The 72,089-nt window shown below is 38.0% G+C and overlaps 1 protein-coding gene across 1 annotated transcript; it reads left to right on the top strand.

Moving 5' to 3' along the window:
* Nucleotides 1-38,675: 38,675 nt before the first annotated feature.
* On the top strand, nucleotides 38,676-45,844 carry LOC148011028 (sucrose synthase 2-like). Its single transcript, XM_087672082.1, has 15 exons — nucleotides 38,676-39,175; nucleotides 39,472-39,619; nucleotides 40,004-40,155; nucleotides 40,372-40,564; nucleotides 40,660-40,778; nucleotides 40,857-41,073; nucleotides 41,155-41,250; nucleotides 41,353-41,526; nucleotides 41,721-41,837; nucleotides 41,974-42,140; nucleotides 42,282-42,506; nucleotides 42,733-43,054; nucleotides 43,134-43,378; nucleotides 43,475-43,613; nucleotides 45,582-45,844. Exons 1-15 carry the CDS (start codon nucleotides 39,042-39,044, stop codon nucleotides 45,639-45,641), a joined length of 2,508 nt encoding a protein of 835 aa, XP_087528208.1. The 5' UTR covers nucleotides 38,676-39,041; the 3' UTR covers nucleotides 45,642-45,844.
* The last annotated feature ends 26,245 nt before the right edge of the window (nucleotides 45,845-72,089 follow it).

Here is a 72,089-nt window from a genome sequence, read left to right as displayed (position 1 = left end):
GGAACAAGTGGTACCAATAAGGATAGCTCGAAGTAGGGGTCAACTGCTAGTAAGAAGAAAGAAGAAGATACAAAGAAAGAGGGTCAGAATAGTGATGATTCTATGGGTTCTGATAGCACTTCCACGGTAACGATAGGCCATAGAACAGACGGGTACCTTGCAAGGCGGGTTGGATGTGTAATTAGAAACCAGAAAAGTCATTGGAGAGACATCTTTTGTTGGAACTGAATCAGATTATAATTGGGAGAGGCAGATAGGAAGCTCCAAGGGAACAAGTGGTACCAATAAGGATAGCTCGAAGTAGGGGTCAACTGCTAGTAAGAAGAAAGAAGAAGATACAAAGAAAGAGGGTCAGAATAGTGATGATTCTGTGGGTTCTGATAGCACTTCCACGATAACGATAGGCCATAGAACAGACGACACTCTTGTTGAACATACAATAGAAAATAACAAAATAGATAGTTTTGCTGGATATTTGGGTCATAGTAGATTATTTGTTGACCCAAAAGAGTAGGTTCCAATCTTCGAAGATTTAGAGGAAATCTTAAGAATATTCTGTATGGTTGTGAGAGCACCTGTGCGACTTACAGATTTCACGCAATACTTTAGTCGTTGCGATGATGATCGTGGCATGCATATCCAATGGTTTGAGGTTACATGCGTAGCAAATGAGATCATAGATGATGACCAAAAACTTCATATATTTCCAGCAACTTTGAAGGATGAAGCAACCTTGTGGTATGGGAACCTTCCTGCTGCCACAAGGGCAACTTATATAGTTTTAAGAGAGGCATTTTAAACTAAATTTAGGCGGCAAGGGTTCCAGGATCGTTTAGGATTGGAATTTGACTATTTAGTGTAGAGCCCAAGAGAAACTATGGGACATTACATTGAGAAGATGGAGACATTAATTAGAAAGATGGGACAAAAGGCTCCCTCAGAGGATATGCAAAAAAAAAAATTATTGAAGGATTGCAGGAAATAGTGAGGGAACATGTGAGCCTAAGGCAACCAGCTAATTTAGCAAACGCAAAGACAAAAGCACGATGGTGGGAGGAAGTACAATCAGGACAATTGAGGAGAAAGGGGTTATACAATAACCCTAGATTAGTTCCCTCAAGTATGTCACCATCCATGACGGCTAGTACTCCATATGTAGGAGCCCCGATAGCTCCTCAGGCTTCTTACATGACAAATGTAGGCGTAGCACCATCATCAATGCCATATTCAGGATTAAATTTATATATGGTACTGCCTATATATCCGCCACCATCGACAGTAACTACATCTACAATACGGAGTTTAGATGAGTTTAAGGTAGCTAAGCTAATAGCCAAATCCTTGGCAGATATGAAGAAAGAGATTCTGGCTGAATTAAATCCCGGTGTTTATAATGTTAGCTAGCCTGCTAGTACAACAAGACCAACTCCAGTATCTAGTCAAAGGAATCCCACACCACCAAGGTCTAATACTTGGTGCAAAAAATGCCATGGTTTCGGTCATTTAGCAACAGAATGCCCCACACCAAGTAGGATAGTTCTTGATCAACTAAGAAATTTGTTTTGTGGGTATTGTCTAAGAAACAATCATGTGGAGAATCAATGTTGGGTTAAGCAAGCTCATCTATGACGGCAAGCAGCCCAAATGCAAACAAATTATACTTATATGAAAAGTCAAAATGTGACTTATCCAATAGGACCTCCTAACATGCCATTTATGCCAAGAGGCATGCCGACCCAAGGGACACCTCATGTTCCAAGGAATCAAGGATAGGGAGGATATATAGGGAATGAGAGGAGGCCCTCGCCGTATAGAAATCCTAATTTCAGAAGGAATAATAATGTAGGAACAAGTGTAGTTTGTTGGAGATGTGAGCAACCTGGACATGTGACTAGATTTTGCCCAAATGAGTAGAAGAGGAAGGATTATGTCCCTTTGTGTGCCAAGTGTGGTCGTGAGGGTCATTGTGAAAAGGATTGTCTAGGAGGAAGTACATCTTCACAAATCCAAGAAAAGGGTAAAGGCATTGGGGACTCACCAGCAAACTTAGTAGGAATCGTAGAGGATTTGGAGGTGAGACCAATTAAGAAAAAACATGTCACTTTTAACTCGAATGTAATGATTGGGGCAATCACACATTCACAATCAAATCTCGTGATTATTTTGGAGAATGAACAGGGTCTGGAGCATTGAATGAAACTATTACTGCCAAGGCTGAGACTTTAGAACAAGGAACATCTTTATTAAAACATTCAGAAGATCATGATGTAGAAAAAGATGCAACTGATTCACACCCAATTCGAAAGATCAACCTGTTTTTCCCATTCCTTAAAGTTCTCCAAAGATAAAGGAAGGAATGGCTCCATTTTCTCAAAGATTGAGAGGATTGAAAGTGACTAAAGAGAATGACAAGGATAGAGGAAAATCTTTTGATGTATGGGATGAACTGGAAAGTTTACACTTGTCTATTAATTTCAAACAATTACTTGAAATTGCTCCTACTTGTAGAAGAGAGATATGTCGTAGATTAGTACGACAAATGACTAAAAGGAGCGATCCCACGACTTTTTTGCTTAATGCAAGAAGTGATACTAAAAATACAAGTGCTCGATCTATAAGAATCATTGATTTATTCTTGGGTCCCAGAGCTCCAATGGTAGACATGGTCCACATCAACCCTTCTCCTCCAGTGGGTGATGAGATCTTGCAACTATTTGCTCCATTTCACTCTAGACCACACGCAATTTGATGAAGGGAATGAAAAGCTTAGATTTTAGTATTTGTCACTCCTCTTTCTCTCTCACCATAAATGTGGTTTATATGGGCCGAGAGAGAATGAGGGGGAGTGGATACCGGTTCATGACAAAATGCAAGGGATGTGGATCAAGAACATGCAAAGGAGGCATCAACGATTGTAAACAAGCATCACTGGTTTCCTGTTTTTGAAATACGATGCATGCATATGCAGGATTATAGCATAAATATCTTTTATTTTATTTTATTTATGAATATTTCATTCTTGTGAGCACATGATATTTGGGGCTTAGTTGGATGGCAGAGCAACAGTGAATTTAATGAGAGAAGAGACAATGCTTAAATTGGGGTTGCATGATAAGAAGGAGAATACAAGTATTGTTCGACGATTATCTGATCAATGAAAAGTGACTCCCTTAGATCTCTTACGTCAAATTCCAACTGTGATTGCAAGATTGGACTTTAACATTAATTTTTTGGTAGTGTGACCTATCAAAGGAGCTACTTCATATCCACTTCTTTTGGGTAGACCTTGGTTGTTGCAATCACAGTGTAACCAAAGCTAGCACAAAAGCATTATAACGATAGGACCCAAGCATGATAGGGTACAGTTGAGAGTTGTGGCTAGGGAGTTTTTGCATGAACCTATGGAGGAAATCATGGATACGAATTGGATTGAAGGCCTTGGAACAAAGGATGAATTTAATGAGAGCTCAGAGACTGAGCAAAACTATGCTTGGTTATATAGAGATTTACATCATCCTGCCTTATTAGACGGGGATAAGACAGTAGTCAATATGGTGCATCAAAAGAATATGGCAAAACCCTTGGGTATGGGGGAATATTTTGTGCATTATTCTTCAGAAGATGATAGTGATAATGATATAGCTAATTGGTTGACCACCTCTGATAGTAGTTTATCTAGTCTATTGGGGATCTATTACCCCTTGTTGAGTTTGCATATAATAATTCCTCCCATACCTCCACGCAATTCACACCATTATTTACTAATAATGGTCAGTACCCAAGGATAGACAATCATGTAAGATTGCAACAGAAGAATCTAGTTGCTATAGACTTAGCTCAACACCTCTTCGATATTCATAAAGCATTGCAAGCACAAATTTAAAAAAGCTCAATAGAAATATATGAGAAATTCAAATAAGCTTTGTATACAACATCCATCATAGTCATGTATCATTTTCAGCTTCCCTAATCCATGAAAATCCATCATGTATTCCATGTTTGAGTCTTAGAGGCATATTATACATTTATATCCCTAGAAGAATACCAAAGCCATCACTTCTAATCATAATCGAAGTTCGCCAAGAATATGAAGTAGAAAAAATCCTAGATTTGAGAATTTCAATAGGCAGATTTACAGTATCTTGTCCATTGGAAGAGCTATGATGCAAGTGAACAAATATGGGAATGAGCTTCACATCTTCAAAAAGCTCATATTAAGGTTCAAAAATTTCATCTTCAACACCCAACCAAATTAAGACCTATTCAAAAGCACTCCACCCCTCATGGATCTCAAGGCTAGATGGGAGGATAATGTAATAAATGCTCAAACAAGGAAAGCCCTTGATTTGTATGTAAGCGGGTACAATCCCTAACTCCATGAACCTTTTAGAAGATTCTGAAAGATTCTAGAACATTTTAAAAGATTTTTGCATTATCTCTTATGTTATTGCTAATGTTAGTGTGTCATTTGTCACAATGCATGTCAATCGACATGCTTGTCATGTCATGTGGCATCCTCTTCTAATGACATGTGTTCCCCTTAACCTCCCTAGGCTATAGTACAAATAGAGGTCATGAGCTATATGCCCTTCAGTCTTGCCAATAATAAAGAATTCCCCTACATTCTTCCCAGTCCTTTGAGTGGATATACTCAAGAAGAGACATAATCTCTCCCCTCAATAGGGCATTTTGGGGGCAAAAAGACAATCAAGTTGGTTTCAATGCATTTTTGGTAGTCGCAAATGTGGAAACTAGTCAGTGACTTTGTGCATTTTTGTGACACTTGCAATTGAGCAAAAGTCCTTCATCTTCAACCTCATGGCCTTTTTCAACCATTACCTATTCCAAGTAAGCACATGGTCATCCTTATCCATGGACTTCATTTTGAGATAACTTTTGGGTGGTGTAAGTAGGAGGTTCCATGTAAATGTCTTGAGCTGGATAACTGTTAGGAAGGTTGGGGAGTTCTTCAATCTTGTAATTATTTATGCAAGACTAATGAGTCAAAATGACATGGTTTGGTAGAAGACCATTGTAATACAATGATAAACCCACTGGTTTAGGGTTATCATTTCTCTATCGATGTGCACTAAAGGATTTTAACTACTTCTATGAAACATGTAAAGTCTACTAAACATAGCCTAACTACCCAACCCAGTCTCAACAAGTTATATTCTAGGCCGCTTGTTTGATGGGCACAGATGGAGAAGAAGTTGGTAACCATCCCTAGTCTTAGTATAAGGTCCAATGTTCAAGGTTGAATAGATAAGCTCAAGGGAAAAGAATATTTTCCATAGTGCAAAAAATTTCTCTCCTCAAGAAGATATTACATTGGTTTCTTGCTTGGTAGACTGCAAGAAATAGCTCTCAAAATTGCTACACTTCCACCTTTACACACTTCATGCAATAAGCAATATAATCATTTTGAGATCCCTAATATAGGGCTAATAATTAATCAATGATTGTTTAACCTTGAGTTATTACTACCTCAATCCTCCCCTTGATCCTATCCATGCATAAAGAATTGCTATTGCAATAGTGCATATTTTGGATTCTTTCCAAGTTCAATTCTAGGGATACAAATCTATTGGCAATCAAGTTTGTATTGGTCATAGACTTTTATCAATACTAGAATTTCTCAATGAAATGGCTTGATTTTGTAACTTGTATCTTTTGTTAAATTCCTTTTCTTTGATTTTTTCAATGCTTTATCGTATGAGCAATAGATCGTACTTTGATACCATGTGTAACATACCTATTGCTTGATATGGAAGGTAATGCATAGTCATCTAGGGTCTATCCTAGCTACCCCCGACCACACTCCACACAAGAATAATTAGACATTGGTTTGAGTGGGCAGCCTTGGGTCTACCTCGTAGAGTAAAGCCTTGGCCTCAACTCATGAGGATGGACCTAAGGGTTCTTAGGTCTTAATAGCCTCTAAGAGCATTCTAGTGCTTAGTCAAGGACCATCACTTTGTAATCAACTATTGTAATCAACTGTTGTAATCAACTAAGACTGAGAGCGGATCAATCACCACACTTGGTTCATAGATAGTGAGAGACGAGGGGGAGTTGAACTCCATCCCTCTACTCATAAGGCAAAATCTCATCTCCATTCCCCTAAAACAATTTGTGACTAGGTTCTAAGACCGAATCCCAGGAAAAGTCAATAACCAGCTCTTATTTTAAATCTTTCATATTAGGAAAGCACTATGTGTGTGTGTAATTTGAAGAATACACCTCCCTTCCTCTCTCTCTCAAATGTATTTTTATTTCCCCTCTTCCCTTGATTTTCCTTTTGGGAAAAATGGGAGTTTTAATGTGCCTTGTCTTCCCGTTCTTTGCAAACAAATATCTTGATTTTTTAAATATTCTCTCCCCCTCGACTGGCTTGTCAGCCCCTTTCTCATTTCTTTTGAATAAAACAATTGAAGACCTAAAAGACTCTCCCCCTCTCCCCATGGATTTAAAAAGGAGTAAACTTTACTTACTTGCCAATAGACCCCATCCAAACTTTACTTACTTGCAAATAGACCCCATCCCCATCCCCTAAAAATATCTAGATATATATCTATACTTAGAATTTCCTAAGCCACACAAAATTTAGATTTTTTCTTATAGATGACATATTAGTCCCCCCTAAAAAATATTATATCCCCCTTGCCACCATAGAACACCTCAAAATCCCATGACATAGGCAAGTGATACCCATCCCTTCCCCTTCAACTATAAATAGAGATAAAAACATGAAGTGGGACAAAAGAGGTAGGTGACAATAAGGTTATGCCAGTTGAAGAGGAGTGAAAAAATAATCAATAAGGCACAAGATTGAGAGTATGAGAGGAAGAATATGATAATTCTCTCGACTTAGTGCATCCAAAGGTGAATGACTATGGCTCATTTCTAAACCTTAATTCCTTCTCTTATCCAACCCCTTTCTTTTTCTCTACCTGTAATGCCCCCATGAAAGAAGATCCACATGGTGGCACCATCCAACAAAGCAGGACCTATGAATGTGTCTAGTCTATTGAATAACATAGGACCTTCCTGCATGGTAGGCTTGTCTTCAACAAATATTAACACAAGAATGAAAATGGCCAAGAACACTGATGCCTCAAACGCCTGTAACTAGGTATTTTTCTTTTACTATATACTTGATACATCTTGATTAAGGAAAAGAGAAATGATTATACTCAAGATTTCTTAAAATAATGCATGAAAGAATAGCTACATCACTATTAGCAAATTTGAAAATGTCTTTAAGAAATTGTTTTTTTTAATGAACTTTAGAATTAACAAAATCCATAGGACTCGCACATCTTAGGTTACTTAGTCAATTACTCTTAAAAATAGCATGCATTAAACATGAGAAATGGTGAATAAAATAAATATTGATTTTTGTTTTCATTGAATCATAACTTAATATAATAAACATGTTGAATCACATGTGGGCTAAAGAAGTTAACCCATAATAGGGATATTGTTCTAAAATTATTTTATAATCTGAATAGCTGCCATAGGTGGTCTTGATTGTGCTCTTATTTTAAGACTCGTACGTATGCAATACTATGCATTTCTATTTTCAATCCGATAATCTCTTGTTCTATAAATTATACCATGATGGCATGATTTCGCATTATACATGTCATTAGGAATGTCCATTTTAAATGGGACCATAGTGTGTAAATAAAAATCTCCAAACAAAATGAACGAATGGTTTTGTCCATCCATCGATTAAATATAATGAGGCCGAAATATGCTACAATTATTATCTAACCCTTACAATAGGCATAATCAACAAAAGGTCAAGATTATTTGCACATGACAAAGTACGTATAATGATAAAAGCATGTAATTATAGCCAATGGTACATCCTAGTTTTATCAGAGATTGAGGAGTGAAATTTTCACTTACTGCAGCGACTAAAATTGGAAAAGAGGAGTTGTATAAAAAGTATAAATCTCAATTGATCATTAACCCAATAAAATAATGTTTGAGAAGGACTAATTGGTTATTACCATGGGTTTGAAATTTGATAATGGAATATATCAAAAAATGTATAAATTTTTTTAATTATGCCCAAACAATGGGCATGATTAAGTAGTTTGCACTTCACTTGGAGCAATTGTTGGGGTTCATTATGAGCTAATTTTATTCTATGAGTGCGTGACTAGCATCTAGATAGGAAGGTCTTGTACGAAAGGTTTCCACCTATGCAACACAAAACTAGGGGAGCTCTAGTCGAAAACAGTAATTGCATAGTTGGTTCTACAATGAAGAAGAAATCCGTGCGAGTACAATGTAGCAAGCATCGAGAGCCTAGAAATTATTAGCTAGCTATCACTCAAAAGAAAAAAGTGAATAGTCCCCACCATTGGTGGTTGATGTAAATATTCACTGTAATATACTTCACATCATTAAAAAGAAAAGAAAAGAGTAAACTTTTGTACCTCACTCTACAAGAAGAAATCCAATGTAAGCTTTTTAAATATTAATACAAATGTTTTAAAGGGATTATCTTCACTATTTTTGTATTGTTATTTAAGAAGACTTGAAACAAACCTTGTGATAAGGATAATTAAGAAAGCTGCTTTTGAATATCAAATAGCATGTTAGTATGTTATGTTTAGAAAACTAAAGAAAACCATGTTCGAATAGGAAGCAGGCAGTTGTCTTTCCCCAATGAAAAACCATCGATAGTTGGGTAGACTTGATAAGTTGAGTGCTTTCCAAAAATGGAAAGTTTAGGAGGACAAGAGCTTGTTACTGACTTTTCCTAGGGTTTAGTCTTAGAATCCAATCACATACTATTTTAGGGGAATGGAGATGAGATTTTGCCTTATGAGCAAAGGGGTAGAGTTCAACTCCCCCTCATCTCTCACTCACTATAAATCAAGTGCAAGCAATGGTTAATAAGTGGCTAATAAGGCTTGCACTATAAATATATGATTGGTGATTAATAAATAAATTATTAGCCTCGTATAAGGGATCTCAAAAGGATTATATTACTTATTGCATAAAGTCTATAAATGTGAAAGTGCAATGATTCCGAGAGCTATTTCTTGCAGTCTACCAAGCAAGAAACCAATGTAATATCTTCTTGAGGGGATAAATTTTTTGCACTATGGAAAAGATTTTTATTCCTTGAGCTTATCAATTCAACCCTGAACATTGGACCTCATACCAAGGCTGGGGGATGGCCACCAACTCATTCTTCCATTTGTGTCATCAAATAAGTAGCCTAGAATATAACTTATTGAGGCCATGCTGGGCAAATAGGCTATGTTTAGTTAGACTTTACATGTTTCATAAAAGCAGTCAAAATCATTTAGTATACATCGAAGGAGAAACTGTGGCCCTAAACCAATGGGTTTATCATTGTATCACTAGGGTCTTCCAACCAAACTTGTCATTGTGACTTGTTGGTCTTGCATAAATAATTAAAATATTGAAGAACTCCCCAACATTCGTGATAGTTATCTAGCCCTAGACTTATGTTTGGAACCTCCTACTTATACCACCCAAACATGATCTCAAATCCACAACTTAGGATATATAGTTGTCTAAGAAAAATCCATTGTAGAAAAAGATAAAATTGTGTTCAATCTTGACATATGAGAAAGAGGGAAAGTTTGTGCTTAAATAGGTCAAGCCGCTTGAGTTTAATAGTGAAGAAACAAGGATAGAGATAAGTGCTAAAAGTTAGATTGATCAAATGGCAAATTACTTCACTACTTTTCTAAAACCCATTTAGCAAATCAAGCAATGATTGCATGTCTAAGGATTACAAGAGAAGCATGGTTTTGGTGGAAATAGTGGTGTTGAGAAAAGGTTGTATTTGAGTCTACTAGGATGTGGAGCCAAATTATGGCAACAATCTAAAGCCGATACTTGTCTCTTACCTATTAAACTTTGAAAATGAACGACTTTTTCAGTCTCAAGCAGTAAGGGGTAACTCTAGAAGGGTACTATTCCCGCTTTGTTACATTGCATAGGAATTTTCTCCACATGTCCATGAGTCAGCAAGTGGAACACTTATGTTTGGGCTTGAATCCATCACCTAATGGTTAGATAGAGGCAATGAGGCCCGTTGACTTAGAAGATGCCTTGATGATTGCACAACCGCTAGTGGTCACTCTTCCCAATCAATACAATAGTTTCCCTTATGACAAAAGAGCTCAAGTGAATTACAAGTAGGGAATCTATAATTAGGGCTATGCCAATCTTGTCAATACTCCCCAAAACCATGGTAACAATAATAATAACCATTGAATTTGGAATAATGAGCCATGTTTCTTCAAGTACAACTAACTAGGCCACTTTTATGCCCAATGTCCCAATAAGGGAATGAATGCCAATGCTCATGCTCCTCATAATCCTATAAGAGAATGAAATCTTAGTAATCAAGGATGCAAAGGTGGGGCAAGGTATGGAGTTGGGGCCATGGACAAGGAGTAGACACACAAGGAGCAAGAGGTAGAGCTAGAGCTCATATTTGTGCTCAGCTTGCAATTGATGATTTAGATCCATCTCTAGAAGAGAAAGTTAAAGGAGGGTCTATTCATGCATCACTCAATAACCAAGGTGTTGGCTGGTAGTTTTTTATCATCTAAATTCTTGCAGAACATCAAGGTATTTCTTTTCAAATTCTAAAATTTATGGAGCTAGTCACTCATTTGTTTCCCTAAGTGTGTAAAAAAGTTGAAGTTAAATCATGCACCCTTTACGAAACTCATTGTAGAACTAGCAAATGGGAAGAAAACAATGTCAACCCAATCTATTACTAATGTTTAGTTTCAATTAGGAGCAGAGATCACTATAGCAAATTTTTGAGTCATGCCTTTAGGAATCTATGACTACTTGTAGGAATGGATAGGTTAGCATCAAACCAAGCAAATATACACTATGGGGCAGGTATGGTTATATTCAAAAATCTATTTGAAAAGATGGTCCAATGACAAGGAAAAGTAGGCAAGCTTAGGATTCAATTAGCCAAAGCTAGTTGAATCCTGAAAGAATTAGGGAAATGACTTCCTATCTACCTACTCAAACTCAACAAGGTCAAGGATACTAAGGATGAGGATGAGGCTTCATGGTTCAGTGAGTTCACTGATGCCTTTCTTAAGGAATGAACATAGTTATCTTTTGAAAGGGATGTGGACAATGAGATCAACTTAGTCCCTAGAGCTAAACCAATCATAAGAAGACCCTACAAAATGTCTATCCCTAAAAGCAATCAAATTGAAGGAGTAGTTAAAGCAACTACTAGACAAAGTTTTTATTTGTCCAAGCAACTCTCCTTGGGGTGCTCTTGTTCTATTTCAGAAGAAGAAGGATGGGACCCTCAAACTGTGTATTGATTATAGGGGATTACATCAAGGCACCATCAAGAATAAGTATCCCATTCCTTGGATCAATGAGTTTCTAGATCGATTGCAAGGAGTTGTATCATTTAGATAAGGCTCAATACAAGACAAGAACTAGAAGAGGACTCACCTTGTAGGAGCCTCACAATTGGCATTGGCAATATTGACATGCTTGTAGCCCATGACCCCTATTTATACTATAGCTTATGACAAGAGGGTGCCACATGGCATGATATGCACATTGACACATGGCACTACATGCATAGTGACACATGCTATGTTGACATTAGAAATGATGCAATCTTTAGAATCTTCATGGAACTAGGGGCTATTCCACCTTGCATATGAAAAAAGGGTTATCCTTGCTTGAGAGTCCATTACATTACCCCCTCTTCTAGCATTGAGTTCCACAAGAGGTGGTGGTTTTCTTTTAAATAGGCCTTGGCTTGGTCGAGTGTCGAAGATAAAATTCGTGAACCTTAACAAGAGATCTTTTAATATGTAAAGCTAGTTCCCATATTTGTTCACTTGCATCATAGCCCTTCCAATGAACAATATATTATAATCTTCCTCTTGAAATTCTTGAATTTAGGGTTTTGTCTACCTCATATTCTTAGTGATCTTCAATTATGATTGGAGGCAATGGCTTTAGTATTCTTCTTAGGATATTGGATGTATGACATGGATCCAAGACTAAAACATGGAATACAAGATGGATGTTCATGGACTAGGAAAGATGAAGATGATACATGACTAGATTTACATGAAATACAAGATGGATGTTCATGGACTAGGAAAGCTGAAGATGATACATGACTAGATTTAGATTTACTTGGTTGAGAACCTTGAAGGACCCAAGTCATCGATAATCTAGTTTTTGAGAGGGGTGAGAAGAATGTAGATCATGTCAAAGAAGCCAAACTTGATCTCCAATTTTGTATGATGGATGTTGCATATACGAAGCTTATCTACATTTCTCTTATATTTCTCTAGAGCTTGTTTGATTTGTGCTTACAACTCTCTATTAATATGAAAGAGGTGTTGAGCTAAGTCTATAGCAGCTTGATTTTTTTCCTTTGATCTTACATGATCCATACATTCAATGAATGGATATTCATCCACTAATACAAATTTATAAGATGTTGAGCACTATCATGCTTCTATAACTAGTGTATGGACAAGCATTGGAGACGATGCAGTAACAAGCAAATTGTGCAAAATTGGGAATACCACACCATTGAACCCCTTGATAATGATGGATAGAAAGACAATAGCTTTGGTGATAAGGAGGATACTAGTCTTTCGATATATATCGAGCACCCAAATGCATTGAGTGATGCCTTTTCTATTAAAGATAACTTTGACATGAATGTCGAGGAAAACATAAATGGGGTGGGTTTTTTCATCAAATGTGTTTCTACTAAGGAGAAGCTAACTCACACACATTCGAATAACTAGGGCAATGTCTTGCAAGCATACTCATCGATGATCAGTTAGGCACTACTATGAATGAGTGAACAAATATGTTTGCTTGTGGACAAGTCCCCCTCCTCTCATGTGTTCACACTTGGTTTGGACCATCAAGTTCCACATGGAGCCATACTTGGTCAAGCAAACCTATATAGACTTGACAAAGAGATAGAATAAAATACTTATAATTACATGCATTGTAATATGTAAGTTGACTCAACATGTGAAAATGTTAAAACCTCCTTGTTCATAGTTTCATAATTGTATCAAGTTAATGCTCTAATTCTAAATAGTTGCAGTCATACTCATATGATTAGAATTTCATATGTATGAAAAATACCTAGAATAAAGACATTTCATACTTGCTCTTTTTTTGTGCAAGATAAATAACACTTTGCTTGTTGGATTTAGAGAAATCACTTGTAATTATTGATTTATATATCTAAGTGAAATATAATAAATTTTTGTACCTTTTAGCTTAGGAAAAATTAGCTTAATTGGGGTGAATATGAAATGTAAGAATGTGCCATTATAAGGATCTTATAGCATATTTGTAACTTCTTCATTTCTTGCAACTTGAGAGTTCTTGCCTTCCCCACCAACATTGAGGATGAATACTCAATGCCCACCATAGCAAGAGGTGGATTTCTTGCAACAGCATCTCATCCATGATTCTCATTATACTTTTGATTTCTTCTAGCTATGGCTTCATTATGTTGTAGATTTGATACATTTTCATCTATGGCATGGCTATGGCTAGTTGATTCAAATTTTTTTTTTTACTTTTCTTGATATTTCAGTTCAGTCTAGGCTAAGTTCATTTCAATGTTATTAGAGCTTTGACTTTGATTCTTGACAAGGTTGTTTTCAAGCCTAGATTTGGTTACCAACACCATCCAAGGTAACTTGGAGTTCAAGATTTGGTTATAGGACTTGGTATAGTTTAAACTGTGACTAGTCAGGACTTCTTACATAGCCTTCACTAATTTTAGAGCTCTTGAAGAATATTTGAAGAAGAAATGGAGGAATCTTGGATATTTTGGTAGCTTGTGGACAAGATGAGGCTCATTTTGAAGGTTTCAAGACTAAGGTTAATAGAATCTAGGAAAAGCTTAAACTAAATTGCTTTTTGCTAATCAAGGGTTCCCTTCTTCTCTCTTAGCATGTCCCAAGCTTCCATAGCTGAAATGGATAATGGGGTATTTTTTAATGATTTATATATCTTTTAGATTCTCTAATATTTTATATTTTGGATTATTTTGTGATTTTTTAACTTTTTAAAATTGTATTAATAGAATTTAATTGATTTTTAAAAACTAAAACTCTAGGTCTATTGCCTATAAAAACCTTTGCAATTAAGTAATAAAATGTAACACTAAGACTACCACTCTGCACGAGAATATGTATGTAAATATCATCTACTCCTTGTCGATATAGAATTTTTGCAATTACAATAAACTTCAAGGCTTGTTGTTTAATTTTTATTTTCTCAATCTTAGACAAAGAGGCTCCAGTCTCTCTTGTGGATAGATAATACCTTATTGTAGTATACGAGGATGGAATGGAGATTGAGTCTATTTTCAACAGATCCTCAAGATTGCTAACTTTAGCCAATACTATTTTGGCTCCCCAAAGTCTATAAGACACTCTAGGATGCCTTGCAATCTCGAGGGCTTACTTTTAATCTTGTAATAGAACTCTTGAAAAGTAATTAACCACTTTGCTAGGTGATCACGCAACTATAACTTGTTCAGTAATAAGCTAAGCCCTTGTATCCTTGTATAAAATACTACATTCTCATACATAATATAGTACTTGAATTTCTTCATGGTAAAGACCAACTTGAGGCACAATTTTTCTATATGCATATAATTAATTTCAAGCACACCCAATTTGCACAACAATTGGGTGGTATCATTTCTCATCCCATATCTAAGCTAAGCTCCTTTAGGTAAAAACTATGCACTTCCTTGGGGTTTCGCGGTGGACTCATAGCAAAACTATGGCTTTAATATTTGCAAGATCAATCACAATTCTAGTTGAATTAACTAAATGGCCCAACAACAATCCGTAGGGCAATCCAAGGGTACATTTTCTTGGATTTAGAGCAATACAAAATTCACGGCAATGCTCAAAATATTTTTTCAAAATCATTAACTATCTATCCCTATGGTAGCTACACCCAGATCATCAATGAAAACTTTTAGCTCTTCTAGGGGAATGTGACCAAAGATTTTATTGGCCATGCGTTGCTAAGAACCCAATGCGTTACATGATTTAAAACGGCATGATATGATACACAAAGGTTCCAAAAACAGTTGCAAATGTCGTCTTTAACTTGTCTTTCTCTAACGATAGGCATTTGATTATTATTCTTTCTTATAACCATTGGCAAACACCACTCCGTGTGTTGCACAAAAAATATCAAACCAGCCTTATGTAATTTTTGTAACTCTTCGAACACACGATCCCTTAACTCAAAAGGCACGCGTCTCACTTTTTGTCAAACAAGTCAACTTCCCTCTTTCAAGGGAATTACAACCTTCTTTGATTTAGGATCGCATAAGTGATAGCCCATTTCACCTAGCTCTCCCCTCCATAGCCAAGAAAGATATATTTCTTGGACTTAAGATCAAGCTTACTCCACTTGTCCATAGGTATATGCATAAATGCCTCATAGTCAAAGACACACAAATGTTCATAAATAGGTCTCTTGCCAAATCGTAACTCCTCTTGGAGCTTTCCATCCAATGGCTTACTAGGAGACATGTTGATCAAACATATTATTTTTTACAACCCAAACTCCATTAGTTAGACCAACATTTGGGAGCATACTACAAATCCTTTCTTGAATTGTCTCATTCATCTTCTCAACTAGACCAATTTGAGCAAGATTCTTAAGAGCTATCAACTCTCACTTGATACCATGCCTTCTTGCACAAAAGTCCATAAAGGCATGAGATGCGTACTCAGTACTATTATTGGTCCTTAAGCACTTAAGTTTTTTGCCTAACTGACTCTCTACAAATGCTAAGAACATTTGAAAATGCATCCAACACGTCACTCTTCTTTTATGAAGAGGGTAAGCCCAAACCTTCCTATCTCTTTCCAAATCAAGAATTCTAAACTTCTACTACCACTATCTCTTTTATGTGACATTTTAATCTTTCCAAAGAGTTAATGCTCACAAAAACCAAGATCAAAAAATTTAGACACAAAATATAATCAAAATGGACAAATCCTTTGTTTTAGTGAGATTGAAATGTGTCCCAAATGGTGCTGCATAAAGAAATGGATGGTTGTTTAATGATCATTACAACATGATCTTTAACTCTAGAAATATGCAAAGGATAAAAAGTGTCAATTTTAGGCCCTTTGGCTACAACAAGAGATCTTTTGCAAATCTTCCACACATGAGTGCCAAAGATCACCCCCTAGCGAGAATCATCAAACTATCCTATACTAATCAAACTTTTAGTCAAGTTTGGAACATGCCATACATTTTACAAGACAAATGAAGATTCATTTGGCAATGATGGCAAGTATATAGCCCCAATGTGCTAACAATGCTACATGCATAGTTATTTCCAAGACAGACACATCCTCTCTTCCTATCATCATAAGTAATGAACCACTCTCTATGTGGAGTACCATGAAATGATGCTCTAGAATTCAAAAGCATGTTCTTAAACATGCCATTATCCATGCTCTCTCTTTTTCTTTTCTCTTATTAAACTCCTCTTTTTTCTCCCCTCTCTCTACTTTCTTTTCCATCTCTCTCTACTCTCCACTCTCTTCTCTTCTCTTCTATCCTAATATAATTTAGTTCAACATATAAAATCAACTTCGTTAATTAGCCCATTAAACAATGTTTCCTTCATGTAAGTTGAGTGTCAACACAATACAATGAAAAATAATAATTTTGTAAAATAGAATATTTATTTAAATTTATTATATTTATTCCTATTATAATAATTATTATGATCTATATCAAGACTCTATCCAAAAGCCAAAATAAACCCACCAAGTCTGCTCCTCTCAACTAGCATCATGGCCTTCTAGGAGATCCACTTGGGCTCATAAGGGGTAAGCTAGTCCTAGCATACCCAAGAAATTACACCCAAACACCCCTTGGCTCCTTGGTGCCTCCTAGCATATGAGGTCCCTATAGAGAGACTCTCACGTTCGGTGCTAGTCCTAACATCTAGAGTGGTAATCCAGGTCCCTTGGTGAAGACCTGATGCAAATAACATTGGGCAAGGCCTAATGCACACATCTAAGAATTAACCTATTATGAATAAATTATTTCTTAGAATCCATAAGCAGTGCAATGAGACAAGCAGCATGATAAGCATACTTATGTATAAGTGTTCGTCTAAGCCCTAAGCTTATAAGCATAGGTTTCGCTTGATATATTGGATCTTAGGGTTTACCTATGAAGAGCATTTCATTAGGCTATCTTGTTCCAATCTAGATAACAAGACAATGTTTTTATTTCAAAACATCGAAAATTTTCGCTTTAGAAGGGTCAAAGATTTAAGTATAATTAATTTTTCTCTTTGTTTCAATTCCATTGAGGCACCTTGCTAGTCAATTATGTAGCAAAAAGGGTTTATGTTTTCCTAAACCTTACTAGTATAAGAGGGCTCAATCTCTCTTAACTATTTAGTTTTTTTTACAAGTTAACTAAGATAATGCTTAATCATCATCTCAAATTATCTTAATTTCCTTATGCTTTTCTCTTTATCACATAAGGGTCTCCTTTCAAAGGTAAAAGATTGTTTTTTTCAATTATTTATAATGAACTTTCTAATTCAATCATTTTATCATCAATATATAACACTCAGTTGATTAAGAAGTTCTAAGCATGGACTAGGTACTATCATAAGAGGGGCATTCCTATTAGAACTTTCTCTAAGCACCTATATTTCTCGTCCATCTACTTGACTCCTAGGTAAAATTGAAACATGTCTTTAAATAGTGTGGGCCAACACAACCAGACTTATAATACCTTTCAGGCTCTTACATACTCATTGAAGTGTCATCTAGCTATTCTTGAATTTGCTTCTTGGAGCACATCTATCATCTCGTATCCTAATCTACTTATTTGACTTGTAGTAATTTGGCAAGGTTGGATCTTGATGAGAAGGCAGTGATTCTAGCCTTTTCCATAAGTTGTTTAGGTAAATAATTTTTGACATTATACAATATCATCTACATGATATCAAGTTAGGTCTACCTTGAATAACTCTATCTCTTGTTGGATCTAAAATAAGTGCACATCAAGTAGATCATCCATTCTCTCATGTCCTTGTGGTTCTATTTTTAATTATTGACTTATAATTTGCCATATAATGCTGCTTTTCTTTGCACACAACCACTAAAGGAACAAATTCAAGCAAAAGAAGTAACCATCGTGTAATGCATCCAGTTGTACATGGTCACTTTTCAAGATAAAGCAAGGTTTGATTGTTTGCAAAGAAGGTGAATGGCATATCCAAAAGATGCAAAGAAGCTTCTAAGATTTCAAAGCTTACTTGGAGTTGCAAGTATGCAATTGAGCTTGAGGAGAAGTGTTGAGATGGCAAGCTCAACACATGTAGACATTGACGATGGATTGCTTGATTTGATGGCTCCACACATCTACACTTAGCGTGTATCTCTTCTCGTGTTCTTGAGTGAGCTTCTCCTTGCATGTGTTGTGTGTTTAGTGCAACAGTTCAAGCAACCCTCTGCCCTCCTCGAGTAACTTTATTCCTTCTCTATCTCTTTGGCTTCAATGTTGTAACTTTGGGGCCTAATGGCTTCCATGTCTTCCCTAAGTTCAACTTCAATCTTTTCAACCAAGTTTGTAGTAATAAACTCATCAAGGAGTTTGATGGAGGTCTTGGATCCCTTTAGAAGAATCTATTCCAAAAAGTCCTAATGGTTGAATATATGTCATGGTTTCCCATTTATTAAGGAAGATTTGTTTGATTTACAAGGTTTTCTTCAAATGAGAGGTTAAGGTAGTTTGGATTAGATGTTGGGCTAGGAGATCTAGATGGTTTGAGTGAATTAAACCTAGACCCACTAACTAGTCGCATGTAATAGTTTGAGTTAAGTTCAAATGATGATTCTTAAAACTCTTTCAGTTTGTTTTCATTTATCGTAAGTCTATTGTGGTAGGTTCTACGTGCTTACCTTTGACTATGTGAGGCTCACTATGCTCTTGTATACTATAAAAAGGTTCGAAATTACAATTTCTATGCCTTGGACATGTGATTATAGATAAAAAGTAACCTAGGGTATTTGGCACTATGCTTTGGATGAGTGCATTGGCCCCTTCTTAGGATAAAATTGCCCAAGGTTTTGAGTACCACTCAAGTAACAAAAGATACTCTTCAATGCCCTTCAGGGGCTTAATTCGAATTGAAAGTCAGAACAAGAATCCTCTACATAAGGAGCTTGGTTGTTTCCTCATAACTTTGCAAACTCTTAGACTACAGCCTTTGTAAAAATTGTTGTGAAACTAAATGCACCCAGGCCCCACGCAGACTAATCAAAAGATCCAACCAAGGACCATGAGTCATTGAGGACAACATGGATGCAAGAGTAATTGAAATACACGAGACTCTCAAGAGGCTAAAAAAACCCTAGGCTATTAGGTCTTCCAAGTGCTCAATAGGCATCACTTGAGGAATCCAAGACATCCTAACAAGCATACCATAATCAGCACGAGTACACATTAAAGGCACAAGGCTGAACGAGCTAGGGAGTGTGAACCATACTAGAAGCCAATGCAAGAACCAACAACATAATGCAAATAAATAGAGGAATTGTGCATGGTGAAAGATATTGTACCTAAGGCATGAAGAAGCATCTAGAATTGTGCATAGTAGAGACCTATCTACTGAATCCAATGATTTGAAGAGGATGGAACCCACGAAAAAAGGAGAAGTAGAAGTACTATAATCCAACTAAACCCTCAAGATACTTATGTGTATAGGGAGTTGTAGGAACCAAAGGACTATGAATTTAACAAGTCAGAAGAAAACTTTTTAAGCCATACATAAGCCCTAAAGACATGCCAGGATAACAATTGTCATGAGATTGAAACACAATGAAGAGATTATCATGAATCGCAAGACTATGGGACCCTGGCAATAACTTTAATAAGCGAAGAACTACCAATCATGCCTAGGAAAGTATTGTTGGTGCTCACATATACTCCACATGAAGGATTTGGAAATCTCGTTCTCACATACACTTAAGGCATTAGAGCTACAATCAAGACATCGAGGAAAAAAATTGTTGTGCAAACACTCATTCTAGGAGGGGATATAGGGAAATGAAATACTACAACCTTGTGAAAGAATCTATCTAAAAAGGGGGCATCTTGAATCTAGAAACCAAACTAGTAGAGAACTTAAGGGACCACACTCAAGTGAATAATAGTGTACTTAAAGGTGAGGATGATGACCACACTACATAGTATTGAAAATTTGTTTGTGCAAAACACAATATTGATTGAAAAAGTGGAAAGGATGTTTTAGCATGAATTGCACTTAGGCCACTTGAGCTATAACTAAACGTGTCAAAAAAAAAATTTAAATGCAAAAGCATGTTTGTGCATACTCTCATTGTTAGAAGACTTTGGCAAAGAACGACAAACTCCAATTAATCTTGCAAAAGCATTCAAATGCTCAAAAATGCAAAGAAATGAAACAAGAAAACAAATTGTGGCCACACCAAACAAAAATCTCAAAGCAAAAATAAGAATCATACTTACAAAATCGTAACAAGGAGGCTCTCATGGCCTTTAAGAGAAAGGTCTAGAAAGTTAGTAATGTCACACTATTGTGTCATTTTATGCAAGATACTACAATTTTGATACTTCTAGTTGTTTTTTACTTTATGGGAAGGGTATCCACAAATCATGAGTTTAACACACAGTTTCTTAGCATTCACCAAGCACAAAGTTCTATGCTTCACTTTGACTACAATTTTGATACTTCTAGTTTGTTTTTTACTTTATGGGAAGGGTATCCACAAATCATGAGTATAACACATGGTTTCTTAGCATTTACCAAGCACAAAGTTCTGTGCTTCAATTTAAATTTGTTAGTAAAAGTTTATATCAAGTTCTCTTGAGCACTCAAATGGAAAGAGACGATGATATCCTGCTCCATTAGATACAAGGACAATCTTGTGTACTACCTATAGATGATGAGTTTAACATATGGTTTCTTAGCACTTACAATGCACATTGTTCTCTACTTTATTTTGAGTTTGTTGGTAAAGTTTTCTATCATGTTCTCTTGGTACTTCAATAGTAGGAAAGAAATTGAATCTATACTACTCCATCAACTATAAGGACAATCTTGTGTACTACTTACCTTGATAAGTTTGGTTTGCCCCAAAGGATTTCCCACTTCCTGAATGTCTAGTTTGGGTCATATTTACAAAGCTGCACCTAGTGGAGAATAAGTCAATAACATTGCTCCAACCCTTGACAAATTATTGTGTGTATCCTCCTTAGCTCTAACCCTAGAGGTGGTATAAGCATGCTTTCATCTTGTGGGATAGGTGGGTGGAACCATTGTGTAGGTGTTGGAACTACTATATGAGGTCAAGTTCTCACCATTTTCAAATGCATGTTATTTGTGTCATGAGTCTAGGCATTTTGCAAAGTTGTGTCTAAGGAAGGCTCAAGGGAAGGAAGAAAACAAAGTAATGGTGGAAAAGAGATTGGGGATAAAGGGACAGTAGTGCAAACATTCCATCTACATAGCACTAGTACTTCCAATGCTGAGAAATTCACTCAAAAGGCAAAGATAGCTCCCAAAGGAACTACTATGAGAAGGGTGTCCAAATTTTTGAAATTACCACCCCTCTATCCATTTTGCAAAGGAGAAGAGAAGTCTATCAAACATCTATTCTAGGATTGCTATTAAGTGAGAGGCTATTAGATGAGCTTGACCATAGCCTTTGAAAAGGCAAGCCTCCACCACAATATCAACTAAAACCAAGCTTTGCTAAAAGATGTAGGCAACCTAAGTGAGAGTTCATGTGTTACCTGGGGCCATTATTAGAGCTTTGTTGTTCAAAGCAATATGAAGCTATAGGAATGAATTGATCTTTTGCAAGAGAGGTTTTGGCATGGTTATTATCAAAGGGATAATATTCCCTAAGCTTATTGCTTTTTTAGGTTTGGTAAATAAGAAATCCAATCTTTATAGGTTGGTTAAGAGATTGTCTTAAAGTTGACTCCTTCTTTGTAAAATTTTAACTGTACTTGCACATTCACTTGAAGCAAAAGAGTTCTACCACCATTACACCATCGAGGCTTTGGGAGTTTGGGGGCAAGTTAAAATAATAAGTGTTCCCTTGGCTCACTTTATTGGATATGATAAGACAACCCATAATTTTTTTATTTTAATGCATCAATTTTTGAAACAATTGGAATTTGTGATTGAGTTGCATCCTAATCTTTGTAAATAGAAGGGTAACTTGTTATAAGGCTCCTCTAAGATGCTCAATTGTGGGATTTGATCTTGTCACCATGCATTTTTTATGGAATCATCTTGTTTTTAAATCATGCAACTTCATTAATATTTGGTAAAGTATTTACATCACCATTTCGAAGTGAGTGAGGCAGCAGGCTAAGCCTTGAATTCACAACAAAAAGGGCTTACATAGCATCACGCTAAGGATCTTATCTTCCTCCAAAAGATCCTGAAGGTTTGAAATTTGGGAGCAAACACCTTAAGTATAGTTGAATACTCTTCTACTAGGGTGGGTAAGCAAAGGTCAAGGGGCTTTCTGCCACCCTTCCAAAGGCTATCTCGTTCCTCTTCTTCCAAATGAACTTGATTATGATTGCAAATACAATGTTGATAAGTTTCCATGTGGCCTCATCTAGAGAAGTTTGATCTTCGAGTAGCACAATATTCATGCCAAAATCAAATCTGAGATTGGCTCCCTTCAGCCAAGGTTTTGCTTTGTGCCCAGACCGAAGTCACAATAGGGCAGTCCTAGAATAAATGCTTCTAATCTTCTTTATGTTATTTGCAAAACATGCATAAGGAGCTAATCGAGAATTGCTTGGCTAGTGCCCCTCTCAATGATAGTTTCCTAGACACCAGCCTCTAGCTGAAAAAATTTAATGTGAAGGAGGTATAGCTTGCCACACTCTTTTTAGCGTGTGTTTCCATGTTAATAGCTTGGTCATAGGGTAGGACCTCTTCCATTTCTCTAGCAGATTGAGGGGGATAGTAGATGTTGGGTGCATAAAGTCCCTGCGCTTCTTGCACTTAGCCAATTGTTTACTAGTAGGGCTTTCCAAGGTTTGTAGTAGTGACAAAGGTTGCTGAACTACAGATGTTGGCATACCCTGCCTTTTGTATCTGAGGATATTTCCTATCCATAATTGCTCCTATGGGGATAGACTATATTGGATGCTCAAATCTTGTAAAGGCAACGAGAAGGATTGCTCTTTGTTCCACATGTGCTCCCATTTCCTAAGCCCTTTGGCATGCACTCTTTTAGCCATGGCATAATTGCCTGCTATGGGTGCTGCAAGCAAGTCAAATGCAAAAGGATTCATCCTGATGTTAGAACAGAGGGCCGGATCCCCTTTCCTATTAGGGGAGGAGGGCCACTTGGAATCTTCGTGTTGAATGCGCATTCGTGAATCGTTGGTACACAAAGACTTTTTTAAAAACTCAAAAACTTGGGTCGAAAAGAGTTCGTTGGTACCCAAATACTTTTTCAATTAAAGAATCAGCATTATTATTATTATTATTATTAATAGGAGATAATCGAGCCAGAGAGAGAGAGAGAGAGAGAGAGCATTCCCGCTCTTCGAGAGAGCCGTGCCAGGTCCTCCGGCTCTATCAACACACTGACACAGAACCGCTTGTGCGCTACTCCAGAAGAGGAATCGAATAGTGTGGATTGGGAATCTGGGACTTGGATCGATAGATTCGACCTAGGCTGTTAATTAGGTAAGCCAGCTACTGATCAGTGAATAATATATTCTATGGATGGATTTGATTATCTCCAAAAAATAAAATTCAAATTCTTCAGTTGGTAATTGATGGGCTATTTAAAGGTCACGCAGCCAGCTTCCTATCACCCCGCGTTCGCCAGTCTCTCTCTCTCTCTCTCTCTCTCTCTCGCTGAGTCGCTCACATCTTGCTTTGCTTCAAACTTCAACGTTCAACCAGAAAGCTTCAATCGATCAATCTTTCTTTACCGGAATCGAGATGGGATCCCGTTGGAGCTGCGCCGTAAATTCGTGTGATTCAATGGCCGACCTCCTCTCGTCCGCCCATGCACGTCATTATCAGCCCCTCGTTTCTAGTCTTCTTCTAAGGTGACCACTCACGCTGTCGAACGTACTCTGACCGTGCCACGTGGCCTTTTTTCCTTTTTAGCATTGAAAAAGGCTGGCCGATTTAGGTCTCTTCTTCTTTTTAGCAACCCTCCAAAATATATATATATATATATATAATAAAAGGTGCCGGCAGTCAAGGATCGCGCTGGCGTAAGATACTTGAATTTATTAAGACGATTGGATGGATGCATGACTTTAATATTTGCTTGTTAACAATTTATATGAAGTTGAAAATCACAAGTATTTACATTTCCCACTGGGAAACCCCAAAGGCAAATTAAGAGCCAATAAAGATTCTTAAAAACACTGTAAACATTAAAAATACTACGACACTGAACCAACTCCTCTTTAATAAATAAATTTCTTGTTTTCCGCGATTTTGGTTGCTCCTCACAACCGAAACTTCCTATATAGCTATTGCTCTAATTCTCGCCAAGAGTTTACAATAGCATGAATCATCCATTCTTGGTAAGTAAGTAGAGCTTGCTTCTAAGATGTATTGCCATGAAAGCCCACTTGAAACACAAGTTTTTAAGCATCGCCAAGAAAGATGAGATATATCCTCATCCTTCTTGCATAACACACAAAGTGGGACATGTCTTTAAATTTTTCTATTTTATCATTTGTGAGAAGTTTGTTCATTAAAACTCTTTTAGATTTTGGAGAAATGTTATTCACAAACATAAGGGACAATCCAAAACTATCCGTGATTTGCTATACTTGATAATAGTTGCTCTCTTGTCTAACTTGGGAATGACTTTAATTAAATCATTCATTTGCATGCTTATTTTGGCAACAGCTATTCCATCGTGCCTTATCGATTTTAATAAGATACTATTAGCAACAAAGTTCATTTGTCTATGCTATTCAAATCTTGTTTCTACACTTGATCATATCAAAATCAGGCTTTGTGAGTAGAAGACAGGGTATATCAAATAAGTTTGTGAACTTAATCATACAAAGGGACAAGGGAAGTAAAAATCTTACCTCAACATGCTATTGGCACTAATCACTTCACTTGTAAACAAATGAACATATGGTCACATGGGTGCCTTCTAATCATTATTTTACCTTTGTTTTGGTACACATCTCTTGGTTGTGTCTTCCTTACCTAAAACTTTTTGTCACCTTGCACTAACATGACAATTTGACCTTTCATCGTTGCCACCTTTGAACATCCATTACTTTTGTAATTGTTCAATATTCATTTATCTAATTCTTAACTTTCTACTAGCATGAGTTATTTTTCTTTCATCAAACACGTAAAACACCAACTTATCCAAATGTTCCATAGTAGTTATTGAGTAAACCAATGAACTAAAACAACTAATATTCCCTAACAATGGCTCACTGGTTGTGAAGTGGAGATATTGTAAAAGCATCAGTGTACAACATAGAATACATAAGGTTTAGACGCAAGTCATCATCTTGCCAAAAGGATAGCATGACTATGCTCTACATGCCCTTTATCTAGCCAAGGTAATAATGAGCTCTTGTTTCTACTCTTGATCATATGAAAATGGCATTTTGTAATTAAAAGATAGGGTATAAAATATCAAAGTGAAATCTGTAAAAGGACATGTGTTTCTACTTGATCATATCAAATTAGATTTTTTGAGTGGAAGGTAGGGTATAGTAGAAAAAATTACAAACTTACTCTTGTAAAGGGACATGTGCTTTCTACTCTTGATCATATCAAAATGAGACCTTGAGTGAAGATAGGGCATAATAAAATTACAAACTTAATCCTATAAAGGGGTCATGTGTGGAAGTAAAAATCTTCCCTCAACATGCTATCAATACTAGTCACTTCACTTGTAACGAGTGAACATACAGTCACATGGGTACCATCTAATTGCTATTTCACCTTTGTTTTGGTACGAATCTCTTAATCTTTACGATTATCATGTCTTCCTTATCTAAAGTTTTTTATAGGCTTCACTATCATGACAAGTTGATCTTTCTTAGTTATGTACACATCTCTTTATCTTTGTGATTATGATGTCTTCCTTATCTAAAGATTTTTTTATCATTTCACTATCATGACAACTTGACCTTGTTACAACCTTTGAATATCCATTATTTCCATGATAGTTAAGTGTTCATTTATCTAATTCTTGAATTTCTACTGTGATGATTTATTTCTCTTTCATCAACCACATAACACATCAACTTATATAAATGTTCCACAATAGTTATTTGAGTAAACGAGTGAATCTAAAAGAATTAGTGTCTACACCCTAATAATGGCTCTTTATTTGCAAATTGGAGATATTGCAAAAGCACTCATGTAAAACATAGAACACATAAGGTCTAGGGGCAACTCACAGTCTTGCCAAAATGGTAGCATGACAATGCAATGCATGCCCTATATTTAGCCAAGGTAATCAAACCTCATGTAAATCAGTAATGAGCTCATGAATTGTATGCCCTTTAATCTAAGAAAATTGTGATCATTAATCGAGACTCTTGTAGATTAGTTAATGAACTATTAAATGACAATAGTTGACTAGTTGAGAGAGAGAGAGAGAGAGAGAGAGAGAGAGACTATCACAAAGCTAACTAAGATTGCTTTAAAGACAAACACCTTTGATGTACTTTTTGACATTGAAAACACCAACTACTTTGAAGATCTCTCTTATGTTTTGCTAGAATTTTGTGTGTAGATAGCTTAATCTAGGCAATCAAAGAAAAGATATGTTAATCTATGTAATAATGGATGTGTAGATAATATAGTCAACTCTTTGTGTCATCATCATTGTCATTTGGTAGCCGATTTGACTTGTGCACCTTCTTGAATTAAGCTCACATGGATTAATGAGGCACCCAAAGGCATATAAGGGATTGGCTTGCATCCATATGTTAACCAAAAGGGTCAATAATAGACACTAATGTGCCGCTTCGAGGAAACTTCGGGCAGCGAAGTTGCCTCGAAGCGGCACTCAACAATCCATTTCTCATATTTCTCTCTCCTCTTTTCCCTCTCTATTTCTAATTTTTTTCTTTACCCTCTCTCTCTCTTTCTCTCTCTCCCGAATTCATTGTCTAAATTTCTCTCTCTCTCTCTCTCTCTCTCTCTATGCCTTCTATTTTAGTTTATTTTTTCTCCTCTCCTAGTTCTCTATTTTCTCTCTCTCTCTCTCTCCTCTTTTATTCTCCCCCCTCTCTCCTCTTTTCCTTCTCTCTCCCTCTCCTATTTTTTCCCTTTTTTCTTCTTTTCTCTCTCACTTTCTTTTAAATTTTAAATTTCCTCTCTCTATTTATATTCTCTCTTCTTCTTCTTCTCTCTCCCTTCTCTTTTCCTTCTCTCTCCTCTATTTTTTCTTCTCTCTTTTTAAATTTTATATTCTCTCTGTCTCTCTCTCTCTCTCTCTCTCTCCTTCTTTTTCTTTCACTTTCTTTCCCCCCTCAATCTCTCTTTAGGTATGTAAATTTTGTATTTTCTTTATATCTAATTCTCTCTCTTTATGTTCATATTCTCTCTCTTCTTCTCCTCTCTCCTTTTATTCTTTCTCTCTCTGCCCCTTTTCTTCTCCTCTTTCTCCTAATTTTCTTTTTTTCTTCTCTCTATGTAGATTTTATATTTTCGTTATATATAACCCTCTCTTTATGTCCATATTCTCTCTCTTCTTCCCCCCTCTCTCTCCTTTTATTCTCTCTCTCTCTCCCTACTTTTCTTCTCTCTCTCCCCCCTCTCTCCTCTCTTTTCCTTCTCTCTCCCTCTTTTTTCCTTTTTTTCTTATTCTCTCTTTAAAAATTTTTCTTTTCTCTTTCTTTTAATTTTTATCTTTTCTCTCTCTATAATTATCTCTCTTCTTTTTTGTCTCTCTCCTTTTCTTCTCTTTGTCTCTCTCCCCCTTTTCTTCTCCCTTCTCTTTTCTCCCTTTTTCTTTTTTCTTTCTCTCTCTCTCATCTTCTTTCTTTTTTGCTCTCTCTCTCTCTCTCTCTCTCTCTCTCTCTCTCCTTATTTTTCTTTCCCTCTCTCGTTTTCTTTCAAGTTTTTTTCTCTCGCTCTCTTTTCTCTCTTTCCCTTTCTCTCCCCCTACTTTCTCTCTCTTTCAAATTAAATATTTCCTCTCTCTCTCTCTCTCTGAGTTAAAAACTATATTAAAAAATGTTTAATTTAAAAAAGACTATTCAGTTTTTTCTTTCCCCCTCTCTCTGTCTCTTTCTCTTTCTTCTTCTTCTTCTATCTCCCTCTCAAAGTGTGTGAAAAAATATAGCTAAAAATTTTTAAATTTTAAAAACTCTTTTAAAAATATTTAATTAAAAGGAAAGCTTAAATTATAAAGTTTAATCTAAGAGAGAGAGTGTATGTGAGTGAGAGAAACTTTTGATTTAGAGAGAGAGAGAGAGAGAGAGAGAGAGAGAACCTAGGCCCTACACTTGAGAGAGAGGAGAGAGGGGGGAGGAATTTAATTAAAAAGGGGAGGGGGAAAAGAAAGAGAGAGATTATAAGTGAGAGAGAGGGGAGGTGGTTTTAATTTTAAAAAGAGAGAGAAAGAGAGAAGGAGACGAGAAAAGGGGCTTTTAATTAAAAAAGGAAGGAGGAAGAGAAAATGAGAGATTACACTTGAGAGAGAAGAGAGGGAAGGGTGTTTTAATTGAAAAAGGGAGGTTTGGAAAAGGGGTACGTTAGGGAAGCCCTCATGAGGTTTCGGGCTTTCCGAACCTACAACGAAAATAATGTAGTAGTAAGAAGTAAGACGTTGAGATTGTTCCTAATTTGGATAGCTTGTGCACCAAATGAAAATAGAGCTTGGTTGCTGAGGACCCTCTCCTCAATGGCCTCTAAGGAGCACTTGTCTTCTCTTCACCTTTGTTTGTCTTTTATTGCATTTTACTTGATGCATTTTATAATAACACTCAAGTGAAAAATGCATCATTGTGTAGTGTAAGCACATGTGATAATATGGAAGGAAAAAGAAAACCTTTACAATAAAGATTAAGCTTTGGGCATGGATCCCCTACTAGTTTATTTCCCTTAATTGTTAGCATATTATAATATCCAAGATTTGACTTTTTACCAATTTAATTTTGTAACTAATAATTTTAATACCTTTATAGTTTGAGTGTGTTTCAAAAAATTAGCCTATCTATTGAGATTATACATGGATAAATATCTAACACAATAAATTGTGTTGCAATAAATGTTCTATTGCATTTGTAAGGCAAAAAATCAATTGAAAAATAGATTCCTCACAATGAAATTTAAAGTCTTGGAATGTTCACAAATGATTTGCCATAAATGTACTTATTGTTAAATCTTATATTTCCTTCTATGCATTGGCAAGGGAGAAAGTTGGTCAAGAAAAGTTTGGTTACTTCTATTATCTATAAATACCAAATAGCGTTCTTCGCGCGCACAAAACGCTAGGCTGCTTTGTGCCAACTTCACTCAACAATCCATTTCTCATCTTTCTCTCTCCTCTTTTTCCTCTCTCTCTCCCCCCCAAATTTCCTATGTCTAAATCTCTCTCTCTCTCTCTCTCTCTTTCTTTGCCTTCTATTTTAGTTTATTTTTTATTTTCTCCTAGTTTTCTCTCTTTCTTTTTTTTCTCTCCTTGCTTTTCTTCTCTCTCTCTCTCTCCTCTCTTTTCCTTCTCTCTTTGTCCTCTATTTTTATTCTCTCTCTTTTTAAATTTTATCTTTTCTCTCTCTACATATTATCTCTCTCTCTCTTCTTCTTCTTCTTCTTTCACTTTCTTTCCCCTCTCTCCAGTCTCTCTTAAAGTATGTAAATTTTATCTTTTCCTATATATAATTCTCTCTTTATGTTTATATTCTCTCTCTTTTTCTCCTCTCTCTCTCTCTCTCTCTTCTTCTTCTTCTTCTTTCACTTTCTTTCCCCTCTTTCCAGTCTCTCTTAAAGTATGTAAATTTTATCATTTTCCTATATATAATTCTCTCTTTATGTTTATATTCTCTCTCTTTTTCTCCTCTCTCTCTCTCTCTCTCTCTCCGCCCCCTTTTCTTCTTTTCCCATTTCTCCTAATTTTCCTTTTTTTCTTCTCTCCCTCTCTCCCTTTTAAATTTTATCTCTTTCTTCTCTCATTCTCTCTCTTTTAAATTTGATTTTCTCTTTCTCTCTCTCTCAAAAAATATTTGAATTTTAAAAAGGATTTTCTATTTTCTCTTTTTTTCATCTCTTTTCCTCTTTCTTCTTCTTCTCTCTCTCTCCCCTCTCCTCTCCTTTTATTCTCTCTCCTCTTTTTTTCTTTTTTAATCTCTTTAAATTTTTTTAATCTCTTTCTTTTAAATTTTATCTTTACTCTCTCTATAATTCTCTCTATGTTCAAATTCTATCTCTTCTTCTTATTTTCTCTCTCTCATTTTCTTCTCTTTGTCTCTGTCCCCCGTCTCTCATCTCTTTTCCTTTTTTCTTTTCTCTCTCTCTCTCTCTCTTAAATTTTATATTTTCTCTCTCTATAATTCTCTTTCTCTCTATTCCCCCTCTCTCTCCTCTTTTTTTTGCTTTGTATATTTCTCTCTCTCTCTCTCTCTCTCTCTCTCTCTCCTTGTTTTAATTAAAAAGAAAGTTTCTCTTTTTTATTTTTATTTTCTCTTTCTTTTAAATTTTATCTTTCCTTTCTCTATAATTTTCTATCTATGCTTAAATTCTTTCTCTATAATTCTCTCTCTATAATTCTTCTTCTTCTTTTCTCTCTCTCTCATTTTCTTTTCTTTGTCTCTTTCCCCCTCTCTCCTCTCTTTTCCTTTTTTCTTTTCTTCACACACACACTCTCTCTCTTAAATTTTATATTTTCTCTCTCTATAATTCTCTCACTGTGTTTAAATTCTTTCTCTTCTTCTTCGTATTTTCTCTCTCTGTCTCTCTTCCCCTTTCTCTTCTCTTTTCCTTTTTTTCCTCTCTCTCTCTCTCTCTCACACACAAATTTTATATTTCATCTCTCTATAATTCTCTTTCTCTCTGTTCCCCATCTCTCTCCCTTCCTCCCTCCCTTTCCTCTTCTTTTTTTTGCTCTTTCCCTCTCTCTCTCTCTCTCTCTCTCTCTCTCTCTCCTTATTTTAATTAAACAAAACGTTTACATTAAAAAGTTTAATCTAACATAGAGAGAGAGAGAGAGAGAGAGAGAGAGAGAGAGAACCTAGTCCCTACGTATGAGAGAGAGGGGGGAGAGGCAGAAGAAAAATATTTAATTAAAAAAGAGTATTCTCTTTCCTCTTTGTACCCCTTCTTTTTCTTCTTCTCTCTCTCTCTCTCTTTCTTTTATTCTACCTCCTCAATGTTTGAAAGACTTTAAATTAAAAAAAACTTTTAAAATATTTAAGTAAAGAAAAGTTTAAATTAAAAAGTTTAATCTAATTGTGTGTGTGTGTGTGAGAGAGAGAGAGAGAGAGAGATATAAACTTTTGATTTGAAAAGAAGTTTGATTTAATTAGAGAGAGAGAGAGAGAGAGAGAGAACCTAGGCCCTACACATGAGAGAAAGAGGGGGAGAGGGGAAGAATTTAATAAAAAAGGGGATGGGGAAAAGAAAGAGAGAGATTATAAGTGAGAGAAAGGGGAAGGGGTTTTAATTTAAAAAAGGGAGGTGAAGGGAGAGAGAGAAGGCTTTAATGAAAAAAGGGAAGGGGAAGAGAAAATGAGATATTGCACGTGAGAAAGAGAGGAGAGGAAGGGGTTTTGATTAAAAAAGGGAGGTTTGGAAAAGGGGGTAGGTTCGGGAAGCCCTCTGGAGATTCGGGGTTTTTCGAACCTATAGTTAAAATAATATAGTAGTAAGATAGGTTAAGAAGTGTTTGGTTGTTGACTATCTATGATAAGTACATAAGATTATCTCCTTCTCTCATTGACAACTTTGTAAATTAATAGAGTTTATAATTTTGGTTAATGCCTTCCTTTGATCATTGGGCCTTGGTTAGAGAGTTTTTTGGGCGGTAGTGAATAAAAGTATAAGACAAATCATGCCTTCTTTTACTCATTCGCCTTAAGGGGAGGGAGCACACACACACACACGTGCGTGCGCACACATACATGCACATGCACATGCACATGTGCGTGTGTGTGTGCGTGCACGTGCACACACACACACACACACACATACACACACACACACACAAACAATGTGAAGATTTTGAGAACATGGAAAATCTTGGTACTTTGTTTCCCCATTCTCTAGATGAGCCATAATCAATTTCAACATCCATATATGCAATCACCCTCACTCCATCTCTGAGTTTGGTATACATATGTTAGACCACATCTTTCATTTACACTTTCGATAGTATAGTAGGCTTGAGGAAGGGTGACCCAAACAACAAAACCTCATAAAGAAATCCAAGTTCTCATCAATAGGAGTAGCATCGAGCCTTGGACATTGGGCAATGGAGGCCAAAGAAGAATGGGGAAACAAATCAAAGAAACTTGAAACCACTAAGTTGGTGGGAAAATATAGGGAAACACCAACAACAAACATATTAAGGATTCAAATAGGCAAATCATTTGCTTTGTTGTTGCCTTTGAGAGAGAGAGAGAGAGAGAGAGAGAGAGAGAGAGAGAGAGAGAGAGAGAGAGAGAGAGAGAGAGAGAGAGAGAGAGAGAGAGAGAGAGAGAGAGAATCTAATAACCAATTACTTCAACGCATAGCATGGCCCATGGTTAGAAGCAAAATTTGGTGGTCTATATATTCTCTCCTTAGATATCGAAGCACTAATAGAATTAAGGACATGGACACATTTTATGGCACCTATATTGTAGCCAAAAATTCTACTAACAACATACCAAACATGTGCCATTTAAGAAAGAGAAAAGCATAATAGTCCATGAAATGTATAGATGATCAATTTTTTTAATCTTATAGCTATCAAATTTTCCTTAACTCAAGATTTAGGAGACGTCTTTTAGTGTCACCTTTGTGCCTCTCTAAGGAACGTATGTGCCTCATCACTATACACACTAACAAAAGGCATGTATAAAGATGGCTACAGGAGTCTCTCAATAGGGGCTTTGATTGTCACTCAAAGGGAGGTGCCTTTTAATGACACCTTTACTTTTTTTTAAAAGGCAGAAGAGAGAGAGACTTATTAGTGAGTCTAAGAGAATATATTTGAGGTCTTCTTTGGTCTTGGAAGGGCTTAGCTTTGGGCCTTATTCCCTTATGTTCAATTATATTCTCTTACTATGGAAAAGGGAGTATATTTCTCAAAATCTTATGGGTTCAATGTAAAGCGTATGATGATCTTATGGGAGTATTAATTTTCTATCTTTTTGTATTATATTTCCTTCTCTCTCTTCTCAGTCTTAGTACTTTGCTTGCTCTCTCTCTCTCCCTCTCTCCCAAAGCCCTTATGACATTGATCTTTTGCATTCTTTGAGGTGTTTTATTTCATATCTCCTCCTTCCTTTTACAAAGTATTAATGTCTATTTACATTATTTAACATTCATTTAGGCACATTTTTCTATTCTTGTTTAAGATCTAATTGATTATATAGTAATGCATAACTTTATTGTATGCATGTGGAGCTTCATATCTATATTTCTAACTTTATAAACACATACAAATGTATACATGTAAATTTACATAACTTACATGCATGCACAAACACTTATGTTTTTAGAGCTACATCGACAAAAGTACATGTATGTGCACACATACACCAAAAGACCTATAATTATCTAGGATGCTTAAATGCAAATCATGCTCAATGAAAGCCTAATATTCATTTAAGACCATTGTTTTCCCACAACAATTCCTACATGTCACCTTATTTTGACATTCTCACTTGGTATTAGATTCCACACATCTTTTTTTCCTTTACATAGTGTATAAATTGCTTCTACCATGTCCATGTACTTTTTGTTACAAAATATTGTTCAACCTCTCCTAAATAGACCTTTAATATCTTTTTGTTCCAAAAGATTGTTCAAGCTCACCTAAATAGCCTTTATCAAACTTTTGCACCTCATTAAACCGTTTTGTGCGCACACACACACACACACACACACACACACACACACACACACACACACACACACACACACACACACACACACACACACACACACACACACACACACACACACACACACACACACACACACACACACACACACACACACACACACACACACACACACACACACACACTCACTCACATTTTTTAAAACATGTTAATGACTTGCATATGACTCTATTCATTAAGAACTACATTCATCAATCCATCCATCCTTCCATTTACAAGTTCCTATATATATATAAGAAATAGATGTGTGTATACATGCATACATATGATCATACATACATCCATTCATGTATGGTTACAACTTATTCTGCTTACGGGATTTGTGGGAGCCTTCACGAGAGCTGTCACTAATGCATTTGTAGGAAATACATGGTGTGGATATGTGTTCCCCCCCCCCCCCCCCCCCCCCCCCCCCCCCCCCAACACCCCTCGCTTCCCCTAACAAAAAAACATTTCATTAAAGATAATTGAAGGACTCTATTCATTAAGAAATACATTCATCCATCCCTCAATCCTTCCATTCACAAGTTTCTAAATACATCATAAATAGATGTGTGTATACATAAATACATATGATCATACATACATCCATGCATGCATGTATGGTTACACATAGCTACATGCATATATATATATATATATATATATATATATATATATATATATATATATATATATATATATATATATATATATATATATATATATATATATATATAGGTATATAAACACACATGCACACACATATGCATAACATTGCATGTGTGCATGACTATGTATATATTACATACAAAATATTCAGATATAGATATAGATATAGATATAGATGCTTTGTATAGAGATACATAGCCAACCATTCATAACTTTGTGCATAAACATTATCTAACCAATAAATCTCCCTTTGCATGGTCAAACTACTTACTAATCATGCATCTTAATGGGCCAAATTTGAAGAGCCTTAGTTAATATATTACCATTTAACATCTACAAGTGAAAATTAATATTGGCTAAGGGAAGCATATGCTTACTCTTATTCAAATATCATGTGTTCTCCTTGATGCTTAAAATGCCCAATATGTCTTCAACTTTAAAGTTTAGGATTCATGTCACCCCATCCAAATTACCATGCCTACCACTTCATGTAAGGACCCTTGTGATTACTTTATGTTTTACTAGTTAGTAATAATCTAGAGCACAACACAATACACATGTATCCATGTCTGTGTACATACATTTATACATAACTAACTTGCTTGCATGTTGTGTGTATGGTTATACATATTACACAAATACATATGTTCAAAACTATAGACATAACTTTTCTTATCAAGCTGCTAGGATCTGCCCATCTAGACTTAGTTCTTTTAATCTTTTTCATTACAATCCACCCTCAGCTCAATTACATTTGAGGAGTGAAAGCTTCATAGTCCTAACTTCATTTCGATTGGGTCTTATAGCATTGCATGCCAAGCTTCATAGGTGTGATCCCAAGTTGTCGCTCTATTGGGGTCAAGGCATGGTGGCTCGATTGTTGGCATGTTGTGCCACTCCTTAAGGGAGGTTGTCCATTGGATTTCTCCTTACACAATTCCTCCCTTTCTTCTTGCCTTTGCCTTGGGCCTTGGGTCTCTTGGGTTGTTTTCCTTGGCCTCTTTGCCGAATCTTTCTTTCTTGCCTTCAACTTAGACAAATTGCTTGGTTTAGCTTAGCTTTTTGCATAGAAGGTTGTGGTCTTGATGTATGGCATCTCTTTGGCTCTTCTTAGCTTCGTTTGGTCTTGAAGCACTTTGGGGGGTATGGACTAAGCCCTCACACTTATACCTGATTTGGGGTTGCGAAACTAGAGGTATCATTGAAGTACTTAGGGTGACATAAATGTTTAAAGCGCTTGGTATGTCATGGATCCATAGGATCGGGGTAACAACTCCTTGCATTGCTTACGGCCCAAATGTTGAGATCTTAATCTTTACCAACATCGAGTATAGTCCCAACTAGTTCCATAGTCCAAATATGTTTTCCTTAAGAGTGAGTTGAATAGTTCTCCAAGGCTCAACTAGCAAGGTTCCCTTCCATAGCACTAATTACCTTGGTCAAACCATATTGTGAACATTCCCTCATACCCTCCCTTCTTTGAGGCTTCATCCTTTGACTCATTCTGTCTAAGCTTATAAGGGCTTACCTTCTCGGGTTCAAAGGCATGGCCAATGACTCCATTGCTAAAGCGCACTTGGTTCCTACTTTGATCATTTGGCTAGGATGGGATGTGGCCTTGGATCAAATGCAAGTTTTGTTTTATCCTTAGCTAGAAGTTTAGCTTGGGGGATTTCGGAGGTATCATCATTCTCATCTCTTATCTTGACTCTAATAATATGCCTTTGTTTCTTGGCATTTGGTTTTGCCTTCATTTCTTCTCCTCATTCTCATTCTCTTCTTTCTCTATCTTCTCTTCGTCTTTTTGACCTTCTTCACCTAGGTTTATCTTTCGCTCATCTTCTTCATTTTCTTTCTTACCTAATTCTAACTCATCTTCTATCTTTTCTCCTTTGGCTTTGATGTCTAGATCGAACTTTTCTTGCTCTTCTTGTTCTAACCTATCTTCTTCCATTGGCTTTCTAGCTCTCCACAATTTCTCACCTAAGTTGGCTCCTCTACCTCTTTCTACTTGCTCATTCTTTTCCTAACTTTCTTCTTCCAGTTTGCTTCTATTCATCTTGTTCTATCTTTTCTTTCTCTTCCAGCTTCTTCCTAGCTAACTCTACTTGCTCTTCTATCTCTTTTCTTCTTTACCATTGTCTCATCTTTTCTTCTATCTTTTTTATGACTCCATTTAACATGCCATTCTCTTCTTCTTTCCTATCATCTTCTTCTATGGGCATCTCCTTCACCTTCTCAAACTCCATCTCTTCTAAGGCTGGTTCACCCTTCATTTGGGGCTGCAACCTGTGGGTACAAGGGCTCATCCTTCTCACATATCTGCCCATCTTCATCTTTCTTCTTGTAGCCTAACTCTTGCATGATGCTTTCTATATTTGAACTCACATCCATTCTCTATCCTTCTCCTTTTACATAGTATTTTACTTATTTTTCTTCTTCTTGACCTCCTTTGAGTTGGTATTTTTCTAGGTAGGGATAGTACTCTTCTCCTTCTGGTGGATAGTCAGTTGTAGACGTAATCTCCTTCCGGGTGGTAGTCGATGGGAATGTCTTTAGGATAATAGTATCCATCTCTTTTAGGGGGGGCATTCATTATAGAGGTATTGATCTTCGGGGTAGCCTTTGGGATAATAGTAGTCGGCTTTTGGTTGTTGATACTCTTCTTTTACTTTGCCATCTGACCAAAACTACTCTTCTAGGTTCTCATCTAGCTCTTTAGCCTTATCTTCCAAGTTGCACAACACATCTATTCCTTTGTGTGTCTACTCCAATGTTTTGATTGTTCTACTTATATTCTTGATAAGTTTGAGCTGCAACTTCTTCTTCTTCTCGTACATGATCTTGAGATAGTGGCATAGCTTCTCTTCCTCTTCAAAGAAAGTGTTATTCCATAGCTTCAACTCTCTCCATATTGTCATTTGAATGGTATGTTGTGCATCCCTATCACACCAGAGTTCCCTTTCAACTTTGTTGTGCATCCCTATTAGCAAGTATCACGCCTGAGGGGGAGTCACGCCATGGCATACCTACAAATCCCTTACCGCCCTCCCCCCCCAAAAAAGAAGAAGTTGAAAAACAAAAGAAAGAAAATAAAATTGGGTGGTTGCCTTACGTATGAGAGATCTAATTGTCTAGGGTAAAGGGGCCAATAGATTGTCATCTAACAATCTTCCAATATAATTTTTTTTTTCCAAGTGAGTTGCATAAATGTTTTTTAATAGTCAAACTATTTATATTATATAGAGCTCAAATAAAAAATATTAGAATATTTTGATATTTTTATCAAGTAACCTTAGTTACAAATGAAAGGTTCATAAAAGAGGGGTAGTGAGGGGCCAATAGAGTGACTTGCTTTAGGGTTTTACAAAATCTAAAACATAAAAATTTTTACATGGCTCAATTGTTTGATTTAAGTTAAGCTCATCTGTAATTTTAAAAAATTTATATTATATTGTTAAGTGACTAAAAAAGCCACATCTTTCTTGTAAAATTGTCACTCAATTAGGGGTATATTTTCCTTTTAGAGGGCACTACTTTATTGGCCCCTTTACGGTACCACCATGGTGTGCCATAGTGTTGCTTGTTACTAGCAATGGCTGTGGTTTCATGCGATGCCATTCTTGGCAGTTTATTACATACTTTGGTAGAGTTTCAAATCCATTAATTTGTCCCTGGAAATCGGTCCTTGCTTCACATGCAACCACAAATTAGCTCTAAATGCTGCCGCGGACTGTGCTGAGGTTGTTTTGGTGGCTGGCCATTGGTGGGCTCCAGCCTCCCACTGTCCGCAGCATCATGATTCGTAATCCTCTCTCGGATCACGGATGGGCAAGGAATGAGGGCGGAGCACGTGGCCGCGCAGTGCGAGCCACTTGTGAGCTTGCCAAGGGCTTGACGGCTGGAACCCAGCCCAGACAGCGCACACAGATATAGAGAGAGAGAAGGACAAAACCTTAGGCTAGGCCGCCTAATGGAAGTAGTAACGACTCAACGAGTAGAAGAAAGAAGAAGGCAGAAGAAGAGCAGCTTCGTCGAGAAAGTTATTTCCACATGATGATCTGAGCTTCAGTGGAGCTTGTAGTGGCGCCATCCTTCACACACACAAACACACACACACACACACACTCTCTCTCTCTCTCTGTGTCTCCCTCAAAACCCTCACGATCGTGAGGACGTGACAAATGCCTGCGATGGGGGTCGCCAAGACGACTAATGAGAATCCTGCGCGCCGCCTCACCCGAGCGCCTAGCATGCGCGATCGCGTGGAGGATTGTCTCTATGAGCAGCGAAATCAGCTGGTCTCCCTTTTCTCTGAGTAATCGACACATCATCATCATCATTTCATTCATTGCCATCAGTCTTGTTTGTTATATATATGAACCGCGCCGCCCCCAGGCGGGAACGAGAATCAATAATCGCAGTCTGCTAAACTGGAAAGACTGCTATAGCCATTGATACTATTTTGAATTAGCCATTGATACCATCTTGAATAAGCGTAGCCAGACGAAGAAGAAAGCTGCGCCAATTCGTTCTCCTAATCTGCATTTGAACTGGTTATTTTCTAAAGAAGATTGGATTGGTTTTGATTCTGGAGGCTCGTAAATTTGTCAGGTATGTCGGCCACGGCAAATCAATACTGCAACCCCACGAAATCATGGGAGGACTGGAAAGCCTCATGGAACAGCAGGAGGATGATCACATCAAGGACTGCTCGAAGCTCAAGGATGGACCTTTTGGACTTGTACTGCAGACCACACAGGTCCTATTTCTATTTGTCTGCGCTTCTGTTCTGAAATTAAGAAGTCTGAAACGCCAACACAGAGGATCACAATAAATGTCCCACGATAATTCTCACATTGTGAATTATGACAACATCATGAGCTTCTAATAGGGACGGACTGCACACCTAGCTAGGTCCAGTTAGGGGCAAATGGCCACTGGGCCCCACCACCCCATGCCCCCAACGACACCTAGCTAGGTATGCAATGCCTCCCAAGCATAAGCTCATGATGTTGAACACTACAGGGGAAAACAAGGGAAAAGAGTCCCTTTTGCTACATGGGAAAATGTCAACAACTTCCTGTGGATGACTAGATCTAGCTAGGTCATAAGGCGTGTCTAAAATGCATGTGTGATTCTGCAGGAAGCTATCATATATCCACCCTGGGTAGCCTTGGCAGTCCGGCCCAAGCCAGGCGTTTGGGAATATGTACGAGTCAATGTTGATGAACTGACTCTTGATCAGCTCACGGTTGCAGAGTATCTTGAGTTCAAGGAGTTGCTTGTCGGGAATGAGTAAGTAGCTGTCTTGTGTCACCATGCTTTGGTCCACATGTTCAAGCCTCTGTTCACTAATTGTTCTCTGCAAAAAATTTGAGAACAGAGCATGCTAGGAAACTTCTAGCAGTGTGCATTTTGTATCGAATGTTCAATCAGTTTGTCAAAAATGTTTTGAGTGGTTCAGATTCTGAAGCAATCAACATTACTTTTGGATGCTGAACCGTGCTACAGGGTCAAAGATCCTTATGTTTTGGAGCTGGATTTCGGACCATTTAATGCATCCTTTCCCCGACTCACTAGACCTTCCTCCATTGGAAATGGTGTGCAATTTCTCAATCGTCATCTGTGCTCACGGCTTTTTGCAGATGCAGATAGCATGCAGCCACTATTCGACTTTCTTCGCCTGCACAAATATCAAGGACAGGTTTACTTTAGAGTTTCCTTTCTGACTGACATAGTGAAATCCTTAGCTTACCTTGCTTGAGCTTTATGGGGTGCGATGTTCCCGGTTCTATGCAGACATTGATGTTGAACGAGAGAATTCCAACCTTACAGAAGCTTCGGGTTGCCCTGCTGAAAGCAGAAGAGTTGTTGCTCAAACTGCCAGGAGAGACGATGTATGAGGAGTTTGGCAACAGGTATCTAGCAGTACACTCATTTTTGTGATCTGATGCAATGCATTCTTTCCATCCATAAACTATAACACCATTTTGTAGGCTACAAGAATTGGGTCTTGAAAAGGGCTGGGGAGAAACTGCTAAGCATGTACTAGAAATGATTCATTTACTCCTTGAGATCCTGCAAGCACCTGATCCAGAAACTTTGGAGAAGTTTCTGGGCAAAATTCCTATGGTTTTCAATGTTGTAATTTTATCCCCACATGGCTACTTTGGACAAGCTAACGTACTTGGCTTACCGGACACTGGAGGACAGGTCAGGGAGTTGGCCTGGATTCACTTTGTCTTCACGGTTGTTCCAGTTTGACTGCTAACATATCAGTTTCTGCAACGACAGGTGGTCTATATTCTTGATCAAGTGCGTGCTTTAGAAAGCAAAATGTTAGAAGACATTAGGAGACAGGGACTTCGTATTGAACCCAAGATACTTGTGGTAAGTACTGTCAAAGAATCCAACTGCAACGAAGTCAATTACATTGTAGCTCTGCAAATGCAAGAATCTGGCTTATGCAGCGTGGCTTCTTACACATTTTAGGTGACTCGCCTTATACCAGAATCGCAAGGGACTTCATGCAACCAACGTGTTGAGAAAATAAGTGGTACACAGTTTTCTAAGATTTTGAGGGTGCCTTTTCGTACTGAAAAAGGCATACTGCGCTCCTGGCGATCTCGATTTGACATTTGGCCTTACCTAGAAAACTTTGCAGAGGTAGACAATTGAAGGATCACACTAATAGTTCATGTTTTGTATATTTTACACGAATTCACTGGTAAATAAGGCTTCAGATTGATCTTAGCTAATGGGAGGGTTTGTATTTTGCATAATTTAGCTAGTGACTGTTGAAATTGCTGTGCTTTGTATTTGAAATTGCTGCCACCTATAAAACCAGGGCTTATTTTCAGGATGCCACCGGGGAGATATTTGCAGAGCTGAATGGTCCACCTGAGCTGATAATTGGGAATTATAGTGATGGTAACCTAGTGGCATCTTTGATCTCTCACAAACTAGGCATAACACAGGTATGCATCGACATTTATTCCTTTTCTCAGTAAATTTATGCATAGAAGTGAGACCTTATAGCTTGTAGTTCCAAGGACTGTTGCCATGATTAACTTGAAGTACTCATCTTAATGCGTGCATGTCATGGTGACACAGTGCAATATAGCACATGCTTTGGAGAAAACAAAGTACCCAGACTCTGACATCTATTGGAAAAACTTTGAAGAGAAGTATCATTTTTCTTGTCAGTTCACTGCTGATCTTATTGCTATGAACCATGCTGACTTTATTATCACAAGTACCTATCAGGAGATAGCAGGAAGGTATGTAAGATGCATGAGACATTGCTTTTTGGTTGGTCTCTGAAATGCATAAGAAGATTCCCTACCGAATATCTGCTTTTAATTTGTTGTCTTCAAACAAGAGTAACTGAGCACATCTTGTTGAATCTCTTTGTTGGGCAGCGATGATACTGTTGGACAGTATGAGAGCCATTCAGCCTTCACTCTACCAGGTTGCTATCGTGTGGTCAATGGGATCGATGTGTTTGATCCAAAGTTCAATATTGTCTCTCCTGGTGCAGATATGAATATATATTTTCCTTATTCTGATGAAAAGAGAAGATTAAAAGCACTTCACCATGACATTGAGGAACTCCTTTTTAGTACCAAGCAGAATGATGAACACATGTGCTTCTCTCTCTCTCTCCCTCTCTCTCTCTCTTTCGGGTGATTGTTTTTGAGAGAGAGAGAGAGAGAGAGAGAGAGAGAGAGAGAGAGAGAGAGAGAGAGAGAGATCTTCAAATCAAGAATGTGTGTGAGAGTGACGTCTATTTGTCTTGTATGTTAAGGAGTTAATAAATAAGAGTTTCACAAAGAGAAAAGAGTGTTCTCACATGCTTGACTTCTATTGCAGTGGTTTGCTGACCGATAAGAAAAAACCAATCATTTTTTCAATGGCCCGTCTAGATCGTGTAAAGAATTTGACTGGCTTAGTGAGGTGGTTTGGTGAGAATCAGACCCTCCGTAACTTGGTCAATCTTGTGGTGGTGGGTGGGGATATCAATCCAAGAAAGTCGACCGACAGGGAGGAATTAAATGAAATTGAGATGATGCACAGTCTAATGGAAACATACAACCTGACTGGACAATTTCGGTGGATATGTGCACAGAAGAATCGCGTACGGAATGGGGAGCTATATAGATACATTGCAGACACCAGAGGAGCTTTTATTCAGGCAAGGAGAGAGAGAGAGAGAGAGAGAGAGAGAGAGAGAGAGAGAGAGAGAGAGAAACTTTTGAATTTGCGGCTTGCAGCCTGCTCTATATGAGGCGTTTGGACTTACTGTCATAGAGGCAATGACATGTGCGCTTCCAACTTTTGCCACTTGCAAAGGAGGACCGGCAGAAATAATTGTGAATGGAGTCTCCGGTTTTCATATTGATCCATATCACAGTGTTGAATCTAGTAATAAAATTGCAGATTTCTTTGTGACTTGCCAAAAAGATCCAAGTTATTGGAACAGAATTTCAGATGCCTCACTGCAGCGTATCTATGAGAGGTATATCTATGAAGTCAGCATGTCAACTTCAGGATGATTTCATATATCTTGCTGAGGTAGTTTGCAGCTCAGTCTACTCTTATTTGACTCCATTAGGTACACATGGACAATTTATGCTGAAAGATTGATGACCTTAACTCGAGTCTACAGTTTCTGGAAGTATGTCTCAAAGCTGGGAAGGCGTGAGACTCGTCGTTACCTCGAGATGTTTTACATTCTCAAATACAGAAATCTGGTTAGATTCCTTTCCTATCTTATCTAATTCCACCTTACTGAGTTTGAAAATAGGTCATCTTAGAACTTGTTTGAAGCTTTGGGAACAATTGAGTGATATAGGGGAAGGTGGCAGGGAGGGTGTTTGTTTTGGGGGGTTGGGGGCCCTAGGAGGAAGGGAAGGAGAAGGAAAGTGAAACCAGGCTTCTAAATTTTAAAGGCAGTAAAACACACTGTCACGCACAATAATTCAGCTCATCAGAAAGGCGAAAGAACATGGGAAGTTAGAATGCTCATGCCAAAATCCAAATGAACACCTGTGGGTGGTTGGGCAGGTGGTGGGGTTTAGCATGCTTGTGTTCTAGAGGCACCAAACACTAGCCCAAACCCAAGTGTCCCTTGCGATATGTTTCCAATTTATTATTGTAGTTTTGATACAAACATTGGCACACTACTTAGCACCTCAATTTGGCTTGAAGGCCAAATCTCTTGACCCTTGGATTAAGAGAGACTGCCTTGTGGGCCATATTGTTGAGCTTTCTCCGGAGAATCGGAAACTTGTGTATGACTCAACAGGTGCAAATCTTCCCATCAAATTTCTTTACAAGTTTTTATTGTCTTTGCCTTGTAGTGTGGATCCTTACACCAAGCGTTAGTGTAAGACACTAGTCTCCTAATCCAACTTAGAGGAAGATATGAGAACCCAAACATGGAAATGATCCTCCCATCACATATGCTATAGTAGTAATATGGATGCGTATGGCAAAGCATAGAATTGATAAAGGACACAATTAGGGTTAGGGTAACTCAGTGACAATGAACAGTGAAGATGAAGAATGAATGCTGAATACATACAATGCTCAATGCACCAAACACACAATGCAAAGTAAATTCTAACCTCCAAATTCTTATGCCTCTAAGGATTGGGTAAAGAGTGTGAGCTAGAAAGCGAGTTGTTCTTTGACAGATACCGAAATGTAGTTGATAGTCTCTAGAGGTGTTTGTAGCAAACATAGCTCTATGAGGATGGTTTAGTGTTTGATGGGGTAGACAACAGTGGAATCAACATTTAGTGTAAGACACTAGTCTCCTAATCCACAACTTAGAGGAAGATATGAGAACCCAAACATGGAAATGATCCTCCCATCACATATGCTATAGTAGTAATATGGATGCATATGGCAAAGCATAGAATTGATAAAGGACACAATTAAGGTTAGGGTAACTTAGTGACAATGAAGATTGAAGATGAAGAATGAATGCTGAATACATACGATGCTCAATGCATGAAACACACAATGCAAAGTGAATGCTAATCTCCAAATTCTCATGCCCTAAAAAAATATCACATGGATGTATAGAAATGCCATCTACTTTGTATATTCATTTTTTTTGTTCTCCATTTTATGAGACAAGGCACACAATACATGTCATTGAGATATCTCAAGTTTGATTTCCTTTAGCTCCAGTAGCCAACCTCGATGCTTTACCCAAGGAAAGACATCCTAAGATATATTCATGTCCATTCATATATGCTTATCATCATCAGTGACCATTGGTTAATTGGTTAACCCTCCTTGACAATTAAATAATGTGCGCTATCTATGTATGAATTCATGTGCATATGAACTTAAATGTGAGAATTTGCATGTGTATGTGTATTGTCATTTGCATCTTTGAGTTCCATCTTATCATTGATAAATCTAATATTGTATGATCAATGAACATTCAAAGCATGACCATATTGTGTGTTGGAGCTCTATTACTTTAGTGGAAAACTTCTAAGGAAATTGAAAATTGTCAAAAGTTCTAAAGTTTGATCCTTATGAAAAATAACACACTTGATTCCTTTGGATTATGAACTCACAATTGTTTAATGTATCTCCATATGGTATAATATCCCTAAAAAGTGAGAACAATGCTAATAAGAATGGTGGTGTGAATCCATGTGGGTTTCACAACATGACAAACTACTTTTTTTTGGACCTAGGTGAAAAGTGTTCCAATAGCAGTTGAGGAGATCGAAGCCACGACGAAACAATTGTTATAGTATAAAGCAAGTTGGAGTGGGGGCAAAATGGAACCTGAAAATAAATAATACCATTGTTAATGTTCCCCTCGAAAATTGACGGCAATAATAGTGAGCGTTATCCTCTTGGAAGAAAGATTCTAAAGAAATAAAAGGGTCTCACCTTGAGAACCAAGATATTTGTATGTTTATCCTCATAAGTAATGGATGGAAATCTCTCTCTCTCTCTCTCTCTCTCTCTCTACACACACACACACACACACACACACACACACACACACACACGTATATATGTGTATACAAGATAGAATTTTGCAAGGCCATGCATTAGAAATTTCATTTAGTTTTTTGGTGGGCATATAAAACTCATTGCAAGTTGTGATAAGTTGAGAAGTCAAGCTTGCATGTGACCTATTAGAACACTAATGCAAAAACTACCCAAGCCAATGAAAGAAGTAAGAAGATTTTTTGCCGAAGTCTCATTAAGTCACGAACTTAAATAACGAAGTATTGTGTTGATTGAATTTCTTTCAAAACTTAATGTTTTAAGATCTCGAACTGCCATATGTTTCTAGATTCCTCTTTCGTTGCATGTCCTTTATTCGTGACTACCCCTTTGTGGGCCTTGTTTTGCTCCCTCAAATTTTTAGTCTTAAAACTATTTGCTCTTGCATGTCTTTTTTTTTTTTCAATTGTCTATGAAAATCATATGTTAATTGAAATTTTATGACTTCAATACCTTTAGAAATGATTTCATTTTAGCCAAAAGGATGTTATCATAAAATGGTCATACATGCGATGTTGTAGTTCTCTAGGGTGGTTATGACAAACATGAGAGTGTATTGTTTTTAGGCTAGTGTACATGTTGCTAGTTGTGAAATTGGTTTTTGGAAAACTAGTTATGTGCCTTTTCCATGTTTTTGGTTTCTTGAAAACAAATGCAAAACTAGGGCTTAGCATGTTTAGATGCTATAATGTTGTGACTTGCAAGTCTCCATCTCTTTTGCAGACTTTTTGCAAATGTATATATGCTTGCATACATTGCATTTGTCTCTCCAGGTCTCTCTTACCCCAATATATTACATTAAATATTGATAGCTAAATTAGTACACATTATGTATGCACATAGAAAATATACATGCAAGATCAAATTTCCATTTCATTTTTAAGTAATCATGTTTTAAATGTCTATGATCACGATCATTATATAGCATTTTCTCACCATTATGCCAGTGTGTTAAGTACTCTTCAAATTGTAACCAGTTGAAAGCCTTCGTGGCCTATTAAGTTTATCACAAGCTAACCATTCCGAATCATCCTTTGTAAACACACATTTACTACACATAATATGTTGAAGTTGTAATCTAGGAATTTTGAGAAATCTAGCTTAATTATTTGGAAAATCACATTTACTATATGTAATATGTCGAACTTGTAATCTAAGAACTTTGAGAATTCAACACACACACACACACACACACACACACACACACATTGGGATGCATCTTTTCATAAACAATGTTGGTTTTGCAACTTTTGGTGATAACGTTCTATGCTACATTGATTTCTTGATTGGGATTCAAAAATTCTACCATGTAGTGTGATTCTTGGATTGCAAGATTGAGGTCATTGATTTTTCTTGTGTTTGGATGTATTGTTGTCTCTTCTCTTTGTTCTTTTGTCCAGACTATGTAGGCCTTGAATATGTTAAATAATCTTTATAGCTATCATTTAACTAAAATTTTTGGGGTTCGATTGGTGGGCAAGACCTAAGAAAATGAGCATTTGAACATAAAATGGGATATGCAATTGTGACTTTTACCATCCATCCCCCTTTCTTTTGATAATGAGACAAATATATTAGTGAGGTAAGTAAAAATGTACATAATCATTGGTGGATCCAACTTAAAGAACCAACCACTTTAAAAGGTGGCTCACAATCTTCAAGGTAATACGAGACTAACCCATCCTATTAAGAAAACCAGCTAACTCATTGCAAATAGCAAGAAACTCATCATCACAACCCTTGCTTCTAGCATATCTCCCAAAAGGATGGCATTTCTACGTAACTTTATTTTCCTAATACTAAGAGTCTAATAACATTTAATTCTCTTGCTTTAATTATCCAAAGTATTCATTTTCTCAAATAAAACTTGTTTCCATGTGAATTTTGTTGAGAGTATAGAGTATAGGCATATGAACTCTCCTTATGCAGGAGTGGATAAGGGCAAGCAGGTGTGAATGGTCCTGCGAGGAAGGGGAAACCCCAACCCTAGCTAGTTGGGGCTATATAAACAACCCATGGATCTACATCAACGTTTGAGTGAGTGATCCAAGTTGTACTTTCATGAGTAACTCAATAAGTAAGACTTGTTCTTGTACTTTTGAGCTCTTCTCTCCCTCTTGTGCACACTTCAGTGTTGGCTTGCACTTTGATTTCTCACATGTTATCAGAATCATCTTTGATCCTTAGCTTCCCTCAGCCTCATTACACCACTAAGTGTACATGAGCTTTCATCTTCATCTTACCTCTTGACCTCCATAGCCATAGCTTGACCCCTTGACCTTGGAGGAGCTAGTGCAGGTATAGGAGGCAATATTAGCTTCTGAATTCTTTTGGAAAATGACGCAGTTTGGGCAGTGTTGTCTTTGAGCCTAGTGCGATTAGTAGGCGGTGCAATCTCTTCGGCTAACATAGGGCTTTCATAGCCCCCTAGTGAGCCATCTCCCTCTAAGAGGGTTTGATCTCGTTTCCTCTCTATTGCCCATAATCAACAAAACCCTAATTGTGGGTTTCCTGGCAACCATAGCCAGGAGGCTTCAAGCATTTCTATTCTCATTTTTTTCAATTTGGGCATTATCAACAATGATTCTAATCACTGAAAAACCTTTGTTAGGATTTGTTACTACCCTATGGAGCTTAAATCCAGAGTCTCTTCTCATCTCATGGGTACTACTAAACTCGTGAAGATTGACCTTCATTATGAGTAGAAGAACGAAAGTTGGTACAAGTGCTTCCTAACACTACTAATGCATTTAGTTGATGTCTCTTATTGTTTGTTGGTGGTAAATAAGAGAAATGAGTATTATTGTACTCTCCTTTGGTTCATCCATAGCATAGAGTTGATTGACCAGCCTTGTTCCACCAAAAACTCCTCTAATAGGCCACATTATCAAGAGGAGCCAGAAGTGTAGTCTAAGTTCACTCCATTAAAGCCAAGGAAAACAATCAAACATAAAAAAAGGATTGGTCAAAGGCAAGGACTACTTAAGTCCTATTTCGAAATACTCCATATGTATGATTTTCAACCATTCTCAACCTTGAAGTTTTAATAATAAAATCTACATTGTAGTGGCCCTTCGTAAAGGATTAGACATTGCTGCTTGCATAAGCAAGTAGTAAGACCTTCCTATGGTCTCGGCCTATGTTGATATTCGTCCTCAAATTCGTAAATTTAATGGCAAAGACTTTCACCCTTGGCAAGTACTCATTAAGTACAAAATGATGGGGAGAGGTTATTGGCCTCTTATTCAAGGGACCTGAGTTGTTGATCCTACAAATCATTCTAATGTGGAGGATAATCAACGTGATTATTATCCTCAACGTGCTCAAGTAATAATCATGTTACACTTAGATGAATCCTTGACTCATCATGTTGATCAACTCTCCATTGCCAATGAGAAATGGGATGAGCTTGAAAAGCTCTATGGTGTTATAGGTAAAAACACTAAGATTTTCCTTAAGATTGAATTCTTCACCTTGGAATATAAAGAAGGAGAATATTTGGGAAATTTATTTCTCATAATGAGGCACAGCTTTCTTCAATGTAAGCACGAATCCATTATGAGGATGCTATAGCCATTCTTTTAAAAGCAGTCAAAAAGGTCATTCCCACACTTGTAACAACTCTTATTGATATTTCCAATCCTACCTTGGCAAGTAGCATCCAATCCTGTTTGGATGGAGAAAAAAGGAATCACAAAGAAGGAAGCACTAGTTTGACATCTACTTCAACATCCAGTGAGACCAAGTCTTGGTGCATACAGTTGTCAATAAGTGTACCTTTTGTAAGAAGAAAGGACATATTGTAAACAACTATTAGAAAAAATACCCAGAAAAGATGAAATGTAATAAATGTAAAAAGTCAGGAAGTGTCCTAACCATCCTGAAGTACCTTAGGAATTGGAGGCCAATTTTGCCTCCCAATCCATCGACGATCGACTCTTTTGAGTTTTGTATTCTTTGAGAGCCTATAACTATCCTTGTAGCCTGATCTATAAATGAATCCTAGTTTGGGTTAAGAGGGAGCATTCTCTTATGCTTTGTATTCCAATGCCACTTGGCATTGGGGGGGGGGGGTGTTGAGAGTATAGAGTATAGGCATATGAACTCTCCTAAGGCAGGAGTTGATAAGGCAAGTAGGTGTGAATCGTCCTGAGGGGAAGGGGAAACTCTAACCCTAGCCAGTTTGGGCTATATAAGCAGCCCATGGGTCTACATCAACCTTTGAGTGAGAGTGACCCAAGTTGTACTTTCATGAGCAACTCAATAAGCAAGAATTGTTCTTGTACTTTTGAGCTTTTCTCTCCCTCTTGCGCACCACTTCAATGTTGGCTTGCACTTTGATTTCTCACAAATTGTCATGGAGACTCATTCTATTTAGAAGGTCAAGGACTTTTCTCCACACCCTTGGACTCTTGTAGCCTTAGAGCACATATTTGACATATTCATTATTAGCCTTGCACAATGCAGAGCTAGGGGGCCATTTCTACATCTTGCCAATGTCATCCTTTGTACGTAGCTTGTAAGCCACTTTCTAAATAATGGTGTTGAATATAATTGACCAAATAACTTCCAAGAATTGACCAATATCCATATAACAAGTCTTGAAATTTTCCCATAGATCATAGTGTTTCCACCCACTTTGTCTTAAGAATCCACTTATAGTTTCTAGGCCTTGAGGATGAGTACTACAATGGGCCAATCCTCCCTAAAATTATTCATAGCTTTTGTCACCTAATGAATTTCTAACTCAATCAATTGAAACAAAGCCCGAATCTCCTCAAGGGTGAGCCACCTCAATTCCCTATTAAACCAAATATCCATCTAATGGTAGATCACTTCATCACATAAGCTCTTGTAAGTTTTGGGGTTTGTATAGATTAGGGAGAATTTATATGAAAAAGGTGACCTTGACATCCAAACGACTTGTTGTGGACTTAAATGGGACCACCTCAATTCCCTGTCAAACCAAATATCCACCCAATGACCTATCGTAGACTAGTATCTCCTCAAGGGTCAGACACCTCAAGCCTATATCAGACCATATATCCATCAATGGTAGATCTCTTCATTTTGCAAGCTCTTGTTTAGGATTTGTGTAAATTAGGGAGGATCTATATGAAAAAGACTCCTACATCCAAATGACCTATTGTAGACTTAAAAGGGAACCTCCCATCTTCATCACCACTCCAACATGCATCCTTTAGAATATCCCTATAAACAAAAAACCTATTTGCTATGCTTGATTTATTGATTTGGAACTTCAGAGAATTAGAGAGAAGGATGTATTTTGAATGAAGGTCATTCCATACTTCACATAGGAGTTCACTTGAAGCAATCTCAAAACCCATAATAATAGACCATTGATAATCTCATATCATATTTCTTTAGGAGAAGAATAATGTTTGGGACTTCTCCCTCAAAGGCTCCATACATGCATCACCTTCCTCTTTTATTAAGGTAGGATGATCACATTGAATGGCACGCCAAATTTGTTTTTCTTTGAAAGACCAAATAAAGTAATGGATGACTTGTCTTTAGACAAGATGGTATAATTTAAGGGAAAATTGAGCCAACAAATATGGTTAGGGGCCTTAAAACACACCCAACCATGACCAATTTACCACATAGCAAGCCCATAAAGATATACTCCATTTTAATATATTTGCATCCATATTCTCTTTTAGCTATTGAAATTGCTGTTTGAGGGGGATTCCCCACATAAAAGGGGAACTTAAAAACAAAAGACAAAGCCTTTGGCAATGTCATTAAATCAGCACTTAGAAGTATCATCATAGCTTGCTTAACATAAGGACCTTAAACTCATCATTATTGATCTCAGAGCCAAAAAGCACAGCCAAATCCTTATACACCCACATTAAGCTATCCATAAATCCTTCTCCACTTTCACCATATTTGAATTATTGTCTACAAACATCTGTGTAATAAAATGGCCTCCTCTTTGGGATAGTCCTTTAAGAAGTCCATTGTTAACTTGCCATCCAATATTAGCCAAGGCAAATAGAAGGGTTGCAAAGAGGCTCCTCTATATTTGATGTATCTCTTGAGGGCAAGGCATTTAGAATGGTCCACTTATAGAGACCATTGCAAAGGTTTTAAAAAACAATACCCATACCATTGACAAAAGACATGCCCAAATCCAAAGGCTTGTAAAACATGCATTTGTTGATGCCCGGTTGACCCGATCATATGCCTTTTCAAAGTCCATATTCAAGAGAACATAATGATCTCCTTGAGTAAGGGCATGATCAATTCCAAAACCAAGTTGGGAAAAACATCGTAGATCCTCTCCCAAAACAAAATCATGTTGTAGAGGATTCAACACAACAAAGAATGCATTACGATTCACCACAACAAGGAGAACATTTTTTATCTTGAGGTTCGTTGCCTTACCCAAAACTTTGTAGGAGGTATTGAGCACACTGATGGATATTGCTGATGATTATTAAGGCCAATATGTTGTACGAATTCAGAGATCCATCTTTATGATGCCTTCATTCACAAACACTAGCAATTCACTCTAAAGTTCTCCAATGGATAAGGAGCAACAAAATAACTCCTTTCTTGTGCTCCGGCCTCAAGGACCGAAACTAGAAATTTTTAGAGCATCCCCTTCATACATTTAGCTATTAATTGAATCAGAGTAGCTACAACTCGGGAGTCGGCTATCTCCCCTACCCTTAATATAAGCTTGAATGTCTTGCGTTGGGCGTAATAGAACACCGTTGCTAGATTTAAGAGCCAAGGCACAAGCAATGTAGCTTTGGTTTCTCAAAAACTATCTCCGGCGTATACTTATTTTACAAATTTCACGCCATTTATAGGCTCCGCAAGTACTTTGCTGCTAATGTAAGACGGGACTCATGCTAGCATCCAGGGGGCTAGCCCATCATTAATCATGTGATCCCTAACAATTCTAAGAAAGAAGACAACATGACGTTGGCCGGCCAAGGTAGAACATGCACGAGCTTTTCCTTGTAGCTAAAGAGTACAACCCAATATCCAGTCCCTTTCAAGCCCTAAACCAACAAAAGCATTAGCTTGCCAAGGACTCTTAGCACCTTCCTCTCAGTCTCTTGAATACAAGCCATTTGCCTCCTTGTGTAGAAGTTAGTCTACAGGGAATGCCTTCTCCACTTCTCCCAAATCTAGTGTGCAGGACCTTTAAGAGCAGAGACATTTTCCAAGTCCATACCATCACCGGCATACCGAGACACTTTCGACGGTTGCCCCGCGGGCATCAGAAGATCCTCCTCCGCAACGAGGCAGTGATTTCTTTCCCGCAGGCTGCATGCAGCTCATACAGGAACGCTGAGATGTCAGGCATGAAACAGATGCACTTACACGTCCGAGCACAACCCCTGAATCAGTCTTCCCCAAGCATTCGACTATCCATTCTTACAAAATCAACCATCGCCCCCGTCCCATTTTGCCCTTAGGGTCTTTCCACTTCCCGTCTTCCTTTTCTCTTCTCCATTTCTGGCTGCTTCTTGTGCCCTGCATTTCTGGGTTCTTCCCTGGCGATGAAAGCAACCGCGTCGTCGACTGCTTCTCTCCTCTCCTGGCTCAGTTCTTCCCTCTTCTGCTCATTGGCGACTCGAGCATGCAACGTGGTGATTTGAGGCTGAGGCCGCCTCGTCGGTGCCTCGCTCGGTTTGGTAGGACGGCTAATCGAGCATGCCGCGTGGTGTGCTGAGGATGGAGTAAATCCGTTGAACTGACCTTGCTATAGGTATATCCAAACTATTCTTAGGTTCGATTCACACTCGGGCACAGAAGAAATGGAGCCATCAGCCTGAAGGAAATTCTTAGGCCTTATCCACACTATGGCGGACAAGGAATGGAGCCACGGGGTGTTAAGCCCATGTGTCAAGTGGAGTATCCAAAAATAGTCACTTCGGAAAGGCAATTACCCAAGAGGAAGAGAATTACACATTCACAAGTAGCAAAATTTTACACTCCAACCACTTTCCAACACGCCAATGAGCTACAACTTTTTGTAAAGTAGCCTTGCAATCCTATGGCTTTTCTATTTTTCAAACTTGCTAAGTTTCAAGCTATGCACCCTTAGAGCACAAATGCGCCATGGAATGTGTTTCCAAACATGTCCACACAATGTTCTCATGGTAGTGAGTTCTTGCATTTCTCGAAACCTCTTAGCATCTCTTCTTCCTTTATGGAAATTTTTTCCAAATGGCAAAAGTTTCGATGATAGAGTGTCACATTTGGTCCAGTCATCATCGGCTATTCATCAAGGGGGAGCGGTGAAGGTCTTGATAACAGCTTCCACATGTAGTTTCAAAACCTCTCCATAGTCTATCGTATCTTGTGTTGCTGCAACGTTTGATGGTTGTTTGCATACCGCAACAAGTTGTCTGTCACATGCACTTCTAATCACACGCATTGAGTTGTTAGCCATGCATCATATATGTCAGCAAGTCGTCCAACAATCATTCGTGCAGCTTCAAGTCGTGTGTCAAGTGGCCTTACTACTTAGACCAAATTCCACTTCCCTAGTCTATTGTGAAGATACAACCTCCTTCCCATTAGCTAGTTCCAAGTATTAAATTTGATTGTAAAATCTATTGTGCAGGAGGATTGTAGTGGAACATTGAATAGAGGTACCATGTATTCGTGTCGAGTAGTAGCTTTATTGCAAATTGTATAATTCATGATGTTCTATTCAAACAATATTTTGCTTGCGTTTGTGTCATGCAGCTAATTGTCATTGTTGGGATATGTTGTAATTTGAGCTTTCGACAAATGTTGGTGCTGCATGAAGACGTTCGTCTCACATCAAGTGGCGTTTAGGTGAGCACACAATCCGTTGTTTTGTTAAATAGAGCATTGCATCGCTTTCAATAAAATAGACATTGTTCTATGCAAACTGTCTTCTATTCATGATGAGGGATTAACACTATGCTACATGTGTTTGGGTCTTGAAGTAGCTGACGAACATCATTCCGTCTTCTTGGATCAAGATGTCCACCTAGCATCATCTCTCCTCTAGGTGACTACATGTTTTGTTGTGCGAGAGGATTTACAACACATGCAATCAAATAAACACAACATGCATTTGTGCATAGCAATTTTTTTCAAATAAAATTGTCTTGTGCTATACAATTTGCATGTTAGATATTGGTGTCATTGGTCTTCTCTTTAGGAGGCTATGTTGACGATGCTTCTGCATTTCTGTCTTGTCTAGACACATCTACCATTAGTTTCCACTTGACGTCCTTCTACATCTTTGCATTCCTTGTTCATGATCAAGAATGTAAACTTTAATGTTTGACCAATTGCGAATAGGTCTTGCATTAAAAAACAATTTAATTTCATGAAGTTGGAACTGTATTTGCCATTCAAGCTACTATGTGGCTTGAAATATAGAATTTCAAGTAGTGCTAGTTGAGGCCATAATTGAAAAGGAATATGTCACAAGGCCTTCATGCAATAACATGATTAGGTTTTCAATTGAACATGTCTATGTTGAATGGCCATTTCTTATAAATGAAATTATGCTTACAAATATGTGTGATGTATTCGCCAAGCATGGAAGTTGTTGATATCAAAGAAGGGACTACTTTATAAATGTAGCTACTAAACGGAGAACTAAATGTATTGTAACATGAAATTTCTTAACATTGGTGAGTAATGGAGTTGTTTGTGATCAATTACTACTTATTTGGCATGTCGATAATGGCAATTGTGTGAAAGGGTCTTTTGGTGCATTGCATACATGAAAGAAAGTATGCACTCTTGGATTCGAGTCCGTGCCTTTCATTCATGCACGATGCAAACTTCAATAAGTAGCGGATGGTTTAATATTTTTTTGTGAATACATTCAAGCCATCCATGGGTGGAGATTTCTTTAAAGCATCTACTACACTGATTATTATTGGATTGGGGTTCATGCCTTTCATGCATGCATGATACAAACTATGAGAAATAGTGGAAGGCTCAATATGTTGTGTGATTGTTTTCAAATCATGCATGGTCATAGTTTTGGTTCATGCTTTCATGCCTTTGGTGTATTCTATACAAGTACATGCATGTGTTGCAATCTTGTTTTTGATATTATGTTTGGCATTTATGCTTTAAATTTGACATTGTTAACTTCACTATGTTGCAAAATGTCTTAAAATGTTATTATACAAAGGCTCAAAATGCCTTAGGATAGATCATTTGATTCATGTCATGAACTACATCATGCATTTCATTGTTGCATTGCAATAACATGTTGAATCCCATCATGTTATTTGTGCTATTAACTATAGTCAATGAAAATTCGTTTTCAATATCATCACCTTTTGCTAATTTTAGTGGTAACATTTTAAGAGGGTCTTAAGGTTTATGTCTATAATGGTTTAGGGTTCTCCCTTTCTCATTAAAAGGCATATTCTTTAGCTCCATGAATTGACATTATGTCACTGTTGCACAATCGGAAATTTTCATCCTTCAACTTGAGCAAGTCCACCCTACTTGATGAGGAGCAAATGGGCTGGTCCTAGTTGTCAAGTTCTATCCTCTCAACCACCGTTCTACACTACATCAATCCCTTTGCCTTCTTTCTTGCTCTTTACCACTAACATTCTCCAACTCCCACTACTACCCCATATACTTTGCCGTGCCCCTTGCATATGCCACTATTACTCATGATGCCTATACCTAGACCTTTTCCATTGCAATAACCTATTCTTTCTTTGGCTTGTAGCAACTTATCTCCCCATCACCATCTTTCTTCCACGCATCCCACCCCCCTGCGGCACCTTTGGTGCTCTCTCCATTGACCATGGTTAACTCAGTATCCGTCATTGTTCCGTCACCTCCCCCATTGTTAAATGCACCAAGCCCATTGGACCTTGACGACAAAGCTAGTGATTCCTCTTGTCCTACAAATGGGCATAAGGTCTCGGATACATCCGACTCCTTCCACACAACCTTAGAAAACCAACCCCTTACTTGAAGAAGGCAAAGGAATCAATTACAAATAACTCTGATTTTGCTCCAATGTCCAACAAGCAAAAAAGTGATCAAGCTCATAGAAAGAAGTTGGCTCAGGGTAGGAAAAAACATTTAGGATCCTTGGTCTATGGAGGATTTTTGCATCTTGGCAGATGCAAAACTATAGCTTGACAAGGAGATGATTGATACATGAAGGAAGAACCATTCCCTCTCCCTAGATGAGCAATGGTGAAGAATTTCTTCTTGGTGCAAAGAGGAAAATGTTAAGAAGTCACCTCGAGAATGTGGGGACAAGTGGGAGAACATCATCCCTAAGTACAAAAAGATACGTGACTAGGACAAGGCCATACCATCAGGGAAGAACTCTTATGCTCTCATGACAACTGATGAGAGGGTTGAGGGTGGCTTCCCAATGACATTTGATAGGACTTTGTATGATAGCCTTGATAGTTTCTCTAGCTTGGACATTTTAGTTAATCCAAGCCCTATCCTCATGGACGTGCCCATTGATGCGTTGGGTAACTTGTATTTATTTTCTTATTTGAATGCAAATCATGATTACTTTTGATTCTAAAAAGTGGTTGGTATAAAAAATATTTACTCATGTTGTAGTTGCTCGTGTTTCTTTTTTGTTTCTAGAGAACCTAAACTCTTCCACTAGGGGTACTACCCAAGCATCTACTTCAAATTCTATTGCTATCTATACAAGCAATGATGGTTTGATTGTGCTACAAGTGGCAATGGTGGTATAATTGCAATCGTTGGCCCGATTCCTATGCATCGAGCTTCGAGACATGAGCAAGAATCTCATAGACTGCTTGGAGAGGACATAGAAGGAAAGGGAAAAACAACAAACCAAGCAAGTGCAAGATTTATTAGACGTGCATGCCCGTCAAGTGGAGGTGTTGCAGGATTCGATGAATACTCTCACTAGCTTCTTCAGGGCTTACCTTGCATGAAAAACCCCTCTAGGGCCATAGGGTTGGTCCATAATCCTCATGTTTTATGCCATCTTCTATTAGAACTTTGTTTGTTATGGCATGTGGCTACTTCTTTATTTTGAAAAAAATATTTATGATTACTAATTTCCTTCAAGTACATTCTCTTATACATTGAAAACATTTATATCAAATTTGTGAATAATGGTACCTCTACAACACAATCATTTGTAGTAACAAGTTCAATATAGATTCCCATTATAAACTTTCTTCAGTTTCATTTGTGTATAGCAAGCGTGCCTTTATAATTTCAATGAACCAACATATCAAATGCATTAAGTGCACTAATATGTCAAGTGCATATACATATCAAGTGCAAATATGTCAAGTGCACAACAAGAGTAAATGAGCCCTATGAATATATGAAGTCCACAAACACATCAAGGCACATATATAATTTGCCATCATTATTAGAGAATAACAATAGCAGTGCCTATGCACTTAAGATAAATATAACCAATCACAAAGATAGTAAGTGCACATACTAAAAGCATATCACTTTGGTCAAAGATAGGTGAACTCTAATAGTCAAAGAGGGAAGTTTATTAGCAAAATGACATTTTTGAGACCATTACAACTTTTCCATCAATGATAAATTGGTTCCCAGAACTCGTATATGAGTATCATGAATTTCATCCAAGTACATAGTTAGAGTCTTAGAATTTATTGCATCGAATGCATTGGGAGGATTAGGATTGCCTCATGGTTATCCATAAGGGATGAATCAACCTCATTGGGAACTACCATCCCATGGTCATTTGCCATATTGTATATCATGCAACAAATAGCTATCATCTTAGGAACCTTTAAAATATCTAATTTTGAGCAATTGAAGGATCACTCAACAACCATGTGTGATGATTATAGGCTCTAGTGGGCATAAGTTGGCATCAATGGCTCCTGGAAGGGAATCAAAAACTAGGGGAGTTGAGAAACCCTCGTCTCATTGATATGTATTCATGGATATTGTATCCTCTTTACTAGAAGGTAGGACCATTAAGCCATCAATTTTCCTACACTAGTGTGAAGAAGGAGCTATTTTGGAGGACCATATGATCATTCATAAGCCTAGGAAAACTAGCATAATTGTCTACAAAGCACAAATTTGCATCAAAAGATACCATGTAGTGTCATGGAATAGTTTCCCTTGTGTTTATACTAGTTGGTAGCTAGCTAATGAGGCAAGTATTTCATTTTGATTTGTGTGTGGTCAATCACATGCATGAAAATAGAGAAAGCCTAGAATTTCTCCATTTTGGCCTTAGTGGCATGTATCTCCTAGGGGTGGATGGCCATTTGATTACTTGGTTGAGAAATGGAAGTACACCTTTGATGAAGTTGTCGACAAAATTGGAGACTATGGACAAGTTGCATCCAAGCTTCTCTAACACTATATGATACAAACATCCAATGGACAATTGCATGAGTGCAATTACAACATTTCACTTAACTATGAAGACATGACCGTTCACCATTAGCAATGACTCGAGAATCTTGCCTTGGTGAAGGGAAGATATTAACATCTACGCAAGTTGGCCAAACAAGCCAAAGGAATCTTGAAGAAAGATTGAAAATGAAAATCCTCATCCAGGCACCAAATGTCATATTTTGGCCACTAGTGTAGAGAGCAAGGTTCGATATACCAATTTTTAAATTGCATATCATTCCATGGAATATGAGGTGTATCACAAAATAGCTCATAGAATTAGATAGCTTGTAGAAAATAAGGAGACAAACCTTCATGAGGATTTTCAATAGCATAGCTCAAGTTTGGCCTTCTGATGGACACATAGATCAAATTCCCTACTATCTTGTTAAACATAGTGGGGTCTTTTATATCATCCCCAATATTAGGACTCAACTTTACATTTTACTCCAAATGGCACTGAAAGAGGCTTATGGACAGTCATACTATACTTGGATAATATATCCAAGCCATATTGCCTTTGGGATAGCAATATATCATCAACACATCTGATCACCTCAATACTAAGAACGTATCTCAGCTCACCAAAATCATTCATCTCAAACTTTTATTTCAAAAGGCCCTTAGCATTAACAATCCCATTGTCACTATCACTTGTAATAATCATGCCATCTAGATATATGACAATGATGAAAAAATTGCATCATCCTTTCTCACATAAAGTCAGTGATATCATAAATATAAAAGCCAATGTTGATGACAAGATACTTTTTGATCTTGGCAGACCATGCGTTAGGTACTTATTTTAGTCCATAGAGCACTTTCTTTAATTTACACACATATATAGGATGCTCTATATCCTCATAAGTATTGGTTACTCCCTATACACCTCTTTTTGCAAATCACCATGTAAGAAGGCATTTGTCACATCCATTTGCTATAAACTCCAATCTTTGGCTACTGCCAAAGCAATCACACATATGACATGAAAGGTGAGAAGGATCGAAGCTTGCATGCGAGAGCTATGGCGGGAGAGCAAGAGCAAGAAAGAGAGAGACAAGAAATGGGAACTCCAACAACCACAATGTGTGGATGGGCCTAACTGTCACTAAAAGAATAAAGAATAAGTGATTGTGACGGGCGCCTACCACCTGCAGTGTGCAGTGGCGGGTACTGTCAGTGTAGTAATACACGGGCAGCTAGGCAGAGGCGCCTTTACCCCCAACAACCTCCCACTTAAAGGTGAATTTGCCCCAGTGAGAGAGAAAAAAGAAAAAAGACAGTACAACATGTACACATGTACAACAGGATGAGGAAAAAGACGTCATCTCATCCAATGCCCATCAATCTCCTGAGGAAGGCAAAGGGCTCAGTAGTGACGCTTTTCGTGAGCAAGTCTACAGGATTCTGCTTAGTCGGAATCTTGAAAAGGTCAACAGACATGTCCTCAACGATCTCGCGAATGAAGTGATACCTCACCTCAATATGTTTCGTCTTTGCATGGAAGACCTGATTCTTGGCCAACTGAATGGCACTCATAGAATCTGAATGCAATGTAGGCATAGCATCTGTCATACCAAGGTCTATAATCAAACGGCCTAACCAGATAGCCTCCTTGCAAGCCTCTGTGGCTACAATATACTCAACCTCTATAGTAGAAAGGGCCATACACTTCTACGCCTTGGACATCCAAGAGATATCCCCTCCAGCATAAGTGAACACATAGCCAGAAGTGGACTTTCTACTATCTGCATGTCTTGCATAATCAGAGTTAGTGTACCCCATGACTCTTGTATCCTGGCTGCCATAACAAAGACACATATCTGCTGATGCCAGGAGGCATATTCCACGGTGGATTCCGTGAGGTTTTACGGTGGATTCCGTAAACTTAGATGACCGGGGCTCATACGCAAAGAGGATTCTTTGTGCGAGAAGTTGATGGGGACGCCTGTCCTTTTCGGGCGTTTCATTAATTTAGTGTGTACATGGGTGATTCCATAGCGGGTGATTCCGCAAAATGCATATTAAATTAATAAACGTTTATGAGTTTAGAGTGCGCACTCGTAATAAATTAAGGTTAGGATTTATTTCTAACCGGTTGATTTATTTATGTAGCTGAAGACTGCTAGGTATTCACTTTTGTCGGTTTAATTGTGTTATTTTACTAACGATTGTGAATGCTTCAGTTGATGTGTAGAGATAGCAGCAGTGGCGGAGGAAAGCATTGGAGTCTAGCGGGTTTTCGACCTTTGGATTAGATTTTGATAGGCGCCACGCCTATATTTTGTTATGTCTATAGAGACATCGATTATTTATTATTATTTTGTATGCGCTTATGCGCCTGGATATGTTATTTCTATTTGGACATTGAGATTGGGCGTGCCAGACACTATGGGCACCGTCCATTAGCTTTATTTTCTTATTTTTGGTAGAAAGCAAACTCAAAAGCTAAAAGCTTGTCATATTTTTGTAATTGGGCTATTTTTGAGCATAAAGATTGGAAATATACATTAAATACATGCTTTCTGAAGCGCTCACACAAGGCATGGGGGAGATTGAACCCAATTTGTCTCTTGTCTCATGTCGTGCTTGCTTTTACATGGGTTTTTGTGCTAAAAAGTAGAGTACTTTGTTCTTGGGGACCTTCGGGAATTCACCACGTGAGCTATCTACGACCGATCTGCGCACCAGTGGTATCAGAGCGGAGCAGAGATCAAGGGCTTCCAATCGCTACCAATCTCGGGCGAAGGCGGAGCTCCAGGAACAAACGGCCTCTACAGTCAATCTCGTCGCGAACCGTCGATACAGGCAGACTTCTGGCGATCAAGAACCCCTATTTCCACTGTCAGATCGCGAAGGACCAGGCTCTGTCGGCGGAGGACCACTCATCTATTCTTTTCATCAAGTCGTTCCAAACAGAGATAAGATTTCTTCTTAATCAAGTTTAGTTTGACCTTAAAGCTTAGTCTTAAGCTTGAGAAGCTTTAAAAGCTTCAAATCGTCAAATCGTTTGGCAAGAGGAGGGTCCCGAAAATCACGCGCAGGCAAAAAACGGCCCCCCCCCCCTTCACGAAAAAACGGCGGCCTGTTTCCTCCTTCTTAAGCTTATTAAGCTTAAGCTTAATTCATTAAGCTTAAGTCCCTCCATACTCTGCAAGTCAGTTAAGCCAAACAAAGTCAGTAACTCCGGGTCCTGCGCATTAGAAGACAAGTTCAGTAAGTCACTTGGAATCAAGTCCTGCAAGTTCTGCAAGTTGGCCTAAGTCCAGCAAGTCTACAACTCTGCAAGTCTGTTAAGTCTGCAACTCTGCAAGTAAGACTAAATCAGAACTGACTAGTGCTTAAAACTCATAGAAGACTTGTTCGTTTGCAAAAACTCTGAACTGGAAAGTTGTTCGCAGCAAGCTGTTTTACCTATCTGCAAGTTCGTTGAAGTACTTTCAGCAAACGGAGACAGAAATATTTCAGAATTTCTGAAAATTGAAGAAGAAAATACCCAAAAATACAGAGCCTTGTAACCCCAAATTTGAGCTACGCTCATCCCGCTAACTGATTTTGAGTGAGAAAGGTTTGTTGAGTTTTACAGGATGACTACCCCACATATGGATGATCCTATGGCTGAAGACGACCTACCCGAGCCTACCATGGAACAAAAGCTGGATCTTATCATGCTGCAATTGGACGAAGAGCGAAGAGCTAGGCAAGCCTTGCAAGCGCAATTGACAAAGCTACAAGGAGCGTCCACTGATAAAGAAGAACCTCAAGCTGAAGATTTGATTCGCCGTACCATCGACGCCACTCTTGAAGCACAAACCATTCGCAAGGAATCCAAGATAAGTAAACGAAGTTTCAAGTTTCGCACTTTCAATGGCATAAGAGAAGGAAAGACTGTTTTATCATTCATTAGCCAGTTTGATGACTATTTTCATAAGGAAACTTATCCTGAGAAAGATAAAATCAAGTGTGTTACTAATCATCTGATAGATAGAGCATCACTTTGGTGGACTGTAGTCCGCAAGAGCATAGAATGTCCTGCTACATGGGAAGATTTCAAGAAGAAGTTCATGCAAAATTTCTTACCACCGCAATTTCATGAGAAGGCTATCAAGCAATGGGATTTACTTCAACAGCGCGATCGTGAGCCTATTCCACAGTATACAGAGCGTTTTTGGAATGCACTCCTACAGCTACGCATGCTTGAAGACGTACCAGAGACGACACATAAGCGAAAGTACATGTCTGGACTTCTTGGACATTACTACGCTGAGGTGAATATGTTTAAGCCTGCTACCCTTGAAGACGCCATCTCCTTAGCTCACGACACTGAAGATAAGTTACGTGGAAGAGATCGACGACCACAGCCATTCCAAGCAAACGGTAATTATGGATCTAAACAATTCAATTCAAATTTCAGAAGGTTTAATCCAGGTCATTTTTCATCACCATCTTTCCGCAAGAATTGGCCTAAACCACCTGCATTACCATCCACTGTCAATCCAAATCCTAAGCCTATCCAACAAGCAAATCCAAATATACCCAAACTCCCAGCCATTGCAAATAATGTGACCAAAGCCAAGCCCATCGTATGCTACAAGTGTCACCAGCCAGGGCATCTCGCAGCAAATTGTCATTCAAAGAAGCCATCAGCACATATCAACTACCTTGGAGCTATGGACGAAGACGAGCATGAGGATATGCCGGATTTCACTGAAGAAGAAGATGATCCTACTACTACTTCCGATACTCTACCAGGTATGCCTACTTCACATTCATTATTAACTATGAAATGTATGGTGCATGGAAAAGAAAGAATTATATTGCATGATGACGGTAGTACACATGACTTTATTTCAGCAAAATTGGTAAAGGAATTGAAATTGCATACTGTACCTACGCACTATCGCATAAAAGCTGCATTTTTAGGCACTAGGTACAATGGCACACAAGAAGTTCAAGATTTAGAAATTCAAATTGGTCCATATATTGAAAGAAGAAATTTCTTAGTTGTCCCATTACAGTCTAGCGACATTATTCTAGGAATGCCATGGAGACACCAACATAATCCCAATATAGATTATTCCACACACACAATGAATATAAATTTTCAAGGAAAATCTATTACATTATTTGGTATGCATGCATCTCATATGTTTCCACTGCTTTCGCATACTCAAGCAAAACGTGCACTACGCAAGAACACTAAATCATATCTCATTTGGGTGAATGAATTGCACGCAAAAGAAACTCATATGCACCCTAGGCATAAGGAATTTCTTGCGTATTTTAAGGATTGTTTTGCAGAAGACCTACCACCAGGTTTACCTCCATCACGTCCAGAAGACCATAAGATTGACCTAATACCTGGCACACAACCACCTTACAAAGCCCCATATAGGCACAATCAAATAGAGCAAAAAGAAATCCAGAGTCAAGTAGAAGAATTACTAAATAGAGGCTTAATTCGACCTAGCAGTTCTCCATTCGGTGCACCTGTGCTCTTAGTCAAGAAAAAGAATAATACTTATCGGATGTGTATTGACTACCGAGCATTAAACAAGATCACTGTAAAGAATAGGTATCCTATACCTAGAGTTGATGACCTTATGGACAAACTGCAAGGATCTTCTATATTTAGTAAAATTGACCTTAAATCTGGATATCATCAGGTGAGGTTAGATAGATCCGACATATTTAAGACTGCATTCAGAACACAGTTTGGCCATTACGAATTCTTAGTTATGCCATTCGGATTAACTAATGCACCTGCCACTTTCAGTAGAATGATGAATCGTATTTTTCTAAAATATCAATATTGTGTGATTGTTTTCTTTGATGATATTTTAGTGTTCAGTCAAAGTGAAAAAGAGCATTATGAGCATTTATCATTAGTTTTTCAATTACTAAAAGAAAATCAATTGTTTGCAAATCCTGACAAGAGTGAATTCTTTAAGACAGAAATAGAATATCTAGGTCATATTGTATCAAAAGAAGGAATTAAAGTTGATCCTAAGAAAATTGATGCAATATTGCATTGGCCTATTCCTAAAAATGTACATGAACTACGCTCATTCCTTGGTCTTGCTAGTTTCTATAGGAAGTTTGTACGTAATTTCTCATTACTTGCTTTACCACTGACCAAACTTCTTAAGAAAGGCATTGTTTATCAATGGACTGAAAATCAGCAGAAATCCTTTGATTTACTTAAACGTGCATTGACCAATGCCCCTGTCCTACAATTGCCTGACTTTAATAGACCATTCTTTTTAGTTGTGACCGATGCTAGTGGATCAGGAATAGGAGCCGTGCTAATGCAAGATAACCATCCAATAGCATATTCTAGTTCTAAGCTGAAACCCTCTGAGCTTTATATTCCACTTATGACAAGGAACTCTTAGCAGTTGTCCAAGCATTAAAACAATGGAAGCATTATCTAATGGGTTCAGAATTCATGATAAAGACCGACCAGCAAAGCATTAGACATCTACTTAGCCAACCCCAAATTTCTGACCGTCATATCAAATGGGCTTCATTCATTCAAAGTTTCCATCCTATCATTCAATACCAACCTGGAAAAGAAAATGTAGTTGCTGATGCATTAAGTAGAAGACCTGCAATTCATAGCATTTCTATCATATCTTTTGATTCTTTGATTGCTATGAAAGACACATATCACCAGGATATTACTTTTCATTCTGATTGGCAAAAATTAGTTCAAAATAATTTCATTCCTGTTGATTCATTGTCATATAATGATGGATTCATGTTCTTTGAAAAGAGACTGTGTGTTACTATTCCATTCCGATCTTTTGTTTTAAATGAAATTCATTGTCCCCCATATCAAGGTCATAGAGGTATCATTTCTACATTACGCATGTTAACTGAAGATTTTTATTGGCCGCATATGGATGCAGATGTATCTAATTTTGTTTCTGAATGTCTGATTTGTCAAAGAATAAAGAGACATCATGGTAAACAGTATGGGTTATTAATGCCTTTATCTATTCCATCTAAACCTTGGGAGCATATATCTATGGATTTCATTACTGGCTTACCAAATACTAAATCTAACCATGACATGATTTGGACAATTGTAGATAGATTTAGTAAGCAAGCATATTTCATTGTATGTAAGAAAACTTTAACAGCATCACAAGCAGCACAGTTATTTTTGAAAACTGTTTTTACTAACCATGGATTGCCGAAAGTGATTATTTCAGATAGAGATTCTAGATTTTGTAATAATTTTTGAATTACACTGTTTGCAAATCTAGGCACAAAGATTGATTTCTCATCTGCATTTCATCCAGAAACAAATGGACAAACAGAAGCCACAAATAGCACTATTCTAGATCTTTTACGTGCATACACTATCTCTAAACCTCAAACATGGGATACTCATTTGCATTTATTACAGTTTGCTTACAATAATACACCGCACACATCTACAAAGAAAGCACCTTTTGAAGTTATTTATGTACATAGATTATCTACACCTATAGCATCTTTGTCTAATAGAATACAAAGTGCCGATGATATTGCTGTTATGCATAACACTATTTTTGATGAGGTCAAGGATATGATTGCTAAAGCCCAACAATCATATACCAAACAAGCCAACAAGAAAAGACAAGCCATGAATTTCAAAGTTGATGATTATGTTTGGCTTAGAATAGAAAAGCGTAGACTGCAAAGTGTAGATAGACATCCAGTTGTCAAATTAGCTCCTAGATTCTACGGACCATTTAGAATCATTCATAAGATTAATGACAATGCATTCAAGTTAGAACTGCCATCCCATTGGAAAATTCATAATACATTTCATATTAGTTTATTGAGACCATTTAGAGGACAATTACCTATCCACCCTGTCTATGAAAACCCACCTTTACTAGAAGAAGAGACTGAAATACTTGAACCAGAAGCCATTATAGACACTGACTACATGACCACTAGAACTGGCCGAAGGTATTCTAGATATCTAGTGAAATTTAAGAACCATCCTGTAGAGGAAGCACAATGGATGCACGCTAGAGACCTAAATGCTTTCCCCACTCTGTTAGCTCCACATTGAGCTAATAGCAATTGAGGTCAATTGCTATCCCGGGGGTATGATGCCAGGAGGCATATTCCACGGTGGATTCCGTGAGGTTTTACGGTGGATTCCGTAAACTTAGATGACCGGGGCTCATACGCAAAGAGGATTCTTTGTGTGAGAAGTTGATGGGGACGCCTGTCCTTTTCGGGCGTTTCATTAATTTAGTGTGTACATGGGTGATTCCATAGCGGGTGATTCCGCAAAATGCATATTAAATTAATAAACGTTTATGAGTTTAGAGTGCGCACTCGTAATAAATTAAGGTTAGGATTTATTTCTAACCGGTTGATTTATTTATGTAGCTGAAGACTGCTAGGTATTCACTTTTGTCGGTTTAATTGTGTTATTTTACTAACGATTGTGAATGCTTCAGTTGATGTGTAGAGATAGCAGCAGTGGCGGAGGAAAGCATTGGAGTCTAGCGGGTTTTCGACCTTTGGATTAGATTTTGATAGGCGCCACGCCTATATTTTGTTATGTCTATAGAGACATCGATTATTTATTATTATTTTGTATGCGCTTATGCGCCTGGATATGTTATTTCTATTTGGACATTGAAATTGGGCGTGCCAGACACTATGGGCATCGTCCATTAGCTTTATTTTCTTATTTTTGGTAGAAAGCAAACTCAAAAGCTAAAAGCTTGTCATATTTTTGTAATTGGGCTATTTTTGAGCATAAAGATTGGAAATATACATTAAATACATGCTTTGTGAAGCGCTCACACAAGGCATGGGGGAGATTGAACCCAATTTGTCTCTTGTCTCATGTCGTGCTTGCTTTTACATGGGTTTTTGTGCTAAAAAGTAGAGTACTTTGTTCTTGGGGACCTTCGGGAATTCACCACGTGAGCTATCTGTGACCGATCTGCGCACCATCTGCTGTGCCTTTCAGGTACCTCATGATACCCTTCACGGCATCCCAATGTTTCTTGCTAGGTGTAGCCATATAATGTGCCACAACCCCAACTGCAAAAGCAATATCTAGACGGGTGGTAATCATGGTATACATAAGATTGCCCACGCCTGATGCATTAGGAATCTTGACCATCTCGGCCCTCTGCTCATTTGTTTGCGAACAATCGGCATGTGAAATCTTCACATGAGAAGGTAATGGATAGCCAATAGGCTTAACATCCTGCATGCGGAAGCACTCAAGGACTTTATGTATGTACTCCCTCTGTGACAGATAGAGGAGTCCTTGAGATCTATTGCGCATGATGCGCACACCAAGTATATGAGAGGCTTGTCCCAGATCTTTCATCTCAAAGCTCTTCTTGAGATGAGCCTTAAGAGCATCGAGCTCCTCATGAGTTGTCAGCTTTTTTTGTGTACAAGCACAGATCCATAGCACTGCAGTTGTAGCCCTCTGACTGCATGAATGCATCAAACTTATGGTATCATTCCCTAGGTGCCTACATTAAGCCATATAGACTCCTCTTTAGCTTGCACACTAGGTGTTCCCTACCAAGGTCTGCAAAGCCCTTAGGTTGCTCCATGTAAATCTCATCATGCAAGTCCCCATGTAAAAAAGCCGTCTTGATATCCATCTGGTACAAGTCCAGGTCAAGTTGTGCAACCAAGACCAAGACTAAGCGTAGGGTGGTCATCTTGACCACAGGAGAAAAGACTTCATCAAAGTCAATACTATGCTCCTGCTTAAAACCCTTAGCAACCAATTGAGCCTTGTATGCCGGCTTGGGGTGTCCAAGGGTACTTTTAAGCTTGTACAACCACTTGCATGGCAAAGCCTTTTTACCTTGAGGCAAGGAAACCAAATCCCAAGTGTGATTCTTATGCAATGAGTCAAGCTCAGACTGCATAGCTCTCTCCCAAGAGTGACAATTACCCCTGTGCATAGCCTCATCATAAGTAAGAGGCTCTCCTGCATCTATAATCAGTACATAATCCATAGAGGGCGCAAAATGGTCAGGAGGTCATCTATCTCTAGTAGAACGCCTCAACCCAGGCTCTACTACCTGACATCCTGTCTAGCATCAGCATTCTAACATCTGGGCCATGAGCATCAGGTGATACTGTGTGTTGTCTAGCTGACCGTGGAGCGGGCTGAACGGGAGCAGGGGGCTCCTCCTAAAAAGATAACTCTGCGTACCTCAACTACTTTTTTTAGGCTGCATATGCATTTTGTCCTCATGAAATATGGCATCATGGTTGCGGATCACTTTCCATGCTTGCGGATCCCATAGATGGTAACCCATCTCTCCTACATCTCCATAGCCAATGAAAATGCATTTGACACTCTTAGGATCCAGCTTATTGCGTTTGTCCTTGGGCACATGGCAGAATGCCTCACAGCCAAAGACACGCAAATGATCATAAGGGGGGGCTTGCCTGCCCACACCTCCTCTGCAACTTGAAAGTCAATGCCACTTCTAGGCACCCTTTTAATGAGGTGCACTGTAGTAGTAACTGCCTCAGCCCAAAAGTGCTGTAGTAAGCCAGCTTGGCTAAGCATGCTACAGACCCTTTCCTGAATGGTCCTATTCATGCATTCAGTCATACCATTCTAGGGTGAGGTGTAAGGGGCGGTCAACTGACGCTTAATACCCTAATCATCACAACACTACTCAAAACCACGTGATACATACTCACCCCATTATTTGATCTTACGCATTTTAGCCTTTTCCCAGACTGGTTTTCTGCCAATGCAAGCCAACGCTGAAATGTGTCTAAAACATCGGATTTTCTCTTTATGGGATAAGCCCAAACCTTACGTGAGTAATCATCTATGAAAGTAACAAAGTACTTTGCCCCGCCAAGTGACTGACAGGGCATGGGCCCACATGCATCTGAGTGCACAAGAGCCAAGGGCTCACCCATGCGTTTCTTACCATACTTTTTATGCGTATTTCTAGTTTGCCTGCCATACAAACAATGATCACAAGAATCAAAATGCGAAGAGTCAAAAGGTGAAAGATACTGCAAAGCACATAGCATTTTCATTTCTTTAAGAGACATATGCCCCAAACGGGCATGCCAAAGGGATACATGGGGAATAGAATCCACAGAAAAAACATGATCCAATGTAATTCCTGATACAAGTAAGGGATAGAGGCTGCCAGACTTGGCACCTCTTGCAAGTACAAGCCTGCCACAAGTAATCTTCTATGCAGAGTCTCCAAAAGACACAAAATACCTTGCATCATCAAGCTGCCTAGTTGACATAAGGCTACGTGTCAACGGAGGTACATGGCATACATCATGTAAAACAAAAGAGCTACTAGAAGGAAACTGCAGCCGAACATCTCCAATGCCCATAATGTCAAGAGACCTGTCATCACCAAGACACACAGAACTAGATATGGTATGATATGTATGAAACCAATCTCTACAAGGTGTCACATGGAAGGACGCACCCGAATCCAAGAGCCAGCACTGCACATACATAGAATGTATCTCAGAAGTTTGTAAGGCATCGCATGAAGAAGCTGCAAGTATGTAATCATCATCTGAATCGGTGGCCTGCATGACATTAACCTCTTCTAACTTCACACTCGACTTTGCAAGTACAACACTGTGCTCAGAAGACTTTTCATGCACTTTTTCTTTTCCCTTTTTCTTGCGCTTATCATCGCACATTTTATGGCACGTGGCCTAATATGACCTACTTTCCCACAATAATGATAGGTAAGATCAGACTTCCATCCACAGGATTTACTGTGACCACGTGACTTGGACCTGGACTTCTAAGAGTCCCTGCCCTTATGATCATTATCATGCGCCATGTCTGCCACCTCTAACTGTCAATGGATGTGAAGAGCGGGAAGCATCATTGTTTCTCCTATTGATTTCCTCAGTCAATAAAGCACTCTCAACATCTTTGATTTTTAACCCATCAAGCTTGTTTGTGCATATGGCAGTACAGAAGATATCCTATGATTTATGAAGGGTGCCAAGCAGAAATAACGGGTGCAAGTTATCGTTGAACTCAATACCCTGTGATAACAGATTCTTCATGATAGCATGAAATTGACTAAAATGAGATGATAGGAACGACCCCTCCATGTGAAGGTCCATTAACTGCTTTAGCCAATACATCTGTGACGTAGGACTCTGTTGCGCATAAAGCTCCTGAATTTTCTTCCATAAGTCCCATGCACTTGACTCTCATCTTCAACAACATTATGATGAACCTCTTCTGAGAGTGACAAAATAATGGTAGACTTGCATAGCTCATCAACTTCTATCCAAACATCATCATCCATATCCTCAGGTTTGACACCCTTGAAACGCAAGGGTTTAATCTACAACTTCTGTACCAAAACCTGCCATATTTGGGACTTCCAATACCCATAGTTGGTATCATCCGACTTGGCAATGTTAAAGAGAGCTGTGTCTTTTAGATGACCAGCCATACTGTCCCAAATCAATGCAAAAAGGCAAAATTATAGGTTGCTGTAGTTAGCCAAAAATGCACTAAAACCATTGCTAAAATTGGCTGAAAGAGTGGATTTTACCAAGAGAAGCACCTATCCACCAAATATGACCAAGATAACATCAAATAGTAAGCATTATCCTCAGAGGAGTGTACAAAATCTGTAGATTTCAGCTTGCTATAATAAATAACAGATTTCAGTAAATGAGAGCTAACTATGTTAGAAGCAAATCCCACATCAATCATATACTGCCAAGACCATAACCAGCATCATGTGGGCATAATATAG

Source organism: Lygodium microphyllum, chromosome 29, assembly GCF_053477565.2.
Source record: "Lygodium microphyllum isolate KBCC chromosome 29, Lygodium_microphyllum_v1.1.10, whole genome shotgun sequence".
Classification (NCBI taxonomy): Eukaryota; Viridiplantae; Streptophyta; class Polypodiopsida; order Schizaeales; family Lygodiaceae; genus Lygodium; species Lygodium microphyllum.
The sequence above is the reverse complement of the archived record's forward strand: the minus strand, read 5'-3'. Positions and strand labels throughout refer to the sequence as shown.

Excerpts from the sequence above, each read along its gene's own strand:
- LOC148011028 (XM_087672082.1), top strand. The coding sequence starts at position 39,042 with ATGCCTGCGATGGGGGTCGCCAAGACGACTAATGAGAATCCTGCGCGC. Across the intron at positions 39,620-40,003 it reads TTGTACTGCAGACCACACAG|GAAGCTATCATATATCCACC; the intron begins GTCCTATTTCTA and ends GTGATTCTGCAG. Across the intron at positions 42,507-42,732 it reads AAGCAGAATGATGAACACAT|TGGTTTGCTGACCGATAAGA; the intron begins GTGCTTCTCTCT and ends CTTCTATTGCAG.